The 72089-nt window shown below is 39.4% G+C and overlaps 5 protein-coding genes across 6 annotated transcripts; all 5 read left to right on the forward strand.

Moving 5' to 3' along the window:
* Positions 1-6957: 6957 nt before the first annotated feature.
* Positions 6958-13585, forward strand: LOC139151644 (cell death-inducing p53-target protein 1 homolog). Its single transcript, XM_070724574.1, has 3 exons — positions 6958-7280; positions 11210-11558; positions 11897-13585. Exons 1-3 carry the CDS (start codon positions 7250-7252, stop codon positions 11997-11999), a joined length of 483 nt encoding a protein of 160 aa, XP_070580675.1. The 5' UTR covers positions 6958-7249; the 3' UTR covers positions 12000-13585.
* Positions 13586-16706: 3121 nt separating this feature from the next.
* On the forward strand, positions 16707-38902 carry LOC139151645 (LITAF domain-containing protein-like). 2 transcript variants are annotated; one of them, XM_070724576.1, is made up of 3 exons: positions 16707-16740; positions 37881-38109; positions 38623-38902. In XM_070724576.1, the coding sequence occupies exons 1-3, from the start codon at positions 16710-16712 to the stop codon at positions 38729-38731; spliced, it is 369 nt and encodes a 122-aa protein (XP_070580677.1). In that variant the 5' UTR covers positions 16707-16709; the 3' UTR covers positions 38732-38902. The 2 variants fall into 2 exon arrangements, with proteins under 2 accessions (XP_070580677.1, XP_070580678.1); XM_070724577.1 differs by lacking the exon at positions 16707-16740 and adding an exon at positions 36642-36744.
* A 3568-nt stretch (positions 38903-42470) lies between these two features.
* LOC139151646 (lipopolysaccharide-induced tumor necrosis factor-alpha factor homolog) lies at positions 42471-49318 on the forward strand. Its single transcript, XM_070724578.1, has 3 exons — positions 42471-42611; positions 46165-46480; positions 48187-49318. The coding sequence occupies exons 1-3, from the start codon at positions 42548-42550 to the stop codon at positions 48290-48292; spliced, it is 486 nt and encodes a 161-aa protein (XP_070580679.1). The 5' UTR covers positions 42471-42547; the 3' UTR covers positions 48293-49318.
* Positions 49319-50273: 955 nt separating this feature from the next.
* LOC139151647 (lipopolysaccharide-induced tumor necrosis factor-alpha factor homolog) lies at positions 50274-57953 on the forward strand. Its single transcript, XM_070724579.1, has 3 exons — positions 50274-50415; positions 53583-53850; positions 55681-57953. Exons 1-3 carry the CDS (start codon positions 50376-50378, stop codon positions 55784-55786), a joined length of 414 nt encoding a protein of 137 aa, XP_070580680.1. The 5' UTR covers positions 50274-50375; the 3' UTR covers positions 55787-57953.
* Positions 57954-63229: 5276 nt separating this feature from the next.
* On the forward strand, positions 63230-69588 carry LOC139151648 (fibrinogen gamma chain-like). The gene is made up of 2 exons (XM_070724580.1): positions 63230-63704; positions 67528-69588. Exons 1-2 carry the CDS (start codon positions 63356-63358, stop codon positions 67770-67772), a joined length of 594 nt encoding a protein of 197 aa, XP_070580681.1. The 5' UTR covers positions 63230-63355; the 3' UTR covers positions 67773-69588.
* Positions 69589-72089: the final 2501 nt, after the last annotated feature.

The following is a 72089-nucleotide window of genomic DNA, read 5'->3' on the forward strand; positions in this document are numbered from 1 at the left end:
TTAGATATCAATTTAACCATTGACTCGTGTTGTATGCTCGTTCATCGTTTTGTTCTATTTTTAAAATCATATCGGAAAGTTTGTTTTGGCTCAACTTGTCAACATGTAACTTGTATGTGCCTGAATGTTCGATATTGCCGTCTGCATCCGACGTCTAGTCCAGAATAGAATTTCTTTTCAACTATGACATATGGCCTACTTTTCACAACGCGTTGTGCTAGCAGGGCTAACACAATTGAATCATCATACCTTGAAGGGAAAGAAGGAGAAATGCATATCTTTGCTATGAAATAAATAAAAAATGGAAACACTATTTAAGACATATGAAGCTATTTTCTTATGAACTATTATGAACTATGACCTCTTGTCATATGCAAATAATTGTGGCAAAAGTGGCCCTCTATTACTGTATACAGTAGTATCGATAAGATAGCGACGCCACTTTTCATATTTTTGGTACTGCGCAACCGTATAAAACATTGTCTAGCTCTCTCGGTGAAAACAATTCCTATGTTGATTTATGTACAGGGTAAGTATACGTCGACCTTATTCTGCACGATTGATAACGGCAGCGAGGAATCACAGTCCAGTGAATTGACCGTGGTGGAATACTGTCCTGCATAGGGAAGGCCTAGAAACGAGACAGTTTGACGGGAGACTGTCCTGTGAGGGACGAATTTTACGGCTCAGCTTCAAAGCTATATTAATTCTAACGACCCGGACACACCCCCACCCAACACAGATACCGTGTTTCGAATAAAAGTCTCCTGAAATTGTTCGCCGTGAAAGTTTAGATTTCTATATGTGTTTTGAAATTGGTGTGATGGGGGATTGTGGTGTGAAGACGTTTACAGCCTAGACCCCGAAGCGAGATGGTCAACCTAATTGACACGTATTTCAAATAGAAGAAGTTTTACAGCAAAACTTGGTGAGTTTCAAGTAAAGTTCCAAACCTAATTTCCGAATCTCCATGTTTTCGTGATTCCTTTTCCGCACATTTTTGTGAATTTTGATTTAAATGAATAAGTGTACTTCAGGACATAGTTCGCAACGAACTTGCTACAAAATGACGTGAGGTTAAAGAGATTGTAAGGGACGATAACAATAGTTGGGTCGAATTGTAGGAATACGATTTTCAAAATACGGAGGCCCTGAAAAGGGCCGTTTGGTATTGTATACTCAAAGTGAAACACAATCTACGTTGTGCAACTGTAAAAGCGGGTTTTATAGGGAATGCTGTCATTTTAATAAAATTACAGCATTTCCTATGAAACCTTTTACAGCTGAATAATGTAGATTGTATTAAACTTTGAGTATATCCATGCGAAACACCAAATAAACGTAATGCTTCAAACTTGAAATGTTATACCAAGATTTGCATTTAATACTGGACTGTTGCATTAATCCGACATGACGACCATGGAAACAGTTATCTTTTTAAATGACTGATTTTGCCCATAATTATTAAAGTGAGTAGTTACATAAAGGGACACCACTTGCTTTAATTATTTTTTGGTACTCTAGAATTATACTACAGAAACGTGTTCATTTTATTACTAGAATGTACGCCCCCAACGACAAAGATATTGACATGATCAAGACTTCAACCCATTGTAATGATTGTATACTAAAGGGGCGTATAGAATGAAAAGCGCTGTAAAATCGAACAACTGATTAATTTGTATAATCAGAAAAATCGACTGGATGGTTTGCATAATTTCCAGACGATTTAATCTCTGATATTCCCATGGATATTGAAAGAAAGGGGATGATCAAAGTTCAATACAATCTACATTGTACAATAGGATATAATTGTAATAAGGTTTTTTTATTTATTTATTTATTTATTTATTCATTCTGACATCCAACAGGCATAGCCCAATAACTGGATGCAAACAGAGAAAAATTAAAACATGAAAAAGACAAATTACAATATGCACGAACTAATTTTAAAAAAAGGCACTAAACAAGTAACAACAGAGACTGACAAACAGTCATCAAAAACTCTCGGTAGTAAAATGACTATCAGCAAGAGATAATAAAACAGATGACACTTGGGTTTTAAAAGCACTAAGACTGGTAAACAAATCAATATCAAAACGATAGACACTATTTAAAAGTGACATTGCCCGAGACGAAAAATAATATTTAGACAGGTTAACGCGGTGATTTGGTATCCGGAAAAGGTCAGAAGACCTGAGACGCCTTGGGGGCACAAGAAAGTGAAGGAGCTATTAATATCTGGACAATTGGTAATGAAATTGACACACTTGTGAATAAAACAAAGATCTAAAACTTGACGACGAATAAAAAGAGGCGAAAGTTTAAATAAGAACATAATGTAAAATAATTATCAACATTGTACTCCATACCCTCCTTAAAACAAAGAAATTTAATAAATTTCTTCTGAACTCGTTCAATTTTGTCAATGTACGACTTCTGGTGTGAAGACCACACTACTGAACAATACTCAAGGATACTCCTAACAAGTGCAATGTTAATACTTTTGATGGCAGTGGTATTAGTGAAGTCGCAGCAAGTCCGTTTAATAAAACCGACCAATTGATGTGCTCTTTTGATTGTGCAATTGATGTGATGTACACAGCTTAGATTTTTGGAGAAATAAACACCAAGATCCTTGATGACATCAACACGTGTGATTGATTGCTTATAAAGCTTATAATTGGAATGAACCGGAATACGCTTGTTGGAGAATGAAATAACAAAACATTTTTTAAGATTTAGTTTAACTTTCCATGCTTTACACCAATTACCAACAAGAGAGATATCTGATTGCAATAGTCTGCAATCCGATTCAGTTTTGATGATCCGAGAAAATTTCGAATCGTCGGCATACAGAAACATGGTCGAATGATGGATAGACATGGGCAGGTCATTGATATATAAAATAAATAAAAGCGGACCCAGTAGTGAGCCTTGAGGAACACCAGAGGGAACACACATCTCCGCAGACTCGTGCCCACCGATGACAACTGTGCCATTTTATTTAATGTAATACTTCAAACCTGAAATGTTGAAAAAATTTTGAAATTAATATCGAATTTCGTTTGACCAATATTTTTGAATATATTTTACCATCTACTGAATTTGAACGATTCCTCATTAGCATAAATCAAGTGAGACGACCATATAAAATGTTTTCTTTAACTTTTCATATGACTTACTATGCCTAATGATATAATTAGTAAATTGAGTAGTTATATGAAGGGACACCACTTGTTAGGGGCTCAAGTCAACCAGGCTTGGGTCTCTATTGTTTTTACTGGAGTTCAGTATTCTTCGCAGAGGCCCAATCCCACTTGGGCGTGAGCTCCTGTTGTAATTGCTGGAATTCTTCTTCTTCCTCTACTTCTTCTGCGAAATCTTCACATATAGATTAACAAACTTCATACGTTTACACTTTGTCAACAAAAAGAGTGGTTTCACCATGCATGAATAGGTGTGATTTTCTCGATGGCAGGACACAATACGTGCAAACCGCGGGAAGATATTTCGGAAAGTGTCGAAAAAAGATGCGTTTCTGCAACAAACAGTGTCATGTTGCGATTAAAATACCGTATTATGGTTATTCGTTTTCTTCACTACATACACTATCATATTCATAATCATATGATATGTTTATTTTGTATAATTTACTGTCCATTATGCAATTATCACTAAATTTAAATCGGCAATGAATGAGTGGATCGATGGATGAACGAATAAATAAAAGAATGAAAGAATGAATAAACGAATGAATGAATGATTAGATGGATGGATGAATGACTGACTGTATGAATTTTACCACTTTTTTCTATTTGTCGCCACGTCGCCCGCTTCGACATTTGCCAGCATTTCAAGTCACATCAAATAGTTGTCGAGCTTTTTATCATGATCAGCAACTTTGATTAGAAGCATTCTACATCTGGAACGGGGAGCTGAACATATTGCGAAGGGGTTGAAATGCCACTCGTAGGTGAGAAGAGCGGTTCAGGAATGATGCCGATGTGCAGTGCAATTGAAACCATAAATTCATCCGCGCCAGGCTTTAGAAGGGAAGTCTGTGGTCCTAACTGATAATATGAAACTCATCACCTCACAGACTGTTGTGTAACTCGCTGTCACAAGAAAAGGGTAAGAAGGGGAAAAGTTCACGGCCGTCTCAAAAGGTGGCATGTGATAGACCTTCAAAGCTCCATAAACTAAAACTGTTGATATATTTTCAGGTAATTTTGTCCTGCTCGTAATATACTCTTTTCATGTTCTATTTCCGAAAGATTGTCGTGTCTACTGCCCAGCTATACGTATGGGTGTAGATCTAGTGACATTGTCGACAATTGTTTTCAGTCGCCAGTCCAGACAAGAATTCATGATTGCACAATGTGCACGATCATAGAGAGTGACACCGAACACGCTTTATCGTCTATGGAACAATGCAATGTATTGGCAAGGCTATTGTGTTTCAACATACTTTAGAGGAAAAGAATAAGGACGTGTATAGACCTACGACCATGAAAATATGATCAAAGGTTACAGTTGGTGTTCTTTTATGAGCAGTAGATCCTGGGAAGGGGTTGTCAAACGTTCATGTAGGATTCTAATTGTTTTGAAAGTATGTTTGCTTATGCAAAAATCAAGAGTTAGGTCTATCGCTTCAGGCAGGGCAATACCATAGACAGTAGACGGGGGAAGACCCCGCTACTGTCTATGGCTATACCTGCAAGAGGAAGATAACATCCCCGCCTCGGGTAGCGGATCTAGTATAGCCTTGTTCATGGTCTGAAAGATAAAACACTGGAGTTTACGAAAAAAACATCCGAGCTCTCTGCTTCTGAAAATATTTATTGAATCTCTGAAGGCAAAAACAGCCCGATCGTTAAGCATCGATAAACTCCAGCTAAGATAGCAAACTGTGCATAAATAGCTACGCAGTGTAGGCCGACCACATCTTTCATCGAGGTATATCGTAAAGATGGAAGGCTATATAATGTATAATTAGGCTGAGACACTTTGGCGCCATTTACAAGTCTTCATTCAGGTAATATTTGAAAACTGTAGACATTTATTTTTCACTAAGGCGCTTTGAATTAAAAAATCTCTCTTTGCCGTCCGCGTGCTGGTAGGTTTTCACAGAAAATTAAGAAAACAAACACAATGTTAACACTATTACAAATAAAAATATTATTTTTCCACAAGAAGTCAAATAAAAATTGAGGTTACTAATATGTTAATGCACTTGTATTATTGTTTGTTTTTTTTTCCTGGCTGGCTGGTAGGTTTTTCAAAAATCCAAGGATGAGAAACAAAGAATTTTCTTTAAATGGCTTAATTGTACATTTGGCGTTTGATTGCATACAGATTGGAAATAAATGATAACGTCCGTTACTTTTGATTAGTCCTTTCCATGATCTCACACATAACATTCGTTTTAACTATAGGCAGTCAGTCTTCTCTTTAAAGGGATACAGTCGTCGGAACTGCGCTCAAAGGTCGTATGGGACCCATACGACCAATGTAAACACTGTACCCAAGGCACGATGGTGATTGATGAAAGTTAAAACATGTCTGTCATAATCTACATCGTATAATTTAAATGTTGCAGCTATGATGATGAGGTGCATCTAGATATCGTGCACGAAATATGTTGTTTGTAAACAAGAAACTTGCACATGCGCAGTTCCCGACGACCGTTTTCCTTTAACATCACGTTGCTTTGACAAAACTTAAGTGTTCATTGGTCAAAGAAAACAACGATTTTGCTTGTATTGGATTCCACCAAAGGCTTGAAGTCATTAACACAGTATAAGAGTCGAATTCAATTCGAATTCAATTCATAATAGTAAAAACTTGGAGTTATTACATTGTTTTCAATTAATTTTATCATGATTTTAATACATTGTTGTGCATTCATTTTTTATTCAACACCGGTTGTCTTCCCGTCATGGCAGTGCCAGTCACGACTTTATCCAGTCAAAGTATAGCAAGGCTTACATTCCTCAGTTGACTTGCAGTCTAAGAGCATTCCTCACTCTCTCTGGACCCCTTTAGTTGTTACTATGCAAGACTGTTAACAGTCCCTCGTCCCACTTTTGTCAGTATATTTGTACAAGGACAATGGTTTAGACTGGTGTAATGGCTGTGTTGCGCCGTTATAGTCTGTGCTTACAGGCGAGCGTCGCAGGCGCTTTCTCATTATGTGAGATCGCTCTCAAATTTTGTCTTCAAGTTCACACCATTGCACTTTGGCTTAAACGGCACCAGAAGTTTCTGACAGTCTTGAACTCAAAGAATTTCTGACGAAAGGCGTCGTTATCCAAAACTGCGAGCCAACTGAGACTAGCAAGAGAAGACCAAGAAAATGGAGTATGTTCATACAAAAGAATCTATACACTAAAGATTTCATGATGTACATTTCCCGGTATCAAACGGGTTCCCCTTTCGCATGCAGATTTTAGCTCATTCAAGGCTAAGGAGATCATGTGATCCTACAAGGAAGAAATGAAAACGGAAAAAAAATGAAACGTCCACGAAAATTTCATGTCCTTTGATAACTTGACCACCCAAAGATCTTTTGCTGTCGTATGTATTGGCACTGCAGAGAGCCTCTCTCGTGCCTGCCCGAAGTGAACATCGAGGACTGATTCAGACAACCATCATTTTTTTCGGTAGCACACAGCTTGTAACAAGTGATTTGAAACCTTATATGCGAAAATTGAGTTTCCAACTTATCCGGTGTTCTTGTCTTTTATCTGCTGACCGCAGATTTTGTTATGTTCAGTTGTTAAGGGAACATTATAAAGCTTTCTTTGGCAAAATACTTAACGAGTTTTCTTTTACATTTTCAAGATAGGTGCCGTCCTGTATTTGGGAAGGTAGCTTCACAAGGCCCTTATTTTCCGGCTCGACCCTTCCTTGACCGTGACGGCTTCACACCACGTGTGCCGAAAAAACGGAAGCAGAGTTGAGCAATTAGGAAGGTATACGGACAACTTACATGTAAGATCTGGCAAAGCGTCATTTTGTTGCTTTATCTATTTATGATCCGTAGAAAGTAAGTGACGTACATTGGCGTTAATTACTGACCTATAACATGCCCCCGGGATTTACTTGGCAGGGCAGCTATTCATAGTCTACTGGCGCTCGATAGGCGTGGCACCCCTGGAACCGCGAGGTGACTCAGGGTTCATGCCACACACATTTGCATCTCACTGCATGATCAACCAGCCACAGTAGTCGGCACAAAGACAAGATGGACGATAAACCACCACCATATCCCGGAGGTAAGCACTAACAGCCATAGGAACGACAATAATCACGGCCTTTATGGTTAAAAAGTTAAACCTTCAACTAGGGACTAATTATCCATGTTGAAAGAAGCGCAGCGCGATGTGATTGTGTGTTGATCAAGGTCACAGCGCTGTGTTGTAATACTAGTCCGGTTACATTATAATTCACCTTCGGTATAATCACGAATGACGCACTTTGTAAGAGCTGTGCGGAAGTTTCCCCTTCTGTTGAGTAATTCAACGAGCCGCTCTTTCTTTGTCCGCATTCAAACCTGTTAGCTACTGAGAGTGAAATCAGTGTTCTACGAGAAATTGCGTAGCGTTATTGACGTCTGTCCAAAACGAAATCCCCATGAACGCCCCTCCCAAGATGTTTACAAATGGCACTCCTTCGACAAATGTAGAATAGAATGAAGACTCTTGTATGACGTGTAGGTCACAGTGACAGTTTCGATTCTGCGCAAACTCGTCTGTAGAAAATCACAGGGAACCATCAATCCCCAGTACACGCTGATCCATCAGGAGACAAACTCACAGTCCAGTCCAGCCCTACCTTACCTGTAGTACAGTAGCTCCAGGTTTTGCCACAGGTTGTGGCTAGCTCTGCCGTCCAACCCACAACCTCAGGCAAAACCTAGTTACTGTAACCTAACCTTTGCTCGGCATCGTAAAAGGCAGTTCAAGGTTGAAACGTAGTTGTCCGCCCTTGCGGATGGCTTTGCCAAGTCCCGGTCAATAACGCATACATGTGTATGCATTAGCTATCATTTCCGCGTTATCGCCTCTCTTGTCACGATGAAAATATTTACCCCTTAAACTAAATCAGTTGATAAAATGATAATCCAGACATCACAATACGAAAGTTAGACATACAGCAGTTCACCATTCGTCATTTGTTTCTACAAAAAGGGGATGTACGGCGGTCGTAAATTGCCAAGCACATATAAAGGGGGAAGTCAGAAAGGAACGCTTTTTTCCTCTCACAAAAAAATACCCAGAGCGACCCCCCTGCCTCTCAAAACCATGGAGGTGGAAACGAGATAAAACGAAAAGCTGCATCAGGTCATGCTCGGCCAGGACATTCAAAGTTTACAATCTCCGCTGCACGAAATGAGTAACTTTACGAAACCCGAGATTACTGTTGCCTACAACCAAACGTACTTGAACGTAGCCGATTTCTTTTAGGCTGTGGACTTTCGTTTCGGGGTACAACGTCGGTTGAGGCGTAAGGCAAAATGTGCGTTTCCGTAAATTTGTTTCTGTCAAATGATGTATTGATCACATGACTGACATTGAAGAATTTGTTTTTCCTCTATCTATTCCGGTGTGACCCATCAAAACAGCAAAATTCCGCAAATGCGTGATTTTTGAAAATAAGTAAAACAAGTTTAGGGTCACACAGTTTTAAATAGAGAAAGTCATGTGAAAGGTCGTCACATATTTTTCATTTGGCCATGTGAAAGCCCAAAAGAGCTCTGATATAAATAACAGATAATTGAAACTATGCTGGAAGAGAGAATACATATACGTACGTCGCTATGTCGCTAATTTAAAAGCGATCTAAAAATAATTACACTGTGTTCATGCTGCGTGTTGACTGCGCACCGAGTGTCGGTATTACTCTACGAGTGACCTTTTGTCACTCTCGCCCTACCTCCAAGGTCATTACTACACGCTAAAAGTTCCTTTTGTGGAGCGAGGCAAAGGGATTGTAAAATAGCGTGAATCACACTGTTGGCTCTGAACGAGCTCATGTGACGCTCATTCATGGCAAGTGTAACCACAGTCACATGTGTGTGCGTGTTGGGCTGTGACGTCATGACGTGTACTGTGACGCAATATTCGCGGACGCTGCCAATACGTAGTGAGAGACATTATTCCTCGTAATCTCAAGACCACGCCGAATATAGTCTCATGTTTTGTTGAGATAAAAAAAAAATGAAATTCAATCGACTTTCTATATTCTTTGGTTGAAAGACTGACGGAAACTACGTCATTGGGTTTGTTTGGTGACAGGTGTGACTATGTAAAGTACATTAGGTCCATGATCACAAAAGAATGAATTTTTGAAAAAATTATCTTTTCTACTCTGAATTAGTTTTTGTTTGCGTATAAAAGGGTAGTCTTACTTGCAAACTGCAGAAAGCTATGCGATTAACTTACCATTATAACACCAAACTCTGTTTTCGCAACTGAAATATTCTGCCTCGCAATAAATGATGATTTATTATTCCCGCCATAAAGAGTTCATATGGACGGGCAGCCATTTGAATTTAAGGTGTGGGCAATTCCTTACGTTTTTCTGTCTACTCATAAAACTGTGACATGAATCATGTGTGTGTCGGGATCTCAAGATATAAAACGGTTCGCTTTGTATCTATCCTGCAAGTAATTCGGGGATCGGGAAACTGGGACTTCAGTTCTAACGATCATTCTGAGAATGTCTTGGTCCCTTCAGGACGATTAACTTCCCTTCTCTGACTGGGACGGCGGTCTTTGTTACTGTTAGGAGCAGCAGTCATGAAAGGATTTAGACAAGCATGACACTGAAAATAGTACGAAAAGTTGAAAGACCGTATTCAGTCAGATTAAGGTATGCATATGGTAAGTTGTTGTTAAAAAAATACCTGGCGCAAAGCCTGAGGCTTGGTAAACTATTGGCTACGGAACTGTATCACCACCACGTCACTCAGAGCTCTGACCAGCCCAGTTATCGCTCAAAGACCAGGCTTTGTCCTTGCTTCACGGATCAAGCTCGCACAGAAGAGTAAAGGTTGTAGCTTTTCTGGTACAAAACGATTTTTTTTCACCCACTTGCACCCTAGTGAAAGTTTCGATAACTATTATGACATCCGATGACGTTTGGCTTCCTTGTTTGCGTCAATCAATGCCAACCAACCCTACGTGACCTACATACTATACCTATAAAGTGTGACTTTCAACAAAAAAAAAGAAAGAAAAAAAAAGATAAGAAAAAGTACTGTTGATCACATTCCATGTATTATTAGCTTTCTTAGGAAAGGAAAACGTTACACTATGCATGTTACACGAATGGCGCAACTTTCCAACACGCTGTCGCTGATGTCAGCCACGAAGAAGATAGGGTGTGATAGTTTAACGCGTAAGATTACTGTGTCAAAAAATAATAGTACAAAACACAATGTTAGTTCGGTATATCTCTTGTTTTCCTAAAACCTGTTTGCCTGCGTTTTCTGATATGAATTGTCACCGTGATATGAGCCGGAAATGTTGTTGTGTTCAGCCTAGTAGTTCGTGACAAAGGGTATACCGGGCTGTGTCGTGACAGCGAGGTGTAATAGTATGTCGTAGAGCGCCATCAATTGTTTTCGTATATATATGAATATTGAGCTCGTTTGTAGGCGATAATAACATTGTCATTTTTTGCATGTTAACAAATTGACAAGGTTCATACCTCATATTTCAGCAAGCTTTAGGGAGAATAGTAGGGTAAATGTAATAATTATGACAAGACAGGTTTGATTTCCAATAACAATGCGCTCATACGTCACTGAAAGGTCACATCACCGACAGATTCTAGGAAATGCAACAAATTGATATTCGATTAAGGCGCGAAATGAAACTGACAGTTTTCTAAATCGTAACAAGTGAACAACTGCTTGATATATAATTTGTTGTAAAATTGCATTAATGTACCCTACAGATACGAAATCTGATTTCAAAGTACGGTAACTAGGTAATATCTTCAGCCCCCTTAGTGTCGTCTGTGTTTCCAAGAGCACCGAACTACTTGAGGGTCTGCTGCGATTTTCAGACCCTTCTCCCCAGTGTGTATGGAGGGGCTCCACCTTACGGTACGAAAAAGGGCAAAAACGCGATCGTTTTAATCACTTTGTGACTGATTTTCCCTGTCCTTTCACTCACTCACTCTCTCTCCGTTCCAGATGTACCGCAGGGCGGGTACCAGCAGCCGCCTCCCACTGCTTACAATCCAGTCCAACAGCCACCATACAACCCAGCACAGCAGCCGCCACCGCAGCCAGGACCCTACTACACGTACTCGCAGCAACCGGCGACTCAGCCACACGTCCATCAACCATACCCACAGGCCGCCACCCATCACAGCCAGACAGTTGTGGTTACAGCCCCCGCTGCGACAACGTTCGTCGCCACACTGGGGCCGTCTCCGACCGCGGCGACGTGTCCAAACTGTAGTCGCAACATCGTCACCCACGTAGAATCGGAACCGAATGGAATGGCCTGGCTCTGCTGTTTTCTCATGTTTATTTGCGGGTAAGAGATATTCAATATATCACACAAAATATTGCTAAGTGACAGACACCCAAGAATGATATAGACAACCTTGCTACTGGATGTCTCGTTTCTCTTTTGTATGCACATGATGCAATAGGCATTTTTCAACATTTTCATACATATGCAAATAAGAAAATTAAATCGATGTATATATATTGAGCCTAGTATGTCCTACACATGAGAGATTTAAACAGTTTGCTGTAAATCGCAACTACTACATCTTAAATTAGAGGAAGAAAATTTACTTTTTCTCTCTCCTCTGTCTTTCTGTCTCTGTCTGTTTGTCTCTCTGTCTCTCTCGCTGTCTCTCTCTGTAGGTTTTGGATCTGCTGTTTCATTCCATTTTGTATGGACAGTTTCCAGGATGTCACCCATCGTTGCCCGAACTGCAAGTATGTTCTCGGCAAATTCACCCGTTGAGTTACCCGCTACCCACGATCCCACTTTCGTTCAAAATCTGCGTTCACTCAGTGTCATCTCAACCCATTAGCGTCAGCGCCAACCACACTTACGACCAGTATGACGTAACTGCGATTTCTAACGCAGATGTCCAAACTCACCATAAGAGGCTTTTTTTGATACTTTACATATTATTCGGAAGGATTGGTTATATATATGTAATTTGTTAATTTACATAAATTGTATTTAAACTTTAGGCAAATAGACTGGAAAATAACGAATAGGTCATTGAACAGTGATAGTGACGTTATAGTCAAACAGGCGGTCAGCTACTGTAAGAATGATTAGCAAAATAGAAGAACTCAAGAATTTTTGTGCTTGCAGCTCCCGAGAACAACTATTCTGAGAGCGTTATCAGTTCTGTGTAAGCCAAGCGCCGTCTGTGGAACTTACTCTGTAAAGTTTTGCTTTTTGCTTTTTATTAACCATTTTTTCGCTGGACTATATCGATCTATCAACAGGCTGAGTGACAATGTTAGCATCCATGACGAACATATTAGTATTAATCATTTGAATGTTTTAGGGATCATAAGAGGCAATGTGAAAACGTTATGTTACCAGTTCTTCTTCAAAGTTTCTCTTCGAAGTTAATTTCTTGCATGGTTTAGGCAATGTAATTTGAGCAAAAAATAACCTACCCAAAGGAACACAAAAATATACAGGGGAGCATCTAAGCATTGAATGCTGCTTTGACGCTAAGACTTTTAAATACATTGTCACTGAAGGCGCTTCACCGTCTTTGACGGTATTTTTACCCATCTGCTTGAACATGGCACCTCGTGCCTTTTCGACTACAACCACCTTGGGTTTGTCTCGTAAGAATCTGCCAACTGTAAAGGAGGGCTGAAGGACCGCATTGACTGTTTCGCAAGTGACCCTGTTTTGGACTTTTTGTTGTTCGCTCAGTGCTAGATTACGGAATCGTTGTTTCACCTCATCTGCATGGTCTTACGCCCGGTTATTTGCACTGGTTGTTCTGGCATAACCAGGTGGATTATCATGCTTCTAGAAATTGGGAGTACGCTTACCGAACACACAAACCGAGAAATCAGGTAGTTTGATGTTTTGCAGATGGCGACTTGTATTGTCAAGGTCATTCAATGTAAACTAGCATTACAACTGTATATATCAGGAGCTCTCGTCTTGTAATTTCTGTAAGGAGTTAGTTAAGATGGCTGAAAGAAATCAATTTAGATCTTTTTTTTAACCCTGTCATCGAAATTTGGAACAAGAAACCCTTTCTATGGATAACATTCACATACTTGAGAATGAAAATGAAGGCTGTTTTAATGGCTTGTCATGTTTTTTACAAAACGAGCGGACCATATAATTTCATTTTAATGTTTCTACTTGTATTCAAACCTGTTAGACGATTTATCCGTCGTATTTGTGATGACTTCCCTCATATAGTGTAGTTATACCGATATTGTATGTGCCTTTTGTAAACGACTGTTAATTATTCTGTGCAGTATGTACTTATATTTACATGTATTATATACTGTCACAAAATTATCGTTACATGAAATAAAAGATAGCGTTATCGCTAATATTGTGACTGCTTGCTTTTCATATTTCGGCAATATTTTTCATGAATTTGAAATCTCGTTCTTCCAGGAAAATCACACTGCCAAAATGGTCGCGACATCAACTTATTTATTTAACATAATCCTCTACCCTATTTCACTGCCACTGGCTACGCTGTGCTCACGGACGGGCTTGGCATGCGCCATATATTTTGTCAAGATTGTGGTAATTTGGTGGGCATCACACTGACCGATTGAATCACGGGACAGCATTGCGCTTGCGTCTGGGTACCCTCTCACGAGATCTATTTATGGCTAGTCTGGTTTGCAGTCCCATGCACTTCCAGTCCACTTAATGCACACGCTAAGCTCCTCAACTCTTAGAGCAATGAACCGCGAACGCTACCATTTTTGCATCTTGGACCGCTGGAAAAACTGCTCAAAAGCTGATTGACAACCATAGAACAGTGCATACCGGGCCCTTTTCGTGGGTACACGCAGCCAGCAGTAGAAAGAGGGCACGGAACTAGATTACATCCGTTTTTCTCTTCCTACGTGGAGTGAGTTGATGCTCAATGTTGACGTGTGTAGCATGATAAGCAACGTTGACATGTTTCTGAAGGTTGAACGCATTGAATTGTAAGACTTAAATTTTGCTCAAATTCTCCCCGTGGAAAAACTTTAACCATTATCTTTCAATACCAAGAATAAATTTCGGGTGTGACCGTGAACATTGTAGTACCATGAAAATGCATACTTTGAATTTACTGATAGTCGAAATTCAAAACGGCGGCCATCCTTGTGTTAACTGTATGGAGAAAATGTAAAATAGTCGATTTTCTTAAAATAGGTGTGTAAAAAGTTTATTCACTCCATGAGCTTCAAAATGAGCCTCAACAAGTGGTAGACGAGAAAAGGCACTGTGAAAAGTTTGACATTCCGAATACCTTTCTCCGAGGCACACTCTTCCTTTTCTAATTTCGCAAGTTATTTCCCCGTATCAGAGATCGAAGGTAGAGACGGCCACCAAGATAACAGGTGTGACCTTCCCGTGATTCAACAATGAAACATGCATATCGCATGGCAAAACTCTTTGTTACCTTTGTTTAAATCATCATCACATCGTCACAGTTCACAGTGCCCCATGCAAAATTTGTCGGTGTTTAATAGCACAGGGGGACTGTGGTGTTAGGTAAGTACACGCAGCTGGATTGGCCAGTTCAAAAACGATATTGTGGTAGTTCTAAATGTGAGACAACCCCACATGGTCGTAAGAGGTCCACTTCCGTAAGATCTCATACGGTCAGTCACATGAGCGGCCATCATAACATATTTCACCAAATGCTACAGACTGATCGGATAGAGCATATCCTCGGTTATCTTACAGTCCCTCGACGGCTACGCCCAGACCTTGCAAGCGCCCTCAGCATGCAGCAGTTGAGCCGAGGGCTTGACCCCCGGGACAGTGATGTTGCTATATAAAGTAATAATGAATGAGAATTATACAATAGCATTCGTATACTTAAAATATTTTTCAATTCATAGGATGAACATTGATGATGATGTTGATTACAACAAATTTTGATGAAGTTACAAACTTGTAAAATGATATCAAAGAAAAAGGTCATTTTACAGACAATTGCAATATATGCTGAAACACGTGCCGAGCATTTTCAGTTCACACCTGGTTGAATTTTACATGTAAATCAGTCTTGATGAAATAAGTCAAAGCTTGTTTAAACAATGGCTCCAAACAGTACAGCGCTTAGAGAAAAACTGCTTCAGAACCACATTGGATTGTATTAATACTTAGATACTCACTGAATTCCACGGAGTGTCTCGAGGCGGAAACCTGACGTGATAACTTCACCTTTGATAGATATTGTCAAAACTTCTGTAAATTCAAACGAGAAGTATCAATTTACTTATTTCCATGTCCGATGGTGTCAATCTAGTAGCGCCTAACAATTATTCAACTTTGATCAACTCATGAAAAGGTTTGTTTTCATGTCAATGACCTACAGACGTGAAACTTTTGCAACACTCAGCTGTGTAGTGAACAATCTAAGCCCTGTACGTGACCATTGCACACAACGGGTGCTCCTAAATGGAGCCTCGCGGTAACTGAGCTGAAATTTTCTCTGTCGGAAAATTAACAGCAATCATACAGGTCCGTTATCTAAGAATCATGGGTCAAAAGTACATACTGTTGTATATGACAAACACAGCACAGCATAGCACGGCTCATTCTATGAAAAGCGCACCAATATCTGTATCGCGAAATCAAATTCTAAAAGAAAGGTGATGTGAGGCGTTCGAAAGGGTGAGCACATCCTGCCTCACATGCGGCACCGCCATATACCAATCTGTATGTAAGTCAAAATAGGAAGTGGTGCGTCTACAGAAAGGAGATGATGCAGCTAATGAAACACATGGCAAATAATCAGATAATGGCAAAGGTTCTTGAACCACCCTTTTTTGTCATACTGCAGTGTATCAGTGCTGATTACAGGGACAATACTTGTAGCTTTCCATTGCATTTTATACATGCTCATTTTTTCTCTTTCAGTCTAAAGTATATTGGATCGATATGTCTTAACCTCGAAAAAACACATTTTCCAAATTAGCAAGGTTGCTTTTGATAAATAAACTCTTGTCAAAACCGAAATCCCGTTGTCGAAAAGTAAGTGTCGCAGTACACACGTACTGACTATGTTGAAAAGTTAACAGTTCACTTTTGGATGTGACTCACAGCGTTGCACAAGCTAATACAAGCACAACAAAATTACTAGGAAACGCTTCAAACGTTGCATCTATCATTGAGCTTTGATTTGTTCGGTAAATTGTGTGACCGTGCAAACGCCCTTTCTTTAAAATTTGTCCGATAAATTGTGTCATTGTCAGCATAGTGTCAAACGCCCTTTCTTTAAAATATAGAAGAAGAATAGCAGTAGTCGTCTTCATGTCACTGTTGATGTGGAGTCCTTGTTATGTATTCATGCCGGAGCAATGATGCTGTGTTCTGATTGGACAAGTATCGGCCTGGACTTGATGAATATCTGAGTAGCACCCCTGTTTACGTCCAGCCGTTGCAGGTTTTAAGTTTTAGTTCAGAGCCTTTCAGGAATCCATCAGTATTCTCGGCAGGATGTCTGACAGATCACCGGCTAAGAATGCAGGTAAGTCAAGGGTCTGGCCATCATCAAGGGTCACGTTCAACGGCGTGACGAGGGGGGATCTGCAATACCAGGATACATCAGGTTCGCTTTACTGTGGCGCTGCATACAGTTACCGTATACGCGATATGATTGCCCCTGAAGTCTAAACCCCCGTGGCCGACTCGCAGCGATTTCGAAGCTGTTATCCAATTGGTTGGCAGAATCTTACCGTTACAATTAAATAATACAAATAAACTTCCTAAGTTGCTGTGAATAGTGATAATCGACCAATCAGATATAACCTTGCAAACACGCTGCGAGTCAGCCGAACCCCCGCCAATCATGGATCGAGTCCAACCTTTCAGAGTACTGGGTGCCGTATGATGTGGGTTCGAATCCGATCGAAAATTTACTGTACTCTCTGTACCTGGACTGTGAATAATCGCAGCAGGGTTGGGAGCGATTGGTCGTTACGCTTGAGGTGAACATTGACAGGGATTGTAGAGAAGAAACGGTAGCTTCTAATGTCTATGGTTGAACGAAGGTATCAACTACAACTGTCCACCACTTTGCGTGTGTACTTTTTATAACACTGATTCCTCCTTTAAACACCGTAAGCACATTTGGGAGGGGTTAGGAGAGAAAACCAGTTGTGCTCTGTATGTGACGTTAGGACATGTACAGTCACCCAATGAATTTGTGAATGATGAAAACACCTTGGTACTCACGAAGCTACGGCAAATATTGCAAATATGTTACATAAATATTGATATTTTTTTACATTTTCCATGACTTCCTTCTATGTCTCTTTATATTAATTTGCTTAATGGCCATAGTCATAAAATAATGAAATTTCTGAAAAAAGTCCCTCTTTTCTTACTTTTGACTTGTTAATTGGCTTTTTAGAAAAACGTGATAAATTACAACAATTTTTTTCCTAAAAAGAACACTTTGAAAGCAGCGGATGGCTCTGCCATTGGCGGGGTATATTCCTTGTCATCACAGCGTTGAGGTGACCGTCCTCCCCCCTGCCAACATTTTCCCTATGTGTTGACTTTTGGCTATAGAATGTGTGATGTAGACTTTTCACACCTGACCGTGTCTATAGGACAACCTGTGACCTCAATTGCAAACACTAGGGTCTACAACCTTGAAATCAACTTGAATGTGGAAGTTTTACCTGTGTATTCAAACAAAAAATACGACTTTTGACTCCTCATTTTGGAGAAAATTGATATGTTGAGTTTGAATTGTCCAGTGTACACTTGTAATTCGGGGATAAGTTCCCAGGGTTTGGAATGAACCATGTATGACTCAGGATCTCAAGATACAAAACAACACGCCTGTTTTGAAATTTTCATAAATCACAGATAATAGCCCCCTCCACTGTCTATGCATCAACTAATTCGAGGATGACGAAAGCGTTTCGAATGCAATTCTAAAGAAAAACTTGTACCTCCAAGACGTTAAACCTAAGCTTGTGGTTTCACGAGCGCGACCGGCTGTCTCTGGTGTAACAGTTGTCACATATGTCAATCATGGAGGGATTTGATAAGTGTGACACTTAAAAACTGGTAAAAAGAATTCAATACGTGGAGGAAGAAATGACAAAAGGAAACACATGAGGCTCGATGAACTTTCTAACCCGGATCCTATAGTGTTCTTTCTTACGCACAAAGCTTTGTTTGTCCTGCATTGATTTATGCACTGATCTATGCACCATGGTTCAAATGTCATACGACTCTCGGTTTTATACATTGCCAAACAATGTGCGGCTATCGTACAATCTATTGGTGCGCAACTTGTTGTTCTTGTCTTCGGAAAATTAAGACAGAACTGACAGCAGAAAAAAAAACATACATTGTGGCTTTCATTGGATCTCGGAAAAACAAATTGCAAATAGTATACACCAGTATCCTCAGTCCGAGCAATGGTGACGGGACTTTTTGAGAACCATAGTATATTGAATCAACACCGACAAATGCGTAGTCAAAAGTTACAGCTGTCCGTGCTTGAAGTCGGGCATGAGGTTTTAATTCACAGGTAATAACAACACGCATATGACGTCATTGGAAGGCCGTGTCATCGACGTATGTTATAGAGAACAGCAAAGAGTTGTGAGAACGCATAACAAAATCGACAGTTTATAGAGTCACAAACGTCTGAAGAACTGGTTGATAACAATGTTTGAATATTATTTTAGTTTTCCTTACAGATATGAAAATTTAACGTATAACAACTTTTGTAGTCAATGACGGAAATCACTGGTTGGCCTTGGGAATATTATATATATATATATATATATATATATATATATATATATATATATATATATATATATATATATATATATATATATAAACAAATTACTTCAAGTACAAAGTAATCAAATCTATTACTTAAGTTTCATGCATCCTGCAATCCTCAGATAGAAGTGAAAGGATTACTAGCTCGACACTCTTACATATATGATTGGGACGAACCATTCTATTTGTAGGTGGTGTTAAAATTTGATAAATAATATTTGTTTTGGTGGCGACATTTTGAAACCAACTCAGAGTGTTTGTTTAACAGTGTAGATTTGTCAGCATTGATAATGTGCAGCTTTTCTGATATACAAAGATTACATCGCTTGCTTATGTTAGAGTAGCTCGATGCTTTGTCAATGATTGACCACGAAATGTCAAAGACTTGGTCCTTGCTTCTTAAGTTCCATACAAACTTTGACAACTCGGTATTGTTTTTGTATCTCTCGTTACGGAACGATTGCATGTGGTTAGTGTAGCGCGTCTTGAAGGTGTTATCAGTGAGGCCAATGTAAACCCTCTCTCGTTGCCCTCCGTTGATACTTTGGCCTTGTAAACCACGCCTTTGACTTGACAGTTACTCTTCAAGGGATATAACGCTCTGCTTAGCATAGAACACTGTAATTTCCCACAAGGACATCTGTATACTTCGATATATATATATATATATATATATATATATATACACACACACACACACACACACACACACACACACACACACACAAATTACTTCAATTACAAAGTAATGATATCTGTACTTCAGTTTCTTGCATCCTGCAATCCTCAGACAGCTTTAACTTCTGTCTGGGGATTGCAGGATGCATGAAACTTAAGTTATAGCACAGAGTAAGATGGACAGAGTGGCAACACTTGCATGCCTTTTGTTCCATGGTCGTCTCGGTAGACTATTGGCTTTTCATATTAAAATGAGCTTCAAAGGTGTTAAACTTTTTGGAGGCTTTGTTTGTGGTTGATAATTACACGAGATTATGCAAAACATACGACGAGATGGCATCGTACTGCCAGTCGCGTAGCAACCATAGTTACTTTGTGAGCTCTCAGGCCAGAAACACTGCTTCACGCCAATCAAAACATAACACGCCAGCAGTTTCATAAACATGTCCTTTCTTGACGCACGTGTAAAAGACGGTATGACTGACCGTAAACCATTGAGTAAAACCAGACAGTATCGATAAAAGACTTTCAAATTTGGTTCAAACACACTCATTATATATTCATAAAATATGAGAGGAATTTTTAAAACTGTAAAACCCACTTTCCTGAAGCTAAAAAACACTCCCGTTTTTGCCAGCACATCAATTCCGATCAGCACCACACGACAACAACAACACAAACTTTGTCAAACATACTTTCGCTTAACAATTGGTGAAAATCCGAAATTACCGAAGGGTGCATGGTCGGCACTCTTCGGAAAAGAGAGCCAAGAGCTTCGTGAGGCGAGGCAAACATGGATTGCTTACGTAACCGCTTCACGCCTTAAACAATAGGTGTTGCCACTCTGCTTATAATGTTACTCTGTGGTTATAGATATCATTATTTTGTATTTGAAGTAATTTGTGTTATAATTTATAATACTCTGCATCGAGCACAGCGATTTCTCACTTTTCATATTATCATTTTTTATATCATATATTATTTATAACGCTACATGTTTTCTTATGGAGATAAAAAAATGAAGTTAAATCGACTTTCTACATTTCTTCGGTTGAAAAGATTGCGACGGACTCTAAATTGTTCGGTGGCTGGTGTGACCGAAGTGAAATATATTCTGTCGTTGGTCACAAAATAATGAATTTTCTGAATTTTCCCTCCTTTACCTTGTTTTAATTTTGTGTGTACAAGGGAGTCTTAATTGTAAACTGCAAAACGCGACACAATGACCATACTATCACATCACCAATCTCTGTTTTCACAACTAAAATATTCTATCTATTAAGATTCATTATTCCCGCCATACAGAATTCATACGGGCGGGCGGCCATTTAAATTTAAGGGTTTGGCAAGTCCTTGCGTGTTTCTGTTACCCCATAAAAGTTTGATGTTAAGCATGCGTGTCTCAGGATCTCAAGATTTAAAACGGTTGGCTTTGACGTTTCCTCCAGAATCAGCAAAATGGAACTTCAGTTGAGAGAGAGAGAGAGAGAGAGAGAGAGAGAGAGAGAGAGAGAGAGAGAGAGAGAGAGAGAGAGAGAGAGAGAGTTAGTTTTGAGTTGTTCACAAAATCTTTAATATTTACAATAAAATATGAACAGTCAAATTTTCTCAAATCAAGTTACATCTGTTTTTAAGGTAGATATAAATGTACATACAAGTGAAATTGTCAGTATGCGCTAAGGATTCTGGGTGTGCAGTTCTATTTTCCACGAGGAACATTATCTAGAGCAATGTTCATATCTTAAGAGACAGTTCATTGTCAGTGTTCACTTCACAGATATCATTGTCGTTACACCAAATGTTCTTAAAATTTTCAATGTTTCCATTCATTTTATAGTAGTTGAAATCTACGATGATTCTGCTGCGAACACGTCGTTTAAACATACTAAGTGGTCGTGGCACTTCGTCCAATCGGCAGTATATAGTTGAAACTTTTGCTGTGACCATAAGATAGTTACAAAGCTGATGTAGGTGGCGATGAACTGTTTGTCCTTTCGGCATTCCGATGACGTACCAGGTCAAAGGTATTATATCAGTGTTCAGTATTTTCTGTAGCCATTGATTCAAGTACTCATGTAACGGTTGTATTGCTGGACAGTCAAGTATAAGATGAAAAAGTGTCTCCATTTCTCCACAGTGTTTACAATCGGCACTGTCTCTCAGGTTACTCAAACACAGATAACGACCAGTTGCCAAGCAGCCATGTATCGCTCTCCACTGGACATCACTGCCACGTCTGCTGAGAGGTTCTGAATACACTGTGTTAAAGTTTGCTTTAATGTCATTTGGAATTGACAAGAGGTCGTGCCATGGCGTTGGCAGTCTATTTAAATATTTCTGGCAGTAAAGCTTTTTGATAAATAAACTGTAAATCTCTTTTCTCCAGAACTTACTAAATGAGATAGAATCAACATTAATATCTGAAATTGAAATATTAAGATGAATGGATGTTATTTCACCTGGATCGTTACCGTTCCCTGCAAAATAACGATCCAGGTCATTATGCACCTGGCATGCGAGTTTGGGAGAATGACCTATCCCAGACAAGTAGGACAAGGGCTCTGGTCAACTGTAAATCTGCATTTGAATAAGGGCTACAGAGTGGTATAATGCACCTGTGTAGAAGGAAACTGTTTTAGTCTGATTGGTTAAATAAAATGGCTTGTCTTACTCTGTCGTATTGGCTATTGGCTAGGGAGAAGGCATTCAATCTGTAGATGCATGTGATTGCCTCGTGGATGCATCAGGCTTTCAATGCCATTTTGGTGTTTTTTGACTGGTCAAGATGGATCTTGTCAACTTGTCTGATCTGATAACCCTGGAGACTTCCTAGAGGTCCATGGACGGCCATGTAAAAACAACCAAAGTGGATTTTACACGGGCAAACTGCCCTATAAGAGCAGCCGCTACTACTGTAACAGAGTTCATCCAATCCACGATGTGTAGTTCAACTTATAAAAAGAACTTGGCGATTATACCGCCGACAGGACCGTACTATCGACGACCCTTGCCAAGGGGTAATCAAGTTCTCCTACCAGAAAGTAGGCGCCTTTACGTGAAGCAAATGTGCGAGATGGCTTGGATAGAAGGCCATCACACTGGGAATTCTGGCAAGGTAATTTATTCTTTTACTAAGATATTCATACAATCATAAAACGAATTCTGTAAAGTTATAAAATTAAATTCATTGATCAAAATATTTTGTTGTGTGTGTGGCAATATCACAGAATTTCTTTCCTGTATTCCACAAACATATTTAATAAATAGGCTGTACTTATTTCCATGCTATTTGTGACATTTGTTTTGTGTTTGATAATTTCAGGTGAATGTGGCAACATCTTTGTACCATCAGAAATTCGATGAGCAGCTTATCAAATAACAAACAGGTCACAGATCAGATAACGGTTTACGCGCCTCAAATGTTTGTCGATCTCACTACAAAAGCATGTGTCGAATACATCTACCATTTTCATCTAGTGTTAAAGCAGAGGAAGCTGTAAGTAAACCAGTTTCTGAAGTTGCTACGAAACAACATAACAAAACAGACAGAATTGTCCAACCCAAGAAGACGCCGAATCAAAAAATAGACAGATCTTCATCAACAAATCATGTTGCTTATATTGAGCATGGTTCAAAGAAAGTTAAAATTGAATTATAAAATGTGATGTTTTAACATATCAGTTGAAGAATTGTCTTTATTGTGTTATTGAATGTGTGTGAATGCTTTAGGCATCTCGACTGGACCTATTGTTCTCATGCAAATTAGTAATCGTTCATACTTTTTTTCATATTTAAATAAGTAATCACTACACTTTTATTGATATGATAATGATTTTCTTTCATTAAAGTGTGGTGATTACTTATTTACATATGAATAAAAGTGTGACTGATTACTAATTTGCATGAGAACAATAGGTGGCAGTCGTGATTTCAGGGATAAATGGATGTCAAGAACGATAGGTCACATGACTTGGAGTGGTATAAGAATATTAATGACTAGGCCATCTGGAGGTATTAAACATAACATCTTATGCCATAGTTTAGAAGCTGCCAATTGATTGATTATCAGAGATCTTCCCCGATAGGAGATAGCCTTTGCAAATGGTTTCCACTTTTTAAGAGTCCGTTCAACTGATTCTAATAGACCTTCCCAGTTTTTAGCAGTGTAGTTCACATTATTACCCAAGTAAACACCTAGAAATTTCAAGCCCTCATTATTCCAAGCAAGGAGAATCATGTCTTTCACGCCAAATTCCAGCCCATAAACCCTTTGATTTCTGAAAGTTAATTTTGGCATTTGAAGCCCCTTCATACACCTTTAGCCAATATGAAGACCTTCAAAGTCACGATTGTGAGTGACAAAAATATTAATGTCATCGGCGTATCCAGAGAGGATCTTTTTCCTCGACTCAGGACCAGGCACTGTAAATCCCTGTAGACTACCACTTGTCCGCAGTTTATGTAAGAGAGGTTCAATGCACAGAGTGTATAATTGCCCTGACAGGGCACATCCTTGACGGATACCACGACCGAAAGCAAAAGGTGCTGTAAGATCGTGATTCACCTTTAAAATACTTTCAGTATTATTATAGATAAGCTGAATACAATGTATAAAACTTTCGCCGAAACCAAAAGCTTGAAGAGTGTTAAAAAGATAACCGTGATGAACTCTATCAAAGGCTTTTTCTTGATCGAGAGACACAATAGCGAGAGGCTTTTGCTGTTCATTTGCATGGAAAAGAGTGTCACGAATACAGTGAATATTATTAAAAATTGATCTACCTAGAATACAGTAAGCCTGATCTCAGAAAGGGCAAATTTCAGTCTCAGGGAAAGAGTCTTGGTGAAGATCTTATAGTCAGCACACAGAAGTGAAACGGGTCGCCAGTTTTTGAGAAAACCGTTATCTCCAGTCTTTGGCAAGAGTGTGATCAATGCTCTGCGACAAGACAGTGGTAAACATCCACTTTGAATTGAATCGAGGAACACTTCATATACATCTCGTCCCATCATGTTCCAGAAACATTTATAGAATTCCGACGGAATCCCGCGTCGATTCCAGGCGATTTATTGTTACAAAGTAAGCCCACAGCTTTAGCGAACTCATCAAAGGTAAATGGCTGATCAAGAGCTTGTTTTGCCTCATCTGAGAGTTTTGGGACATCTGTCAAAATTTCATTGAGGCAATCTAAGTCTATTTCATTAGGGGTATACAGTGATTTGTAAAAGTCTCTTGCTGTAGAACGAATAATCACTGGGTCTTCAGTTATGGTGTTATTAATTTTTAAGTGGGTCATCATTTTTCGTGAGCTTTTTCGTCTTTCTTGATCAAAGAAGTAACGTGTAGACTTATCACTTTCATTGATGAATTGAAATCTAGAGCGAACCCAGGCTCCTCTGGCTTCTGTTTTGAGAAATTCATTGATCTGGGCCTTTTTCTGTTCATATTCCGCATAGTTAATGTTATTTGAAGAGATTTCATTTTCCAGATTCGAAAGTTCATTGATTAGTCTTCTTTTTGCTGCAAGCTCACTTTTGCGACGACCAATGCCATATTGTTGTGATAGCGATTTGATTTGTACTTTAGCTACATCCCACCATTGCTGAATAGAATCATAATCTGATTCTTTGTTTTCCAGTCTTGCCAGAAATCAGTGATAAGGGTTTTGTAAACCTCGTCATCTAGAAGAGAGGTATTTAAAGCCCAGCAGGCACTTTTAGTTTTGATTTGTTTTTGAGTGATACGCATTTGAACAATACAATGATCGGAAAAAGTGACAGGGATGATCATCGCGAGTTGAACCATAGACCCTCGAGGGTCTATGGTTGAACTCTGTTGGTACTGTGTTTGCTGACATGGAGACGATCAATTCGCACATGTGCATTGTGTCCATGCTATGAATAACAACTGCTTGAGGGATGAAGCTGTCGCCAGGTATCAACTAATTTGAACCTTTTAATAATATTTGGATGAACTTTGAGGACTCCGGATGAGGTTCTCTCCCACTGTGTCTGTCTATTTTGGCATCTACTGTGCAGTTAAAATCACCACCTAAAACGATGGGATCTGAGGAAGATTGAATTCGATTGAGGAGATGTTTTAGTTTTTGGAAGGTAACGAGACGTGTTTGGCCACCATTCGGTGCGTATAGGTTAATAATGGTACTGGTGATTGTTAATTTTTGCGTGAACATGAATAAGACGAACGGGTATGACGTCATCCTTTTTGTAACACATCAACCTGTGCTTTTGGATGGAATAATATTGCAACTCCTCCGGAGGAAGTGCTAAGGTGTGAAAATTCAATGTTTCCCAGCCATAAAACTCTCCATAAAGGTTCATCACTTATTGTGGTGTGTGTTTCCTGAAGGAACATACAATCACTGTCGTATTCAGACTTCAGTGACTCAAGAATGGTGTAGCGTTTCAAAGCATCTCTACAACCACGAGTATTACACGAGAGAATTGATAGACGAGCCAGAATTAATGGCAACAAGAGTTGTAAAAAGATGAACTTCATCATTATGGAAGGAGGTTGAGCAAAACAATCAAAACATTGGTGCCAGTCCGTTTTTTCTCATATCATTCCTCACCCTTTTCATTAATTTGCCAATTCTTTATTTAAGTGGCCTATCAGTCGAAGATGCCTTATATGCGTTTGACAGAGCTTCAAGTAGATCATTTGATTTGGACAGAATTCCCGGCATCTCTCAACATGATTTTTAAGGGATTTAATATTTTCGAGAAATAGCATGAGTTTTTCTTGTGTCGGTACGGTATGACATTGAGACAAGGGTTGTTGATTGATTGATTGATTGATTGAATTTATTTGGCAATTAAAATAAAATATATAAAATGTACATTTCACATTACTGCCGAGGATAACACAAGAAAGCAATTGATGCTTATTTCCATTGTGGTCCTCGATGTTAAAAAATACAAAATGACGGATTTGATTTGACAAGACGGCAATTGTTCTGCTTGATGTATTGGAATACTTTGGGGAAATGTCATGACAATTATGTTTTATAAAATGTAGATAGATAGATATCATTCATTAAAATCAGAGAAACATTCTTGACATTAGTGGTCTTTTACTCTTTTTTTGAACACACTGATTGACTCACATTGTCTTAGTGACAAAGGTAAACTATTCCAAATTACGGAACCTGTATAATTAAAGGAATTAATGCCACAACCTTTTACCCTTGGAATCTTGAAAGATGCAACACTATTTCTTGTATTGTAACAGCTTATGTATCTTTGTACTTGATTTCTCATGTAATCGGGGGCATGGTCATTGAAGATATTATGCATATGATTAAGTTTAAGTTGGTTTACTCTCTGTTCAACAGGCAACATACCTACTTGACGGAATTCGCCCGGCCCAATGTGAGCTCTAGGCGGGACATTCAACAGAAATCTGATAACTTTATTATGAGCCACTTGTAGCCGTGATTTAGATCGTTTTGTAAGCCCAGAGTACCATGCAAATCTGCTGTTTATGTCTTCTTCCTGGGAAGAATTTACACTCTCGTCATCTGATTCACTGTCAGAGCCGTCCGCATTGAGTGTACTGAGAACATGAAACTGACCAGAGTCAGGAACAACATTTGCATCTATTAAAAGTGTCTCACCAGCAGCCTCATTGTTATTATCATGTATTATTGCTTTGATCTTACGCATAGGAGATTGCAATTTTTCAGAAGTTTTCTTTGTGATCGTTTGAAGTTCTGAAACTCGTCTTCCGAGTCAACAGCCTGATATTTATTTTGATTGCCAGCAGATTTGTCTTCATCACTATCGTCATCCACATTGTCTATTGACCGTTTTATTGGCTCTGTGGATTGTATTGCCATTGAGACATCTGTTTCAAAATTCGGTCGTCAGACAGTACATCTGTCTTATTTGCATTGTGTGCAACTGATGAATTGTTATCCGAGGGAAGATCGATTTTTGGGCAGCGCTGTCATCAGGATCTAGATCTGCTTGATATTGCATTGTCATTCTGAGATGATGGAGCTTGAGTCAGAGTCTCGGATGATGAAGTGTTATCAGTTTTATCATCGGAATCAACATGATTTGTATTTTCATTGGCAGTTTCAAGTTGAGGCTGTAGTTCAGACTCAGTGGTCTCTTCAGTAAAATTTTTCGGACAGTTCTTCCGAACATGTCCTATACACTGACATAAAAAACATCTCAACTCATCAGTGGATATGTAAACAGGGTAATATTTGCCATTGTAATTGACTCGCAAAACGCCATTGAACGTCTTGAACTCTGGCTTCAGAACAATATAAACCTGTCTACGAAAGGATTTTACATGTTTCAAATCTTGTCTGGGACAACCGAGAGAAATATGACGAAAAGTATGCTCTAAAACTTTCCCATATTGCAACAATTGTCCATATAAACGTGAGTTGGTAATAAATGGAGGAACATTTGATATAATCACTTTTGTTGCAGGTTGAACCATGGGAGTTGGCTGCAGAAAGATTCCATTTACATGAACACCTTCAGTGCAGACCTGTGTCACTTTTGAAATTGTTTTGAGAAAGACAACGACACACTTATTCATTCTAGAAGCAGCTAGAGGTATCAACAACTCGTGAAACACTTTCAACATAATCATTATGCCTTCAAGACTTTCAAATTTTAGGCCATATCTCATTGAGAGTTTCGAAAAGGCATTGTCAGTGTCCTCTTCGAACTCCGATACACTGTATTGGTTGGCAGCCATATTGGTATGGCGTGCCAACCTAAACCCCAAAGAACAGAATCCCTTTCAATCCTCAAGAAAATAGGACAAAACAGACCCCAAATATAGTAGACACCAAATAGAAACAAAAACCAACTTAGCTGAATCAATCCTGACCGAAACAGAAGTCCAAAAGACACAGAAAAGCCAAAAAAGGCGGAGCTCTCTTATCCCGTGTGTTCACCGTGTGAGGGCGAGAGAGAGAGAGAGAGAGAGAGGAGAGAGAGAGAGAGAGAGAGAGAGAGAGAGAGAGAGAGAGAGAGAGAGAGAGAGAGCCCGTCAGTGTCTGGAAAATAATTTTAAGATCCTTTGGCTCTGACTCATATCTTGAAGTATTTTTGCTCTGACATTTTTGATCTACTCAGTTCCAAGTTTTCAAGAAAGCCTGCATATGATTTATGTTCAATTTCATTGTTTACGATTAAATCTTAGCAATGAGCGGAATTTAAGTGCGAGAACAACATTATTGGCATTTTTAGCATGTTAACAAGTTGACAAGGTTCATGCTTTATATTTCAGCAAACTGTAGGAAGAGAATAGTAGATGTTTGTCTTACAGAACAATCATGATAAACCTAGTATGACAAGACAGGTTTGATTTCCAATAACAGTGCGCATATCGTGCCACCGAAAAATTGTAGGAAATGCAACAAATTGATATTCGATTAAGGCGCGAAATGAAACTGACAATTTTTTCAGTCGTAACAAGTGAACAACTGGATGATATATACATTTTTGTAAAAGTATTTGGAGGTTATCGCTCAATATCAATTGTGAGTAGAGATGCGTTACTACGAGTGACGTCATGGGCAGCATCACACACGAGCCGTAGGCGAGTGTGTGATGCGGCCCATGACGGCACGAGTAGTAACGCATCTCTACTCACAATTGATATTGAGCGATAACCTCTTTATCATATGACAAACTATTGTTTGACTTTTAATAGTTTGGCCACTTTTAATACACGACCGGACGATCTAAAATTTGCACTATTTTTTTGTGGATATATACTTCCGCACACGTTCGGTTGACCTCAATGAACAAGTCTGGGTCAAGTGCGTCCACAGAACACGAGGGAAGGATTACCTCTGAGAATCCTGGATTATTCCATACTTCGTGCATTCGTACGTATATTATTCACACTGATACTTAAACATGTCATATTTCTGATCCATTCGTCATGAAATACAAGGATACGAGGTGATTTTCATTGAAAATCTTCGGTTTTAATTAGAACTTCAAAAAATCGTGAACAATTACAACATGTCAACATTGCATCTTGCAAGCTTAGCACACAGTGCGGAGTGCACGAGTGTGTGCATAGAACAGCATTTCGCAACCTCATAAAACGTAGTAAACATCGTTTAAAAATTGAGAATTTAATGTAAATTTCAAGTTTTCTTCAAATCAATATATTGATCATTGCAAATTATAAATTAAGCGTGTCTTTTTTATTTTGATTGCTTGTATTTGATTGTATGTTTGAGCGTGGGAAAAACTGGAAAAACCTGCCGTAAAATCTAAACAATGCCTCGAGAAATGGCTTGGAACAACTTTGTTCGTACAAAATGACAACACTCAACTTCGTTAAAATGTCAGTTTGTATCAAGTTCAGTCCTGTGAACTCTCTGAGCTTGAAGATTCAAATATTATTCTCCGCCGCTTTCTCATCGGACTCGGAGCTGACACTTTCTGAGTTGGTGCGACCACGTTAACAGTGAAGGTGCCACCGTAGATCGTCGCACTGCTGAATACGCCTGATGTTGATCGGTGGTGACTGGCCGATTGTTGACTTGAACTTGAAGAGAAGGTAAGCGGGGTTGACTCTCTGTTAGCGATGGCAGACGTGGACGGGGTGGGATCACTGAGAATGTCCGACATTTGCTGCTGCTGCTCGAATGACGCTGTTGCGTAGTGATTGACACTTTGGATATTTTTGTGTCCCGACAGTTGCTGGATTTGTGTCGGCGGAATTCCGGCGTGATGCAATTTGGTAATGGCAGTACTAGTCTTTCTTACGCTGTGATTTACCTTTTTCCCAGAGATTTTTCGCGTTCTTTGCTGTAGTCTTCAGCACAGTAGCAAGTTTGTTCTGTCCCATCGGCTGTTTTTGTACCATACTTGGCTCTCGGGTTGAATTTATTGACAGATAGAATGGGCTTGAGTCGCAACACATCTCCGCGGGTCGACGATCTCTGAATACCTTGTACGTTGTGACGGGACAAGTGTCCGGCTTTGTCGGGGTTGCGAAGATCTTGGGGCTGAATTGCCGGATCGCCCCAATCTGTCCGTGCCGTGCTTTAGTTTCGCGTTCGTTAAATTCGAGGTATTCAGATCCATTCGGCGTTGCTTTGAGCGTGATGTCACCCCATGCTAGTTGACGATTTTCTTGTCCACCCCGAAAGCCAAGTATTTTTGTGTTGTTTAACCATACCGCGTAAAACAGGGACTCAGGACTGTTTCGTCCGACGATGCCTTTCTCCACAAAGATCGCTTCCTCCTCGCTGGTCAGGGCATCTGCTGCATTAGGTTTATTTCCCATGCCTAGTTTCTTCAGTTGAGAACGTTTTGCGGCCAGACATTTACGCGATCTTTTAAACTCGTCATCTCTGATTATAGAGTGTCCGTAATTATTCTCCTGGAGAAAGCGGTCTATCCCACGTTGGTAGCCAGTCAGTGTGTCCGGCTCGTATTCGCGACCATCACTCTGTCTCGTACCCAGGAAATAGCCTGCTAAATACGAATCGAGATCGGTTGGTTGAATTTCAAGGAGTGGTCGATGCTCGTTCGGTTTCATTGCCTTCAGCCACAGTGAGAACTGTTTGACGGCAGTGTTGGTACTTCTGATGGTATTTTTCTTTCTCTGCATGGTGACAAATTCTTCCTCCTCATCAAGTGAGAATTCGGCATAGCGTGGATGTTGTTGTTTTTGTTGTTGATGGCATGTCCAGGGTGGTAATTGCTGGAAAATTTCGTCTTCAGATAAAGAATCGGCAAGAGCTAAAAATTCGCTGAGGTCACTGTCGAACGACATCTTGGCAAATGACAACAGATCAGGTTGTTTCCCGCACAAAATGACAACAGAAGAGGCACATTTCATTTGATCGTGATTATTTATTTGGGGATTGGAAAAATAAATGGTAACGACAAAACACTTGTTTATTTTTGAGCTTAACTGTTCGAAAATTACCCACAAAACGTACCGCGCGTTAATTTTGCAAACGGAAATAAATTGTTTACGAACGGTCACTCAACACCACACTACAGTCTACAGTACGCGTTCGTCACCGTTGAGCGGCAAAGCGAGCCGGTATCCTAGGCTGGCGGGCGGGGCGGCCGGGACATCTCGTGATTCCCGTTCTTTGTTTCGAGAAATATATTTTTATTCAGTTCAATATGATAACCTCTAAACAGCCTTTTTGAAAAAATGTTTCCAACGAGGTACATCAAAATTGAGGGTTTTTTTTATCGTATCCTACAATTAAAAAAAAATGAATGGATAGAAAATGGCGAGTTTGTTTTGATTGAAAGTCGCCATCTTTGAAATAGTTCCGGCGCGCTCAAACTGATGACGTTTACCTTCCCATGTCAGGCCTGACATTTTACGGTAAACGTCACAAGTGTAAAAGATATTTTCCATGTCATATGATATTTGAATGTATCCTATAGATAGGAAATCTGATTTAAAAGTAAGGTAACTCTTGCGATCATTGATGTGAAATATTTTCAACCCGCTAATTTTATCTGTGTTTCCAAGTGCTTCACTACCCCGGCCAGTGCCCGCTACTTGAGGGTCTGCTGAGATTTTCTTACCCCCTCCCCAGTGTGTGTGGAGGAGGCCTTACGTTATGGTACGAAAAAAAGGCAAAAACGAGTTCGTTTGAATCACTTGTGACTTATTGTCTTGTCCCGTCAGTCTGTCTTTTTACTTTCCAGATGTACCGCAGGACTGGAACCATCAGCCGCCTCCCACTGCTTACAATCCAGTCCAACATCCAACGTACAACCCAGCACAGCAGCTGCAACCGCAGCCAGGACGTCCCCACTACATATACTTGCAGCAACCTCAGCCCCAGGTCCATCAACCATACCCACAAGCCACCACCCAACACGACCAGACAGTCGTGGTGACAGCTCCCGCTGCGGCAACGTTCGTCACCACATTCGGACTGTCTCCGGTCGCGGCGATATGTCCAAAGTGTAATAGCAACATCGTCACCGACGTAGATTCGGAATCGAGTGTAAAGGCCTGGCTCTGCTGTTCACTTCTGTTTATTTTGGGGTACGATATATTCAAGATATCAGACATTTCTGCATATTGCTAAGCGACAGACATAAAAGAATGATGGACAACCTTGCTACTGGATGTTTCGTTTCTCTTTGTGTGCATACGATTCAATAGACATTTTTCTATACTGGTCAAGTACCAGTAAGAAAATTAAATCTGTGTTGAGCACATATACCCTACACATAAGAAATTCGAACAGCTTGCTATAAATCGCAGCTACATCTTAAATTAATCGAAAAAATTTTCACCCTTCCATGTCTCTGTGTCTGTGTCATTGTCTGTCTCTGTCTGTCTGTCTGTCTGTCTCTGTCTCTGTCTCTCACTCTCTCTCTCTCTAGGTTTTGGATCTGCTGTTGCATTCCAATTTGCATGGACGATTGCCAAGACATCGTCCATCGTTGTCCGAACTGTAAGTATCCTCTCGGCAAATTCACCACCGGTTGAGTTACCCGCAACCCAACCCCCTTTCGTTCAAAATCCGCGTTCAACCATTAGTGCCAGCGCCAACCACATGTACGACCAGTATGAAGTAACTGAGATCTCTAGCGCAGATGTCTAAACTCACCATAAGGGTCTTTCTTTGATACTTTTCGGATTATTCGGAAGGATTGGTTATATACATAATTTGGTAATTTACGTAAATTTTATTTAAACTGAAGGTAAATATGCTGGAAAATAACATATAGGTCTTTCTATGGTGATAGTGACAGCACTGTGGAACCGGCGGTCAGTTACAGTAGGTTAAAATGTTAGGAAAAGCAGAACAAAGCAACTCAGAATGGTTTGTAGCTACTGAGTACAATTCCATTGAAAGAGCTATCCAGTCAGTGTTAGCCAACCGCCGTCCGTTGAACTACCTCTGTAAAAATTTTGAATTTTGCCTTTCAACAACTACTTTGCACTTTGAAGACCAATGTGTGGGCACAGCATCATCGTTGGTTTTGCCCTTCAGTGCAGACAGTGCTATGAACTGTTATCACTTCATCGACAGGCTTAGTGATAACGGAAGCATCCATGGCGTCTAACTTACGAACATACGAACCGTTTGATATTTTTGGGTCTTAGAGGCGATGGGTCTAAAAGAATGTTTAACCATTATGTTACCATTTTTTAAGTTTCTCTCCAGAGTTAATTTCCTGCCTGGTTCAGACAGTATAAGTTTGACAGTATTTTTACCCATCTGCTTGAACATGGCACCTCATGCCTTTTCGACGACAACTACCATGGGTTTGTCTCGCAGAATCTGCCAACTTGAAAGGGTGGGGTGGCTGAAGGACCACATTGATAGTATTGTAGGCGACGTTGTTTTGGACTTTTTGTTGCTGGCAAAGTGCTAGATTACAGAATCGTTACTTCTCACCATCTTCATGGTCCTACTGCCGGTTATTGGCCGTTGTTCTTGTTCTGGCATAACCAATTTGGATGCTAATGCTTCTAGCACTATAACAGTATCAGGATCACCTGTTTTTGTAATTTTTGTAAGGAGTTACTTTAAATGGCTGACTGTAACAAATTTACCCTATCATTTAAATTTTTGAACAATATCCAGTTTCTATTGGTAACATTCACACACTAGAACATATAATAGATAAAAAGCCCTTTGCTGGCTTGTCATGTTCTTTACATAAACAAGCGGAGCATATAATTTCATTTTAAGGTTTCTACAAGTATTCTAACCAGTCACACAGTTTTATCTGTCATATTTGTTATGACCTTATTCCTGATATATTGTAGGTATACCAATATTGTATATGTGCCTTTTACAAACGACTGTTAATTATTCTGTGCAGTAGATATTGTACTTATATATACATGTATTTTATCATACCAGTATATTGATGGCACATATACAGCGATCTGATAGGTCGAGACGCGAAAAGAACCGTGGTATATTGGCGATATACCACGGCTGACATACGCGCGAGCTCTCAGCTTGAGCAAAAATCTGCTTTTGCCATTCCAAGCCAGAATTTCAATATACTGTTATGATATAATAGCAATAAATCACACCCAGCGACGGTATACCACTCGATTTTGACCAGTTCACTTCATATATGCACTCGCTATTGCTCGTGCATGTATGTCGTGAACTGGTCAAAATCTCGTGGTATACCGTCACTGGGTGTGCTTTATTGCTTAATTATATACTGTCACACAATTATCGTTACAAGAAATAAAAAGAGTAGAGTGATCACTGATATTGTGACTTCTTGCTATTCATATCATACCATTTGGGTAATAACTCTCATGAATTTGAAATCTCGTTCTCCCAGGAAAATCACGCTGCCAGTCAGATCTCGTTGGAGATGTGGCAAATGATAGAGATACCAACATTTTTATTTAACCTATTCCCGTATACCCTATTTCTGCCGCTGGCGTTGGTATGCCATTTCGTCAAGATTCTTGTCATTTAAAGGACGTCTCACAAGATTTGTTTTATGGCTAGTCTGGCTTGCTGTCCCACTTCCAGTCCACTTTCTGTACACGCTATGCCCCTGAACTTTCAGAGAGTGTTTTGAACGAAGAAGGCACCGTTAAAAGTTTGACATTCCGAATATCTCTGCCTGATATTCTACCTTTTCTAATTTCGGAAGTTATTTTCCCCTATCAGAAATCGAATGTAAAGTAACCCTTAACTCTTTATGAATATCGTATATCATTACAAGGCCTCAAAATAAAAAGCGTGACCTTGCCGTAATTCAAAAATGGCGTCAATGGCACTTTGTTCACATTTGGTTACATGTGGCAAGCCAGAGTGAGTGTATGCACGATATTTCATACCTTCTATGAACCTTAGCTTGTGATATTCATAGTCAAGTGCATTTGAACAAATTTTTATGCACCGTCCAATTAAGTAAGAAATGGTTGGCAACTGTTGCGACCGTTGATCACGCACACTCAGCACCATGCAACCTGGTACGTAATAATCAGTACAGTATTATTCGTCGGTTATCCGAATCCCCACTACGTCCCCTTGTCTAGGTTTGTCACCCAATATATGTAGTTGTCGACAGACAGTCCATGTATTATCGTTCAAATAACAAAATCTACTTCATCGTTAAAGTTACCGTACCTGTTTTTCCAGCAAATTTTAACCTTATAGAATGTTGGATATGCTTGAACAACTGTGGGAAATAGCTTTTGGAAAACCCAGTTACGCTCTCATCTCCAATTTAAAACCCTTGAGACAAACAAATGCTGTTTTATGTGGTCAGAACTCCCCCGAGCCATAGTAGAATTAAAGGAGCACAATATTGACCCAGCAGCCAGAGTATGCAAATTATGGAAGATGGGTGAGGTTGAAGATGGGTACCGTTTTCCGTAGACCTGTCCATTATATGACAAACTACGAAATCAGTTCTTACCCAAGAATGCAATTCATGAACCTTATTTTTGCAAGTTTACCAATCTTTTGTCCTAGGGAAATACAAAGCTGTCATTTTAAGTGTGTCATTTTTTATTTAAAGCATGCATTTCATCTTTGATTGAATAAGACTGTATAATAAAACAACTTTAAGATGTGTTCTTTTTTCACGTCAAATGTTTCTGTGTAATGTATATTAATCTCGTAATGTAAGCCCTTTGCATATGGACTGGAGGCTTTGGTTTGCAAATAAACGGGCACAAATTTCTTGTGCACTAATCTCAAGAAAACCGAAGAAGAACTTATTTTTATGAACAAAAACAAAGAATATTTGAAATACATAAAACAATAGCTGAATGCGCTATCATTTGTCCAGTATCTGTGTCAAACTCCTTCCACAGATCAAAAACAGCAGCAGTAAGCGGTGGTTTGTTTTCCTTTCCCGGTTTGTTTTTATATACCGGATCGAGGGCGCTGATTGGACAGGTTTCAGTTAAGGCGTGATGAGTACGTGAGTAGCACCCCTGTTATTTACCTCGACCATTGCAGGTATACATGTCTTCTAACAGCCCTTCGCGTATCCACTAGTGTCCTCGGCAGGATGTCTGACAGATCACAGGCTAATAATGCAGGTAAGTTGAAGGGTATTGCTATCACCAAAAGGCCAGGTCAAACGGCCAGAGAAGGGGGTGGGCGTTATCACGGGATACCTCAGGTCCGAAAGAACACCTACTTTCGAACAAACGTGCAGGCGACACCGTGAAATGTAAGCCCGCCAAGAATGAAGTGAGTTGAACCTTTCCGAGAAAGGTGAAAGTTCTCAGTAACCAGAGTCTATAGTCACAGCGGGGGTGGGGTGGGGTTGTTGAGAGTTAATGCTTGAGGCAAAGAGTCACTGACGAGAGATTCAATCAAAGGTTAAAACACAACACTACACAAACCGTGTGGTAGGTTATGAACAAACGTAGCAAAAAAGGTGTACGTCCATGCTTCATGAATTGGATGATGGTATATATGTGTGTTTTGTATTCATTTGTTCCTATGTATTTAATCGAAATTAATTAAGCTATTCTCCTCTGTATTGCAAAACGATTGATCTCATTTACTTGTGCTGCGCTGAAGTGGTAACATCTGATCCAATGTAGCGCTTCAAAACAGTAAAACCGATTGTTCTCGAGTGAAGCACACTGCCCTAGAATCATTGAATAGGCTCGTCTCTGCCAATATAAAAAGGAGGCCTACACATTCATTTTTACAGCTAAGTCAGCAATGGAATGCTTTTCAACGTTTATGGTACATGTTGGCGTGACTGAAATAGCAATTGGTGCCAAACCATTCTGAATTTGAGTTACGCTATTCACATTTTGACAGCAGATAATTTAAGATGTAGGGTAAACGGAGAAAAAGAGAGAAGACCAGAGAAACGATAGACATATAATGTTTTATATCATAGAAACTGTGTTAGTTGTGGAGAAAGACTGCACATGGACCGTTGGTGGATTTGTAATTGTAGTTGATGCTGAGCCCAGAGACCGAAGCTGTAGAACCCTAAGTCCAAGGCTGTAAGGAAATGACATCACAACTGGTCCAATAATCATACTCATTCAAGGTAAAACATTTCCAGGTCCGCCAGACATTTATTGTTTACAACATGATGAAGGACAATCCTGAACCCCTTATAGTAAGTGATGGTGCAGGTGGTATATTGGCCAGACAGGGCATATTTACAGTGGTTATTTACTCATGCTTGACAGTTCTTTTCGCTTAGATCAGGAGAACAAACGCGACCCTGACAACCCTAACTCGTCACCTCAGCGGACCCAGCCCACGCTGATAGTAACAAAGCCAAAGGTGCACAAGACGAAATTCGACTCTGTCTTCACCGAGGCACCGGCGTGTATCATCTGCCCACGGTGTCAGCAAAGAGTCGTCACCGATGTGGTGTATGTGAACGGTAGCTGTACTTGGCTGACGTGCACTTGTTTGTGCTGCTTCTGGTAAGACCTTGACGCTGTCTTTGTCACCCCTTGCGTACTGAATATTTTGAGTATAAGCAATAACTTATACTCAGGTTTTGTCACAGTTTAATGTTGACTAATTTTCCAGCCTTCGAATGACTAATTATTTCAGTGATGATGATTATCACTGTGAAATGTTAAATCAAGAATACATGTATTAGCCTAAAATGTCAGACTTTATTGAGAGTGAGGAAAGAAATTTAAATTATTTTAATTCTTATACCTACATACCTACCCACCCTGCATGCGTACAGAATATACATAATCTAGATACATAGATTGTCACATACATACATACATACATACATACATACATACATACATACATACATACGTACGTACATACATACATACATACATACATACATACATACATACATACATACCTAAAGACAGACAGACAGGCAGACAGGCAGGCAGACAGACAGTCATACATGTATTCTCTAAGTTGTGAACCATTGATATTGACAAAATTTCATTCTCCCTTTAAAGCTGTATCCTCGGTTGCTGTCTGATACCGTTCTGCGTCGACCGTTGCCTGGACGTCGAGCACCATTGTCCGGAATGCAAGTGGCTAGTTGGGAAGTACGAACGACTTTAGACCGATGTATCGACGCATTCTTCGCCGTGGTTTGTGCATCACCGACCCAGTTTACCATTGAATAGGTTTCGTCTTGTACTTAAAAAGAGAATGTACTTATAAGTCTCTTATTTTCAAACTAATATGTACATCCACTATGATATTATAAGAGCACTCGCTCGCTAGACCATAGACATGAACAAAATCAAAAGAGTGCGTATGTATGTACGTATGTACGTATGTATGTATGTATGTATGTATGTATGTATGTATGTATGTATGTATGTATGTATGTATGTATGTATGTATGTATGTATGTACGTACGTATGTAGGTCGGTTGGTAGGTAGGTAGGTAGGTAGGTAGGTACCTACGTACGTATGTATGGAGGGAAGGAGGAAGAGAGGGAGGGAGGGATGGATGGATGGAGGGATATATGGAGGTAGCAAGCTAGCTAGCTAACTAGGTAGGTAGGTAGGTAGGTAGGTAGGTAGGTAGGTAGGTAGGTAGGTAGGTAGGTATAGGTAGGTAGGTATGTAGGTAGGTATTCAGTGAGCTGTTGTGTGGATTAATTTAATGTTCAGTGAATGAAGATTTCCTTGGTTTACGATTTGATTTTTGTTCAATGAATATGTTTGTCCTAAATTAAAACGTGAAAAAAACCCAAAAATAAAATAAAATAAAAAAAAAGATATTAAAACAACAACAGCTAATCATCAGATAACTGTTAGAGTATTTTTTCAATCTCATGGTGATATCCATAATTTTAATTTTTTGTGATTTTCTGTTATTTTATCAATTTATGTAAAAATCCCTCTTGTTTGAAGCCATTGTCAAATATCGGCTTTAGGCCTAAATTAAATTCGCAGTGTCCTGATATTTTGAGTCCTGTTCGGTGAAAATATTACCCCGTTAAAAGCGCCAGTGACACATGGCTCCCATTTGGCATATGCCAAGAGGATCTCATTGGACTACACGGTATCTTGCATATGTAATGAGGATGAGATGGTCGTCTTGCAGCCACCTTGGTGAAAAACGAGTCTTTAATTGACTCAAATTTGTCCTAAAACTTTTAGGTGACTTGTGACCTGCTGTCGTCTTTCTAAGCTTTAAGGTATGCGCCTCGAAAGTGAAAGACTTAAACTTTTGCTCAAACTTTTCTCAAGGAATATTTAAACCATTCTCTTTCAAAATCAAGACTAAAAATAAAAAGGGAGGATCATCGTGCAAATTTTGGTACTAGAGATACAAATTACCTAAGAATTCTCGATATCTGAAATTCAAAATGGCCGCCATCCCTGTGTTAACTCTATGGGCAAAAATCAAATTTTCGAATTTCGAAAAACTAAAACGATGAAAAATTTTCTTTCACCAAGAGCTGTAAAATGAACCCCCACAAGTGGTAGATCAGAAAAGAATTGTAAAAGTTTGAGAGTCCGAATATCTGTCCCCGAGGCGCGTTTTACCGTAACCAAAAATGTAGGCTTAGGCAGGGGCAGCCGATAATACTTCATACAAAAAAGTTGTTAAAACGGGATCTCCGGAGAGAGGAGAGGTTGTTGGCAGGGGGGGACGATTTTTTTCCTGTATATGCAGATGATTTTTCTCGTGTCAGCGGATGGACGAAATTGTGAATAAGCTGTTGGAACGGGAAATTTTAGCATTTTATTCTTTTGTCACAACCAAGAAAATAAGCGGCGGTTGAGACACAAGGGGCGTTTTCAGCCGAGATATAATGTACATAAAATGAGTATGGAAACATTAAAATGTTGATGAGAGGGAAAGCATGAAGTTGGGGGGGGGGTCACGCAAAGGGGAGGACATGGTGAAATTTCCTTGATGGGGAGCGAGAAGGGAATGTCTTGCATGGGTTTGTGGGCATGACGGGAATTTTTCAAATCATAACGGAAGGGCATTAACGGTCAGTTTCACGTTCCACTCTAAATTCTAATGTTGTTCAAGATACCATAGAGTATATTTTACCATCATATGTATATCAAAAATAAAAAAGGACAGCAATATCTGAAAATCACCTAGTTGGCTTTTTCTGCTTTTGTGAAAAGGCTTCTTAATCGGTCATTTCTTTCTGGCTAATTTTCATTCGCCCAAATTTTCATGAGCATGTCTTAGTAAATCTAATTTCGAATGCTGGCGGGTCGGTATTTTGAAGACATGAGTCAGTACAAAATCTAGAAACTTATGGATTACTTTTGGCTTCCTATCCCGGATGACACTTATGCACCAATAATATAATGCAACTTAGTATTTGCCCGGATGACACACTTTCTTGAACTTAACCTTTTCACTTTAGGCATTTTTATCTGTGAAAGTCAAGAACCCAATTTTTTATAATAAGCTTAGGGCGCTGGCAAGTGCATATTTTCTGCTGCAGTAGGGCCTATTCAGTAACGAAATTCGAACTTTGTTCTAATCTTTTTATATTTTTTGAATAATTATAGGCCTAATATCGACAAACATTTATTGAAACAATACCTTTTCATTGCATGAACTTAGCAATTCATACAGGTTGAAACGCAGAGAATTTATTAGAAAACCTGCACAGTGGAATATCAGTGAAAGAATCACAACATTCTTTCCAGGCGGCCCGCGATATTTTGTCTGGTGATATCATGTGTCCCCAAACACATCATCAACCGTCCTGTATGAGGTAAATTGTGTTACACGTTCTCGGGTCCCTTTACTACTTGTAACTACTTGTAACTCAGTACAGCTTGTAACTCAGTACAGCTTTAAGACGAGCCCGACAGACAAGGCAAATATTTAAAATAATATTAAATTCAGTATTGTCTATAAACACGATCGGAACTAATTTGGGATTATTGGATTTTCATGTTTTTAAAATTTCTCAAAAGTGTTAGATGCTCTATAGCTGATTGTTGCAATATTACAAATTACTCATAAAAACAAGTGTGTAACTTAAAAAGGAAAGCAGATGAGCTTACATTTGCAGATATTACTTTACCACCCAATTATCCCAAATTAGTTTCAATCGTGTTTATTATTATAGTTTTCTTCAGAATGAACAACGTACTGTACACTATAAAATGAAAGTCGCCTGAAATAACTTCTTTAATCTAGAATGGGCAATTCCTGGCGTCAAAAAGTTTTGAGCTTAGCTCATAAGTAAGCTGTTACTGTAGATCCTGCTGGTGCTGTATTTAACCATTGAAGAAATCTAAGCCGCATGGCAGAGAGCTGTAATACCTGACTCCCAGTGTTTTATTGGCCTGGTTTATCCCGGCAGAACTTCGCCGGCGGGTACCATTTAGTCAGAAACCCTTACGGGCCCCTCAGCAGTGTACTCTTACTCAGGCCGGCTATCCTTTCTCTCTGCTAAGATGCACTGTGTAAAGCCCTGTACAAACCCGATTCACGACACTGAGGCCAAAGAAAAAGTGTCGCTGACGTCATATTGTTTACTCTGCATTTGCAACGGTCGATACATGTTTCAATTATTTCAACTTGCAGAGTTAATATTCCGCGGAAAGAGCATCCAATTATAAATATAATATTGTCTGCTGTTGTGAAGGCAAATATAAAATATCTCCTAATTTCAAATCTTGCCGATTCATTTTTTGCCAATAAAAACTTTCGACGCATTAGGAAAATTTTACCGAATTTTGTAATCTTTAAGGACGCATAACACAAAAATATGACATAAAATGTTTGCCTGTCTGACCAATTTCCTTTTGCCATACCATCATGAACAAATTAAACAGAGCGACCTAAAGCCATTGAATTGAAAATATGAGCGGCACCCCCGTAAGGTGGATATGGAACCGGCCTTGCACCGCTCGTTCCAGTCAATGGCGACAAAATGGACGACGACGAGCCACCGCCTTATCCAGGTGTGGAAGATGCGCCGCCACCATATTCAACTGGTAAGTTAGAATATCGCAGAGTGAATATTGAGGTTTTCTCTTTGCTTAAAATAAGCATTTCTGTCGCATTATTTACTGTCTCGTATACACATCCTATCAGCCATATTGAATGAATGTGTACGCACCCTGAAGCTGTTGTACTATAATGTTGCACAAAAGCAGCGCAGATGACGCGCTGCCTTCCGTGCTGAATGATGTCATCCGGGTGTCATCCCCGGCATCGCTGCGCAAATGCGAGTGAATTTACAACAATGGTGTCGTCATCACTCACATTTCGCTTACGGACATGTACAATACAATAGAGAAAGCGTGATTTTGTCTCTGCAAAAACACAATGCCATCGATCCGTCAATATCAACGTTAATAGGGTATGTATATATATAGGCAAGTCACGTGATCGCCTCCGTTCCCACATATGCATCAGTCGTAATATTTCACCGCCCCAAATGTAACTGGAATTTTGCCGCCATTTTATCGTAGCGAACGTATCAAACACAGCTTACCGCAAAGTAATAAATTAAACTATTAAACGGCCCTTTACAACTTCCAAATAATTAGCGATGAATTTGCGATGTTTGGTCGCAAGACGCCTGGCACCGTGAGCAATCTCCAGCGGTGAGGCTATTAAAATCATACGTATATTTTCCGATTAAGTGATATTGCAGTACCTGCTTTTGTTCGGCGGTTTCAACATGATCAATACAAAGCGAAAAAAGGGTAAATTATATGCCATCTAATGTATACAATTATCGATTTAATACAGTTAAGTCATATATCTTTGCCGACGCTCACTCCATATAGGGATGATAAAATGGAGACACAGTAGTTTTAAACGAAAGCGCTTGCGTTTATTTGACTGTAATGAGTCAATGGGTGGTTACTGTTGACGTGTTACATTTACTAGGATAAATTTAGCATGTTTGCGCACAGAAGAGAGGTTTGTGTATTTCTCGGCGTAGGGGCATTCCACACTGTACGCGTTTGGTTTGATATTTGGAAAGTTTTGTTCAGAAAGCAGTCCTGCTTATAGTGCAATGTACAACCATAGTTAGAAGGCACTTCAGGGACAGATATTCGGACTCTCAAATAATGCCTCTCTGATCTTCCACTTGTTTGGGCTTATTTTGAAGCTGTTTGAGTAAATAAAAACGTTCACCGTCTTATATTTGTGAAAATCGAAAGTTTAATTTTCCCCGAAGATTAAACACGGGGATGGCGGCAATTTCAGATGTGGGTAATTTTAAGTTGATTTGTGTTTCTAGTTTCAAATTTTGCACAGTGATCCCTTGATTTTCATTCTTGATTTGGAAAGAGAATGGCTGGAAGTAGCCTTGAGGGAAGTGTACGCAAAATTACCTTGTGACGGGTTTGAAAACTATTGTGATAATACATTCATTCGTTTCGTTCGGCTTGTTTTTGCGTGGCATAGCGAACTTCACCACTTGACTGTTCAGGACTAGTGACGTCACGGCTCAGTATCTCAGTATATGTCAGAACACGGAAGCAGTATAGCGACTAGATGCAAACTCTGTTCAGTCTCAGGAGATTGTATTCGGCTAGCAGAGGTGCATTGCAGTTCTTTAAGTTTGTCTAGATCCACACAACTTGAAACATGAAAATTAATGGTCAACCGGGTTGTCCTGTAATTATCAGTTCTTTTTGGCATGCACATGTGACCGAACAATTGAAGAACTAGGGGACAAAGCACATTAAAATAACAAGGTTAACATGACCGACCGCCCTCATTATACAGAAATAGCAACATTTTGATGAATTTTGGTGGTCGGCATAATCACTCGTCACAGTCAGTGAACATCCATCTTGCGTAACATTATTTGTGGTTCGAGAGTCACTTCTACATATAGACAAAGCCTTATTTTTTGATATTTAGTGAAATGTCGTCTGTGATATCTCTCCGATATGATGTTTGTATTGTTTTTTGCCTTTCTCTTTTCAATGTGGAAATAATCGTTGCAATGAAGACATCTTGTATCGTTCAAGGGCTGGTCGTCAGCTCTCTGCCAACTCCAAGCATCTTGCTGGCAGACACAAAATGGATGATTTAGTGATGTAATATCCGGCAGCTACCAACAACTACACCTGGGGGGAGTGAAGCTGTCGAAATGAGGACAGAATTTCGAGGGATGGATAATGACTACCCATGTTTCAGTCGACATGGCCAAATAAATAAATAATCTACGCGCCATTTCTGTGAAACAAAAAATCCAGATAGCCAAGCAACTGTTCCCGTGACGGAAAAAGGATAGTCGTGGTCAAACTTCGTTATTCTCAGCTTTTGGCGCTGACAGGCTAGTTACCGCACACATGGCCGTAGAGGGCATGACCACGTCACACGTAAACTGGTTTGTCATTAAAGTGATGTAAGTTTGGACCAACGCAAGGAAATTTGAAGAAATTCCTCAATTGACTCAAAGTGTTGAGAAATTTTAGAAATAGCGGGCGCGTTGATCATGGGCTTAACAACAAAGTTAACAGTTCTCCAACAAGCCTGTTTACTATGTAATAGTCGATGACCAATTAACACCGCAAAATTGAATTCAGTTCGCAAAGCCGTCAAAAATTCGGTCATTTTGAATTTTTTCCCGAATTATCTTTAAAAATGAAATCTTCAGTAAGAAGATTTATATTCCATGGATGTGATATTGCCATGTATTTTTACTACACTTTGATAATAATCAGTAATACCAGTAAATGTATCTGTCCGCACGGCTATAACGTACTTGTATGAGAACAGGAACGTCAGTAGCGTAATAATAAAATTACAGTTTTCTGAAAATTGAAGACCCCCAGCAGCAGTGTACTTTGCGCAGCGCCACCAACGTACATTTAATGCAGTGTTCACATTTGACGTATGGGTCCCATACGACATATGAGCGCAGTTCCGACGTATCCATTCCATAAGGAATGCTATGATGTTCTCAGTCTTCCCGCGTAAACACGAAAAACATATTGGATATTTATCATTATTTAGTAGTCATACAGAAATAAACATAAACAAAAAATGTTAAATACCTATAGATTCTGGTTGTCTTTAAAGGGAGGGGATCGGACGGAACTGCGCTCAAAGGTCGTATTAGACCCACACGACCAATGTGAACACTATATCCCAGTTACATACAATTTATTGTTGCAGCTATGTTGACGTGATGCAACTAGATATCGTGCATGAAATACATTGTTTTTAAACAAGAGAGTCGCACAGGCGCAGTTCCGACGATCCCTACTTCCATGGTCAGTGACATCCAGTGTTAATTCACTTTTAATCATATTATAATTCGACATGAGGTCGATTCTACAAAAAAATGAACGAAAGTCATTATTCAATTCAATTCAATTCAATTCAATTCACGTAGTTGAAATACAGGGACAAAAAATAACAGTTATGGCGCCTTATTTTAATTTTCGACGACACAGACATTTTCTATCTTAACTTATAAACGAAGGCTAAACTTTCATGATCTCTTATCTCGTTTGTCAGGGCATATGTGCATGTGTGTGTCGATATAATGTTTTTTGTTTGCATATTTTACAGTAACGTCGCACATTACGCTGCAGGATGGGTGCCCATCCACACCTCCGCCGCCATACCCGGGCACGAAGCCCTGGTTCGTCCGACCGCCATACATTCTTCAGCAGCCGCCGCCCGGCAGCCAAAACAGACTCCCGCCCCATGCCGCACAGCGCCATCCAGCGGTGATTACTCAGCCAGTCGGGATCGTCGTTACGAGGTTTACAGACAGGCCAGTCAGAACGAGATGCCCGCACTGCCAGGAAGTTGTCGAAACATGGCTGGAATACAGAACGGGCGCCATGGCCTGGTTTATATGTATTCTCTTGTTTCTCTTCGGGTAAAGATTTATTAGTCATTCAAAAAAAAACCCTGCCACAAATTTACATCTTTGTCTTTTAATATTACCTTATCTACTAATGGCACTGCGACGGTAACTCTTCCAGGTAATTGTGCGCTAGTCTTATGCATGCCAACTACCATTTTCTCTTAATGAAACACTTTTCTATGTCCAGATTGAATTTTATACGTGTACTCTGCATGATAATATCTCGCGTATATCGTTTGCCATCTTCACAAAAACCATGTGCACGTTATTTTGATATCTTACCTGTAGTAAAAGTAGAATGAACCGGTTTCAAGTTATGAGCGTTTCCAATGACGACCATTGAAGAATGATCTCAAAGAACGCTTTGCTGTTTACTATTATATCCTAGGGGGTGGGGGATCGTCCAGTCTGCTGCACTGTGACTTACCTATTGACAAACATTACCTCCCGCCGGGCATTGGCGGTGAACTTTGAGCAAATGTAAAGCAAAATCAGCATTAGATGCATGTTCATAGTTCACCAGATTTATAGCTCTCCAATCACTGCAAGACTTTGCCACATAAACTTTGATTGCGTCCCTTCGTTAATATGAAGCTGTTGCGGCCGCAGCCAACAGTTTCGGTACAGCCGCAATTTTAAAATTGTGGATATGAACACAGGGATATCAGGAAATGTTGTGCGTAACAACATACCCGTTGTATGGGTCCCATAAGAACAGCAGCAGACACGATGACCCCCCTCTCTTTATTAAATATGTATATTTTTTCAAATCTTTGTAATAATAACAGTTGTCGCATATCTCTCTGTAAGTCACCACTATCTCAATGAAGCACTCGTAACTAATTTTATTTAACTTTCTGGTATAGTCTTATTTGATCGTTTTCGCTTATGCACAAACCTATCCTTAAGGTAGTTCGCGTCTAAAAATGAAAAAAAACCCCAAAAAACAAAACATAAAAAACGTTTGCACAACTTTTCTCAAGTAGACTTTCAACCATTCTCGTTCTTTCAAAATCAAGAAAAAATCAGAAGTAACCGACAAAATTTTGGTACTTGAGAAACAAATAACCCAATATTTACCGATATTTGAAATTCAAAATGGCCGCCATCCCTGTGTTATCTCCATGGGGAAAGTAAAATTCCCGATATTCACAAAACTAAGCCTCTGGAACTTTACTTACTCCAAAATAAGACACATTAGTGGTAGACCAAAACTGAATTCTAAAAGTTTGAGTGTCTGAATATCTGTCCCCAAGGCGCATTCTACCTTAATTCTGGAGGGAGAAACGTAGACAAACTGCACGTCAGGAAACATATAAATCGCTCTAACACCTACTAGATCGACGTAGCATGTAGGGTATTTCAAAATTGTCGATTACATCACCAATTGCTGTGGCATACTATTAAGGTTTTAATAGTGTCTCACTAACATTGTTTCTGCATGTAATTATTGTCCGCACGTATGTCATTCATGGGAATTTTCCATCAGGTATAAAAAAAAGAAAAAAAGGTGTGTTTCCGGTAACTCAACCTACCCTTGAAGAACCGCCGATTCTAGACTTTTTTCTCTGGAATAAAAATTAAAAAAGCTTCGTCCTACATACCCACCCTAATTTTCAGAGGCATGTCACTGGAAACATATTTTTTGTTTGGTCTCATTACTATTTCACTGACGACACCACTACATAATGTCTTTCCATATGCATGCTCCATTACAGAGTGTGGCCGTGTTGCGTCCTGCCTCTCTGCGTCGATTCGTACAAGGACGTCATCCACTTATGCCCGTACTGCCACAGCAAACTTGGGAGCTTCAGGAGGATGTAGCAATGACGTCACTTCTCGGCGAATCAATGACAACCGTGTCGCCGTCACGTGGGACGTCGCTTCTTCAACGGTGATGGCGAAGAGCCTTGACGGCGGGGTTCTATCACGCGTTCTGTCACAGGGACGCTCGCACTGTGTGTGCGGTCTGGGAGAGTACAACATTTATCCAGATTTGGCTTCATGCCGGGGCTGCTCTCTTGTTCCCTACATTGCAAAGTAACTATTATAACTTGGTTTTTAATTACCTGTTATATTGAATATAAATAGACACGCTGGTGAAGTTCTGATCGCCAGTGCGGCACGAATTTCTACCTGAGTGTATGCCCGGGTCAGTTTCCCCGGCCTGAGTGACAGCTAAGGGGGTAAAACCCTTAATGTATTGCTGTGCCTTGTGTACAATGTCCAGAGCCAAAGCAAGGTTACTGGTTGCATTTATTTTAAAGGGAAACAGTCGTCGGAACTGCGCCTGTGCGAGTTTCTTGTTTAAAAACAACGTATTTCATGCACGATATCTAAATGCACCCCATCATCATAGCTGCAACATTTAAATTATACGATGATAGATTATGACAGATATGTTTTACCTTTCATCAATCACCATTGTACCTTGGATACATTGTTGCCATGGGTCGTATGGGTCCCATACGACCTTTGAGCGCAGTTCTGACGACTGTATCACTTTAACCACAACGACGACAAATTAATGTGTTGATTAGAACTAAGAGTTGCAGCTTCCAAGGAGGAACAACAGTAAAACGCCACAAAGCTTCTTATTTGAGGGATTTATCACAAAGCGTGTTTTGGCGGGAGAAATGAAAAACCTTTGCTATGATGAAGCGCCACAATGTGTACATACGCTTTGCTATAGTAAAAAGTCTGACAAGTCTGAAGCCAATTCCGTCCGATCAGGGATATGGCGAAGCGGTACTTTGAAGCAACGAATCGAGAAAGCGACTTTTCTTTGCGAATGTACGCTTCTAACAAGAAAATGTGTAATGAATAATGATTATATAAATAAAAAAGCAAAAGGCCTACCTTCGTGTGCACGAACTGTTTTGTTACAACAAAGCATTTATGCACTTGTCATAAACGGTTATACCACAGACAGTAGAGAAACGTTTTTCTACTGTCTATGGTTATACTTACATATATTTGAAAAAAAAATATGCACGAGAATTTTGAAAAGAAACTAAAAGCGCCAGAATTTGAAAGATCCAGAAAATGACGTACGTTGCAATGGATCCAGAAACAGGACGTTGCCATTTTGTGATTTAATTTGTTTCAACTCGATCAAACTGCATGGTGTTGGTGTTTTACAGCAAAATATCGGCGAATCATGGAACGGATGATGACGTCCAGTCGCCCAGTTACTGCCTGATCCTAGGCACAGACAAAGAGACGACAGGTGACTGTTATATCAAGTTATCATTATTTTTTTTCATAACAAGTATCATTGACGTCATTCTTGTACCATAATTTCCAATAACGCCAAAAAAATCATTCAGAAGATCCCCCCGCCTCGAATCAATGATGACACTTGCACCACTTGGAAATCACCTACCGGTGAACGAAGTCATGAAATACATCCACCTGTGTAATTAGTATAGCGTCTGCATATAAAGGTGTGTGAAAAGATATATTTACTTTAATTGTATATGGTTACCTGCCTGCCAGGTTGTGGTGATGTTAATAGCTGAATAAAAAAAACAAGACCTAAAATATTTCAATATATCAATACTGGAACGTCATAGCACAGGGGATGTGGCTTCAGGTTGTTCGTTGTGCAAACTGTCATCCGGAATTACGCACAAGCGTATTTTAGTTCGGGGTATACATCCGATGATTCATGGAAGCAAAGACCCTAATTGACGTCTATGATACAAGCTACACCTCTTGCTAATCCGCCAAATGTTTAAAGTTTGTTTCGGAGCTACATGGTTCTGGATTTTGCGTCTTGTGACGTCTCAGGGCAACCGGTGAAAGTAGATGCACACGTTGTGTAGTTACACCCCCGGGAAAAGTTCCGACCAACTTGGCCTCGTTTTCTGCCTCTCGATGGACAACCTAATCTAGTATTAACAAGATGGCGGCGAATCCACCACCAGCGTATCCAGCGTATCCAGGTAAGATGGGAAAGCGCGTCTAGGATATATTTTCGTCTACTTTGCAGTCAGATACCACGGAATTCTTTGACAGCCTGCAACAGGTGTTGTTTCCTGTCGTGAGAAATGTCTGTGATCGACTACGGAGGGGAGAATGCGATTCAAGTTTAGGCTTGACGCTTGACGACACACGGGAAATTAACCTACGGTCGCGGATCATTGAAACCAATGAAATATAGAGGAGGAATTAATACACGATTCATGACGGATGCCTATCTCCAAAACTAACGTGGATACATATCTCACGTCATTTCGAACATTTTATTTTCCAGGAGAGAATTTAAGATATTTTACGTTGAGAAACAGGTCATTCTGTAAAAGCAAAGCGATGGGTTGCGTTCGCGTCGACGTGATGTACCGCGAGCACTTGGCTGTCAACGGTCAAACGAGGCCAGATTTCGACGACGTCATTGAGAAAGGACAATGATACCCATGAACAAAGCTCTCAATAACACTTTTTTATTGCACTGCGTGCACCCATTGATTACAACGTGTTTGTGTACTCTGGTAACCTAGCAACGATCATCCAGTTTGAATGATCTGTTAGCTGATTCATATCGCGCCGACTCGGCTTTCACAATCGGTAGTGCTGAGTAAGTGACACTTGTGTGGAAAGGGCAGGGTGGAAACTTATTTCAGATCGTGGTCACTCTTTATGTATACCACAGGCTGTGAAAAGACCGTATATACAATAGGTCATGGCGGTACATTCACATACCTACTCATATTCCATGATGGCATAGTATTGTAAATTACAGCAGATTTCGATTCGATGCCACAACTTTGTGTATGAGACAGGCACATTGTTTCAGTACACAGTGTGGACCAATAGCTGAATAATATAATGCACTTGATCTACAATGTGGCTGTTTTTAATTACAATTACAGCTGAAAGTTAAAAGATATTTTCTCAGCTGAAAACTGTCTTACACATAGAGTTGTGGCACCGAATTGTAACCCCCTCTAACACACTTTATCTCAGTATATCAAAATCATATGACAGAGAGCTGTAAAGTGCTTGAACCATGACACAATTCCAATTGGTGTCGTGGCTTTTCACGGCCACTGGGGTCATACATACAATCAAAGAACGAATCGTCATAGAATCACTGTAGCCGACAATCACATGCTAATTTTTTGTTATTGAAAACACTACGCGAAGTTTTTGTCCGAAATGCATCGTATAAGAGCAGAGTGTGAAATGTTTCCCGGGTGTTACTTTGGATGAGAGTTTTCTGGTGTTCTGTCAGAGCATACACAAATTGTAAACTAGTAGTATGTGACAACAATATTAAACGGCCATTCAAGAAAACAAGACCAGTTACATTGCTGCGTATGTGATTGAAAACGAGGTAAAAGGTAAATGGAATGAACGTGTTTTTTGAATAGTGCATAGTTTCAATTATGATGTAGATAACGTCATTATACAGGGTCTGATTTTGAGTACACCGGTGGCGCTAATTTTCATTTTTTCCTCTCTCACATTATTAATGTAACATAATGTAATATATATCATGATCGGTACACTATTCGTTTATGATTAAGTTTATCATATAGTCATGTCAAAATGTTTGTCACTAGCAGAGCGCCATCGTGCGTCAAGATGCGGTGTAGCTGCTGAGGTTGTCGTCGGAAATGGTTGTGCGAAGTGATGGTTCTTACAACGTCGACATCCGGCGATGAACACTGCATGGCATTGGAGTAAATATTCCAGACATATACACGATGAAAAATACCACGAAATTAATTAGGAATTCGATCGTAAAACAAACAAGCAAACAAACAAAGAATAGAATAAAAGGGAAGAAAAACCGAAGCACTGTGAAAATGGCTGTAAGAAGCAATGATTTTCGAAGAAAAGAGGGGGAAATAGGAAAATGAAACAGGGAAAAGGCAAAATGCGAAAACTGTGCGTGTGCTGACGATAATCTCAACTATTCTATTTGAAACCCTAACTATTTTTGCATATGATAATTCAAAACCAATGTTGCCAAATTTTGGCTGCTTTGAACGGGCCGTACCCGTTTAAAATAAAAAGACACAAAACAGTTTCCGACCGGCCTATCCTACTTCTTAGGGCATGTCTTGGAAAATACACACTTTTAAAAACTTTTCAACCCTAAAGATGCTTTTCTATCGATACTCTGAAAGGCAGTGTACACCGCGCAGTTTATTGAATGCACGTGTTTGTATACAGAGTGGTTACCGTAACAGAAGCGCAAATCTCTCGTCATACTAATTTTTTGTTTGTCTTTTATTAAGGACAGTGCTATTGTCACGTACCATCAAATTGTGTATTTGCTGGTAACTAGTTGAAATCAACGGTTACGAATCCTGTAATTGCATTCTTTATCGAAAATAAAAGCGACTTTGATACTTTGCAAGGAGTCGCCTTCTTTGATCTAAACGATTCGTGGCCGTGCCGTGCTTGTTTGCTTTCTGATTGACAAATATTAGGATTGTGAATACTGAACAATAGCATCTCATGGGTTTTCATCGACTAGTTTCATGTCGCGTATAAATAGTTGATGTTCATTCATTTCCGCAGTTTAACGGCAGTGAGGGACAAGATTGAACGCTTTGTTTTCCCTCAGCAGTCGATACTGAATTTTGCGAATCAATACGCCGTCAAATGGCCGCAGCATTCTCCGAGTCCAAATTGTACGTCGAACATGACAACATTCTACGCCCCTCAGATTAATAGCACGACCAAATTATCTCACCAACCTTAAAGATCCCAGAAGCCAACAATTTTACATTCCATTGATCAGAAACCAGAACGTTGTATGCTGTTACCCGGTTTTTAAGGTAGAATGCATCGGGGGACATACATTGGGACTGTCAGATTTTACAATTCTTTCCTGATCTACCACTTGTTTGGGATCATTTTAAAGCTCTTGGAGTAAGAAAAACCTTCACCGTCTTAGTTTTTCAAAAAAATTATTTTCTCCCCAGAGTTAACACAGGGATGGCGGCCATTTTGAATTTTCAAGTATGTTAGGTAATTTGTTTCTTCAGTACAAAACTTTGCACGAGGACCCCTGATTTTTATTCTTGATTTGACAAGAAAGTGGTTGAAAATTTCACTAAGGAAAGTTTTACCATGAATTTCTGTTTTCTCCGTACAGGACAACAACCACAGTACGGGGCCCCACCGCCGGCCTATCCACAGCAGGGATACACAAATTATCCCTCCCAACCAGTCGGCTATGCAGCTCAAACCAACACTGTCGTTCTTGCACAACCACAGCCTATGGTGATAGCAACGGTGAAGAATTTCGGAGCCAACGCGACCAATACAACGTGTCAACATTGTCGCCAGCAAATTCTCACAAGGGTCGAGTACGAGGTCGGCACCATGACGTGGCTGGCTTGCTTCCTACTTTGGTTTGTCGGGTAAGCTATTCTATTGCTATTGTGTTCGGTTTCTGAGACGGAAACTTTAGACATTGCAAATGCACAGGCTAATTAGACATTATTTGTGTTGATTTTTCTAGCTATGATCAAAATTAATTATGAATATTGATAAATTATTAATATGAATGTTACAGAATAATAAATCATGCTCTTTTACAAACAATGTCGTCTATTTTGTGTAAATACCTTCTGGAAACCCCATTGTTGTTATAATTATGATTATCAATAAATTATGATTATCATTAATAAATCATATTTTACACTGTGTATATGAAATTATATATAATGTGCAGTAACTTTTGCCGTAGACCGAATATGGATAATGGTGTCACGTGTATAATTTTTCATAGATTGCGAACTAAATAAGGGTTTCCAGAGAGTTGTTTACATAAGCAGATTTCAATGTGTAAAATATGATTTATTAATCATAATCATAATTTATTAATAACCACAACTATAAAAACAATTGGGTTTCCAGAAGGTATTTACACAAAATATACGACATAGTTTGCAGAAAAGCAAGATTATTCTGTGACATTCATATTAATAATTTATCGATATTCATTATTAACTTTTGATCATAACTGGAAAAATCAACACAAATAATGTATAATTAGCCTGTGGCAAATGTTGTACGTTTGCTGTGTTTTTAGATCTTCAAGGAGTAACAGAAACCTATTCGATAATATTGATGATATAATTGACAGGCGGTGAAAGAAAATATCAGCCACTGTTGAGGATGATTGTGGCGAAGAACAACGTTGGAAATTTAAATTTTCGTCACAAAAATGAGACTCGGCATAATATTTTTTAACGGAATTAAGTTTTCATCTCCTGGGGTAATGGTCAGTCTTTACATACGTAATGTGTTTTTGAAAAAATTCAGTGCTTGAATTTAGTAAATGGTCACAAGTGATAAGGGTAAGGTAAGCAATTTTCTAGCAGGACGTTAGGAGAGGGTCAGAAGTTGCCGTGCATTCAGACATTTGAAAATTTTATTCCGCCGCAAAGTCTGTCCCTGATGACCTCATCAAGAACGAAATTGTACCAACCATGCCTGTAAGAATATACTGAATGCCTCTTAAAGGTACAATGCGCCTCGGGACATATATTCGGACTCTCAACTTTTTACAATTCTTTTCTGATATTCCACTTTTGGGGGCTCATTTTAAAACTCTATTCTATTGATTCCCATAGAGTGAACTCAGGGATGGCGGCCATTTTGAATTTCAAATACTTTTATCAGTAAATGTGAACTTAGGAAATTGGTTTCTCTAGTGCCACGTTTGGCACAGTGACCACTGATTTTTATTCTGAATTTGGTAAGAGAATGACTGCAAGTTTCATTGAGTAAAGTCTGAGCAAGAGTCTTTCCTTAATTATGCTTTCTGCTTTATTGACACACTTTACCCTAAGGAAAGGGTAAACATCGTCATACATAGAGACTTCAAAGAAGCAATACAATAAGTAGCCAAAAAAGTCAAAATCAGAAATAAATAAATAAGTAAATAAAGGTACATACATAAATGGAACACAAACTGGAAAGAATATTTGTTTGTCATTGTACTTGTTTGTTATTGATCTCTCAGAAGTAGACACTTGTTAATGTACATTGCTATGGGAATGTATAATTTCTTGTTATTCATCATGAATTCTAGTTGACTGTTATGTGATAATGATTGGAATGTTGGGTGTACTGATTGAATAATGTATCTCGTTCTGATTTATAGTATTTCGTGGTGCATACTACCTAAATATTCCAGCCATGGCGCCCCTAGGAGATAACTGACATGTTTGGCTTCATTGCAGGCTATGGTGTTGCTGCTTCATTCCGTTTTGTATGGATAACTGCAAGGACGCTGTTCACTACTGTCCAAACTGCAGTAACCACCTCGGCACTTACTCGCGCATGTAGTCACAGTTCATAGGGCGCAGTCGCGACTAACGGAGGACCGGCGAATCTTGTGTGGTGATACTTCTCAGACCGAAAGAGTCCTCTTCAACGCATCGATGACCCTGCACTTAAAGCCTAGTTGCGAGTTTTATGCATTATTTTCATAATTTTATTTTCAAACCAAAATTGGTTCGTGTAAATGTGCAAACTGAAGGGATGTGTACACGGTATCACAGCTGGCTGATTTGGACCATGCCTGCACGTTTTACAGGGTAACTAGTAAACCGGTGCCGCACTCGTAAAATGGCGCCCGACGGAAAAGTATGAAAAAATGCAGTATTTCGTGCAACATATATATACATGGTGATCATCCAAGAAACAAGCGTGATACCATTTACTTAATGCACACTACACGATGGTCGACACTTTGTTGTCGCAATCTTTATTTTCTCTGTCATGTGATTACTTTTTGAAAAAGGCGGGAAATCTAAAATGATGTTAAAACGTTTCAATTTACATGCCACTTTCGATACTTATGACAGTGTTACACACTTTTTCAGTCTTTAATGGGTCTTATTCAAAGCAAACTCTTGGAAAACAGGATATTTTGAGATCAGTTTATTACACATTCGCAGCTATTGTGGCTTTAAAGACAACTCGGAAGAACCAAGAAAGTTTGAAATATCATTTTACAAAGTAATTGTGTATAGTCACACGATTTATTATTTTTTTTATCTCGCTTAAGAGAATGTGTTTTAAACTTTTAATACACAGTGAATAATCTAATCTCACCAGTTCTTGTAGATGATGTAAAACTGCACTGAAATGTCAGTTGCACTCTTGACATATGTGAACAATGCAACTGACATTTCATCGTTGACGAAAATACTCCCTTTAGCAGCAGCACTCGTGCATTAATTAATTATCAGGTATTTTTTGCATTGTCATATAAATGACTCGAGCGTCAGTTCAACAAAATACACAGGTAATTTTACCACAACGAAACACGTTCATCGTGTATTTAGAAGACTACTCAGTTTATTTACATTTACAAACATTTAGTAATTATTTTCACTGGAAAAGTTTAAACTAAATGATCTCCGAGAATTATTTGTGAACTGTGATAGGTAGATGCAGTTTTTTGTTCAATACTGACTCAGTCTATGGTTATTGTTATAATACCACTATTGTTGACGTATCACCTCACGGGTGCGCCATCTTTGAAATTTTGATTGTCGACTAACTAATAATGAACTCGTGGACGCTGACTGTTTCTCCTTTCATCGTTTGGAGGTACGATCAAATATCAAGCCGAAAAAAATCTTCTTTTTATTTCTGTAATACAAGAATTTATGTCGTCCAAGCTTGTCCTCCATTGTACATAATTCGACAGGGTAACTTAAGAAGGACATGTAAAGAAAGATATTTTTCTGACAATTTTACGGCACACCGTTCATTACCTCTCAAAGTCTTCAAATGAACAACTCATATATAGTTCATATTCCGGCCGAAAGCTTGAGAAACCTATAACTCCTGCCAGAGGCTTGTGGTGAGAAAAGTATGAAAGGTTAAACTGTGCCTGCATACTTTATCTCAATTTCGGGTAGGAGTTCTCAGGCTGTCGACGAGATAATAATTGAGAATGTTGAGAATATTCAAGATTTTGTCACCAAATACGTTGAACACATATACTTGTGATTCGTGGTATAGTCAGTTTGATTCTAAGCATTTTGCAATCATTTTATGTAAATATGTATACTTTTCAAGTTGAAGGTAAGGCGACCCGATCTGTTGTTTTATATTAAACTGTGTAACTTCAATATCAAGAAATAACGAACAAGACCATAGCAGCATGTCTTGTGACCGAAATGTCTTTCATCCTATTTAGTAGATATAGATACTGTATCATTTCGTGAATACGGTCACTTTAAAGATTTTATGTAATAGAATGATCGGTTTTTCGTACATTAAAGGTTTTAACAGATTTTAAAGAAAGTTGCTCTCGACCATTAAATATGATTGCAAAAAAGGCAGGCCTAGATAGGCAGAACATTTTGTATATATTTCTTTCTTTTATACGAACACTATATTGACATTTACTTTACTTCTGTCATTGAAACACTGTTCAAATAAAGTTACAAGGTTTTGCGTACCTTATAGTACTATTAAAATGAATTTATCACTTCTATCACGCTGTTTCCCCACAAGAATACAGTGGAATTTGATCGAGTGTCCGTTTTGCCTTGCAGAGCTCGACAAGTCTACATGTTGCTTACCATTAGAAAAGTAAACATTTGCAACAAATTCAGTCTTCGTCTTTGGTTGGTGTTAGATTACAGCGCGCGGCAAGTTACGTTTCCCATACACTGTCTCGTCACGATCACTGCAGTCGTTTCAGCATGTCACTCACAACAAGCTTAACACTGCACTATGCACATTACCAGTTTTCTTTTAGGTGTTTACTTTTGAATTGGGAAGAAAATTATGAAGAAACAAGTAAATTCTTTGAAAAAAAACTTTCTTCTCCTCTCGATGTCAGCAATCACGACAACAGTTCCTTCAGCATGCAGTCTGTAGCATTGCCAGTGCAGTCTACTCTATCAACAAGTTTGACACGATACAACACTGAATATTGTCAAGCAGAAAATGCTAAACACTCCTGCATGAAACTTTAATCCCGCTTTCTCTTTTGTCTCAGCTAAATGAAATTTTCTCAATTGACACTTCTCTGAGCTACATTATAGACTTGAAGAAAAGTGTTGATTTTGCACATGCAAGTGCAATTCAATCAACACGGTACATTTTGCGCCATTGAATAACACACCCAGTGTTTCTGAAATAATTCACTGTATTTTGGCACTTAATTTCCCGGACGACATCATACACGCCCAGCGTCAGTCCGGTTGATGTTGAGGATTGTTCGAGAAATATATGCCAATGAGTTTTATCTGAGTTGTATTTCCCAAATCAAAGTACACAAAATTAGCTGAAAGAAAACTTTGATGATGTACTACAGCTATAGTGTGGCGTCAAGCTTGTTGTGCATGAGTGGCATGCTGAAACGACTGTAATGAGTGTAGACTAGACAGTGTATGGGAAACGTTCGCCGCGTTCGCTGTATAATCTAACATCAAAGACTCAATTTGTTGCAAATGTTTACTTTTCTAATGATAAGCAACATGTACACTTGTCGATCTCTGCAAGGCAAAACGGACACTCGATCAAATTCCACTGTACTTTGTTCACGATTTTAACACAATCAGCGCCCTCATTAGATCATCACTGTGCACTTCGCCTCCATTACAACCAAAAAAGCTTCATTATTATTATTATTATTTATAACCTCCGGCATAACTTTTTTCGGCGAGTTTATTTGGACGAACACACTTCTACGTTTGGCCTGTGTAGGGCGCCGTAGGCGATGGAAGGGCGAACGTCTGTCTACAGAGAACAGCTTCCATTTGAAAGGTTGTAGTGCATGCACAGATATTATTTGTTGGTAGTTGTACACGCTGTGCTGCCGTTGGAATGGCTTTTTTATTTCAAGGTCAAAGGTCTTGGAGAATGATGACTGTACTGAAAAATGTCAGGCATGTCTGAAAGACAACGACAAAAAACAACTGACTTGCAGTAGCTTAGGCCTCCTGTAAAGTCTATCGCTCTTTTGACATTATCAAAGGTGGCTTTCGTTTTCTGATCGAAAAGGTAATTTTCGTCTCTCTTGCCCAAAACCAACCTGGCCTTGTATCCTGGGGTCCATGTGTAGAATTTCGTGGCGTGTAGTATCCAAAACAGAACACTTTAATGCGAAAACATTGCAGCTTTTTGCCTGAAAGTAAATGACAATGGCAATTCAGTACGGCCTTCAGTGGAAATGCATAGCAGAGTTGTAAATCGAACTGGTGGATTCATACCAACGAGAAACAGAACGAAAGGTCGTGCAAGGGTCATGAACACGGACAATTGTGTTGTCCTGTTTGACGAGGAACTGTTTTGCATACTGGTGTACCTTTCTTTTCAAAGTTACCCTCCCTCTCACCTACGCTTGTATACGCAACACGCAATTCAATGGAATGATATTTGGCATGTCTTAAAAATAGCGCAGTCGAAGTAGCGTGGATAGTTAAATCTCATTGGGCTGTAAGGTCGCCATGATTTTTTGAGCCAAAACCATCGAAGAATTCCGCAAATAATTATAAATTAACAAAGGCAATGTCAGCGGTGTATAATTCCATACCTTTCAAGTGGAAGACAAGCGTAAAGTCAGTGTTATGGTTTCCTTTTATTTTATTTAATGTAGATGATAGCAGTTTGAAGACACTAGAGGAATGGCAAAATGTGCTCTTGACAGGCAAAGAGATAATGAGAATCGAGGTATACTGGTTTCCTTTGGGTAGAGATTTGTAAAGCCTTCCTCCGCGATTGACTTTCAAATACACGCGGGCATACGTAACTAACTGAAAGAGGTATCGTTACAAAATTATATTTCTCTAAATCAAAAAAACCCCGAAGAATCGGTTTCAAAGTGTTAATGAAGAAAGGAATCTCGCGTCCATTTCATTTTGAATCAAGCATGGTGGCACTACATTTTCTATTCATAGCTTACTTTAGTTTGCAATCTAGAATTGTGGTTCCGTTTTGACACATGGAGTCGAAATCAGGAATATATAGCAACTTTATTTTTGAATACATAAGTCGCTATATTTAGAAGCGAGGCAGGGCGACATTGTTTTTGAATACTAAGCTTTACATTGAAACCAAGGATGGTGAAAATTGAGTGCATTACCTAACAAGGCTATACTTCTTTGTCTTTCGCAAAAGCTTGAAAACACAGGCACAATATTGGGGGAGAATGTGCCACAGTGTCGCTAGCTCACGTCAAAATTGCAGAACTTCAAAATCACCTAAGGGGTGGACAATTTGATATCCTGGGGGTCAGAAAGATTGACGAGGAAGCATAATGATTATTTTTCACCTGATCTGTTGAACATTATTTTTCACTCTCCCACTTTTTTGCCAAGCCTTATCTGGCTGATTTTTATCGACATTTGCTGGGAATCTTTTTTTTGCGAAATCTTCCAGGACGTAAATGGTCAACCCTAAAGTAATTCGTGTTAAACGCCCTTGAGAAATGATATTCGACGATACAACGAAAGTGACGGAAATTTGTATAGTTCCTAAGTTTTGCACCTCCAAATCGGTCAGAGCTTGAAAAGTTTCATTTTTCAATCCGTGTCTTGAAAAGGAAGATCCGGTTGTTTCAGGATGTGCGGGGACGAGTCATTTTATTAACAACTAAACCGGAACGTACATTGAAAGTTCGCGACCCTTGGCCACGTGGCAACTTATTGTGTGATATTCCGCGTACCGCATGATCGGATTTTTTTCCTCCTGATTTACTTCCCTGTAAATCGTATCATAATTGTATTGAATGTATTGTCATGGTTGTTGGTGATCCACAATCGTCTTTACCGAGAAATCGTTAGCACAATTGTTTGATGGTGGGGAATTGACTGACGTCATTTTCTCGGTTATTGTCTATTCAGCCAGACACACCTAGTAAATCCATAAAAGATCGGGAGAACCCCGCGAGTAACAAGAACATCAGTATCAAACTTCGAGTGTATCAATGTTTCTTTTGAGTTAAGCTGACAACAATGTTAGCAGCCTTGTTCCTTATGATCCGGTCCATCATGGTTACTACCCCAACCTTGGAGGTAGAAGCGGAGATGATTCGACTAATCCGTGAGCTATTGATCCGTGAGTTTAGTTCTTGCTAATAAAACGTATCACTGTATAGGCCGACTCTAAATTTAGCGACAAACGTGTCCCCCTTCTGTTCTTACGTCAGGCATGACGACAACATCACGGGAACAAAGATATAATATGACAATAATCATTCATTAATATGTCACTTATACACAGCACTTGGGTTGTCGTACGATACAGAAAAGTTTGTTCGATAAGGACTGATTATATTACAGTGTCAAACAGTTAGCCCTGCGTACAGGTCTGTGTGTTCCCAGCGTTATACGGCCTCCACCACAGCGCTGCAACGGTCTATGGAGATAACTGGCGACTGCAGTCCGGATCCGGACCGCAACGAAAAAACGGTCTTTTTGGCCGAAATTCTACTCTATCAGGGCAAAATCCTTTCCCTGCCTACCTTTACCTCCTAACCGACCCCAGAAAAGATGCGATCAACTTGTCCTAACGTTCAAAACTGCTCGTTTTCTGAAACATAACGTACTCGACAAGTTGTTTACCCATGGAGATCGCCATTTTGAATCTCGCCAGTTATCTCCATAGACCGTTGCAGGGCTGTGGTGGAGGCCGTGTAACGCCGGGAACACACAGACCTGTACGCAGGGCTATCAAACAGTATGTAGGACTGTGTTTTTCCCTCCTAAACCAACCGACCAATCCCATCTTAGGGCCTACCATGAGAAACGGCTCCGGAAATCCGTCTATCTGGTGAAAGATCAGCTTACTGGTCCGGGTTGTGACTCAATGGGCAAGAAACCCAAAAATGTTCCCAGAAGCGTATGAGTATCATATTCCTGATCAATCCATTAAATTTGTGAGATTGTTCTCCATAGAGTAGGGCAAGTTAAGTTGTTTTCCTCGGGCAGGGACCCTGTCAATCGTGCTAGTTTACTGTAACTAATCAATGAGTCAGTGACTTTGAAATTTGTTGCGATATCCCACAGGAAATTCCGGATAAACAAACAAACAAACAAACAAACATATCAACCAAATGAACAAATGAATAAACAAAACAAAAAACAACAACAAACGAATCAAACACCAACCAAAAAACAAGTAATAAATGAGTTACAAATAAATAAACAAATAAACCAGCTAAAACCAAAACACCAAAAAGAAGCAAATAAAAATTGATAAATAAATATAACGCAAATGCAAGGCTCTTGAAAATAAACTTATTGCTAATTTGCCCTACCGAATTAACTGACTGCACAGAATTAGTCGCTGTATTTCAGTTCCCTCATGGCGTTCCGTGTGGTCGTGGATGACGTGAAGATGGTATAGCAGAAACAAAAAAACCCTAAAAGCAAAATAAAATAGAACGGATAGCCGAATTCGCCGAGAAAAGATGTAATTCAGGTCTGTGAACAGCAAAATACTGAGTCATTGAACCACAAGTCGCTGCACTTAACTACCGTGGCGCGTATTCTGTGTGACTGCGACGAAATAGCCCTACTACAAGCTAAGGGCAATCCAGCATTCACACTTCAGCGGATTTTCCCCCGGGAACTTGACGGCAAGAAATTAGGATTATCTATTACAGTAAGTGAAAAGGGGTAACCTCCTGGTTTGGACATTCGTCTTCACTTTCTGTAAATAACAAACCATCACGTGACTTCCTGATTACCTAAACAAGTTTTTGCATAACAAAAGGCAAGTTAAAAATATTCGTTTGCTTCTCCAATAAAATTTCGCTTATCCCATTAAACCTTTCGCAACCGGCAACTGTGCCATTAGTCGCGACGTAATCTCGGTAAGCTGTGAACGACAAGGCACCACTCCGGTACATACATTCCATTTGTCGTCAGTCAGTTCATTTGAAACATGTCCTTGTCAAGAGCGTCGGCTGTAGCTTTGTGGTTTGTCCTCGGAACAGCGATCACACTTGATGGTCAGAGCACGGTAGGCCAATACGGCACGGCCAAGTATCGACATCGCTGCTCACCTGACGGGGTAGGCAGTCGCTGCCAATATACTGTGACACTTCCCGACTGTAGCGCCGAACTAGGGGAAGACCTGTGCTCGTCCCCTGAAGACCAGGACCGGGCAATCCTGATGAATTTATTGGACCTCGTTAATCAGCAAACCGCAAAAATCGATCAACTGTCCGAAGCTGTTGAGAGACTTTCCAGCGAAACGTCCAACTCTTGCAGTCCACCAGCCACCTACAAAGGTATGATACATAAAAGGTTTTAAATGAAAAATGCTAAATGAGCTATGCAGCGCAACTTGAGTTTTCACCATATTTATTCTTTACTTTGTAAAACCTAACAATTTCCTGACACAGACACAAACAGCGTTGCCTGTATCGCTATGTATTAATGAACCCGTAGCCGCAATGACAAATCCTTTTCTAATAATAGTAAGTATTACGCTGTTTCGTTGTGGACGAACTGTGGTTGAGGCACGGCAGCTTGTGGTTCGATACACGGTGAAGCTCGTGAAGGCCGCTATGCATTTATATGCTTCCTACGCCCACAGCGCCCATCACCATGTATCGAACCACAAAGCGAATGTGGGTTGAGGTAGCATACGCGCCGCACGCTGATTCGTCCGTACAGGGACACAATAAAGCAGTGCACGCAAACAACTTGTGGTTGCGAACAGAAATTTTACCTCCATGGTCTATGACTAGCTGTGGGTATATAGGTGTGGTTTTTTCAGACGGGTTTCTTACCTTTTAGGGCTGATTTCGACTTTTACGACTTTCAACGCTGTCGTGGAGGGGTAAACAAACACCACAGCTGCGAACCGTAGGCAACAACTTAAAATTGACCATTTTGACGAGTGGGCAGTCTGTGGGCGGCAACATTTGTCACTTGGGGTGTTATATATGGGGTGAGATTCGTGCCAAAACACTTGTGATAACATTATTTAATTTTGCTTACATAATTTCGTTTTCTCAAGTTTTTGCATTTTTATTTCCTTATGTTTACATTTTTATTTCATTTTCTCACTTTGTTTGCATTTTTTGTTACGTTTACTTTTATTTCATTCTTTCATTATGTTTACATTTGTATTTCGTTTTCTTATTTTGTTTGCATTTTTATTATATTATGTTTACATTTTTATTTCATGTTTACATTTGTATTTCGTTATGTTTACATTTGTATTTCGTTTTCTCATTTTGTTTGCATTTTTATTGTATTATGTTTACATATTTATTTCATTCATTTATTTTGTTTGCATTTTTATTTCATTATGTTTACGTTTTTTTCATTTTTTTTCATTTTGTTAGCATTTTCATTATGTTTAAATCGCGTTTTCTCATTTTGTTTGTATTTTTATTTTATTATGACTTTCATTCTTACATTTTGTTTGCATTTTTTAATATTATGTTTACAAGAAACAAAATGAGAAAACGGAATAAAAATGTAAACATAATATAATAGAAATGAAAACAAAATATATTTGATCAAAAAATGTTAACACAACGAAAAAATTACTTCAAAATGAAATAATGTTAACACAAGTGTTTTGGCAGTAATCTCACCCCATAGTTATATACATAGTATACTTGTGTCAAAATTGAGTTTTTGACATACTTTTGTTCGATTTGCACCGGCAAAATCATCGTCGTAAACCACGCGCCTCTTTACGGCAACAGCTCAGCGCTACCCTTGATTTTTGCGTAGGTCAGCGGAGCGGAAATTATTGCTCTGGCTCGCGAGAATGCGGCAAAATGTAAACATCAAAATGTAAAAGTTTTATATAACAAAGGCTCGAAATTAACCTTTTCCCCTGGTAGTCCACTTGGACTACCATTTTCTGAAGTTGGTAGCCAAGTGACAATGGCTGGTAGCCAATACATATTTTAGTTTAGGATTATTGTTTTTCATTAACCAGACAAGAAAAAGCAATTTTTCAAGATTCTGCCCACGAAGTGAATTTTCTAGTCATTTGGTGTGAATACTTGCACACCTAATATCCAAAGGAAACAGGTATAAAGCCCCCCCCCCCAAAAAAAAAAATGTTTCTGGTCCTTGACATTCAGCAAAAATGACACGGCGACGTGATTTTCTTTTTTTTTATTCTTAACTATGCTGGTTTGGCACTATTGATGCAACAGTTATTGTCTTTTATCACTGATGCATAATTCTTTTTAGCATTTTTGGACATGCAAACAGGAATATCAAGGATAGCTGTACTGATTAGTATGTAACCCCAAAAAATGCCATGACGCGCAGGTTCTGAAATGACGCACTCAGTGACCAGAAACGATCTTTTTTTGGCCTAATGGACAACAGTGGTACTCAAAAGTTTGGTGACCTATTGACAACTCGTTTCACTCAGAGTTATGCACAAATTTTGACAGTCGTCATGACAGCGACAATGACCTTCCCAGCACGACTAGACATACTGCAATTTAGCTCGTTCAAAAGTGACGGACCCGACATGGCACACCAAGTACTGACTGAATTTTATGTCCCGGTCTTTAGTAGTCCGTTTGGGCTACCATTTTGGCAGTCCCAGGGAAATGTTGGTAATCTGTGGACGCGGGAATACCACTAATTTCGAGCCAAGACATAGTGATGATGCTATTCAGGAATATTTCATCAAAAACAAAAATTAGACCTGGGCATAAAGGTCGTAGCTCACAGCTAGAGTCAAAAGACGATTAATATACATCTAGACACTTAGATGATTAATCCTAAGCCATAAAGACGCACAAAAAAGGGGAAAATTTTATTTATTTACAAAACCAGATGTGAACTGAATGTGCTCACGTGTTTTACAACAGGTTCATTAATAGTAGTACGCTTCACAGAACAATCAGATATCTGTTATATCATTATATGTAGCAGGTTTCATCAACTTTCGAACAGTACTCTCAGAGTTAAATCACTAATTACAAAAATTTATTTAATATGCAAATGAGCTATTTATTAACTTGACACTGCCCGATGCTTCTCAGTACAATTAAATATTTATCAGATCAATATCTGCAGCACGTTTCACTGAATTACAAAGTTCATTAAATATGCAAATGAACCCTTAATTGACCGCACACTACTAAGTGCTTTACACCACAGTTAGATATCTGTCTGATCAGTATCTGCAGCAGATTTCATCAAATTTGGTGCAGTTATCTTGGAGTTATATGACTAATTGCAAAACTTCAAAAAATATGCAAATGAGCCATTTATTAAGTTATCACTGCCCAATGCTTCTCAGTACAATTAGAGATATATCAGATCAATATTTATTGCATGTATCATCAGATTTGTTGCAGAAATTTCAGAGTTATGACACCAATTACAAAAGTTCATTAAAATGCAAATGAGCAGATAGTTGACATGACATCATAGTTTCATCATAGTGTTCTGAGATTGTCATCTGTGAAAAGTTTCATGAAATTTTGTGCAGTATTTCTTGATATACGTCGACTCTGTCATTACTGTCTCCATAGGAAACCATTTTAGGAAAAAAAGATATTTCATAACTTCATAAATATGCAAGCCACACTAACCAAAATCTAATCGGTTTTTGCAAGTAGCATACAAATCTGACTTGAATCTGTTCAGGCGTTTTTTATTAATCGTGTTAACAGACAGACAGACAGACAGACAGACAGACACACACACACACACACTCGGACAGACAGACAGACATCGCTATGACATTAGCTCACGTCTGTGAACACGTGAGCTAAAAAGGGTCAAGCTGAAAAAGAAAACGGAGAACATTTACAAAAGAATGACATTGATCAAGTAATTTTAATTTTCTTTTTATTCTCTCCTGTTTTACTAATATTTCTACACGTATCTCATTATTTGTGGCTCCCTGAGCTGTGCTTGGAAGATAATCTTCAACAAATAGCATGTATATGAAGACTCGTCTTGAGGAGTACGGTGTCGTTTGGAGAGTTCGTAATAAGTCTGGTATACTTATCTCAGTGTATTCATGTGTAAAACAACATCTAATTACAGTTTCCTGAATCAGTTGATCTACTGCTATCGAAATATGTCAATGTTCATTCTATATGTGCCTTGCAGATTGCAATGACGTGGCCAAAGGAGCTAATGGGACGTTGCCGTCTGGTGTATATCGCATCAGACCTGATGGAATACAAAATCCATTCGACGTCTTCTGTGAAATATCAGAATCTGAAGCTTGGACGGTCTTTCAGCGAAGGATAAACGGTTCAGTAGACTTCTACAGAAACTGGGCCGATTACAAAGCCGGCTTCGGTGAGATCGACGGTGACATTGGCTGGGTAATGACAACATCCACGCTCTGACAACCCAGGCTTGGTACAAGCTTCGGATCGACTTGGAAGATTGGGATGGTAGCGCCACCTACGCCGAGTACGATCGTTTCTGGATCGAGGATGAAACCGGGCTATACACACTTCACTTAGGAGACTACTCCGGCACTGCCGGGGACGCAATGAAGGATACCAATAATTCAGGTCCCGACCTCGATGGACATGCGTTCAGTACATATGACATGGACAACGATGCTGCTGACGGTCACAACTGCGCAGTGCAGGCACAGGGGGCGTGGTGGTACAACGCGTGTCAGTGGAGCAACCTGAACGGAGTGTACAGCCATGGTGGCACACCTCCCACTGTTTACAGCGGCATAAGATGGAGCCCCTCTAACAGCAACAACAATTCGAGAAAGACTGTGACCATGAAAATACAGATCATACAATGAATCGATTGAAATGCTATTCATGTAAAACGGAATTCCCCTTTCAAATAATCAAAACGTGTTCGAGTATCATTATGATTTGAGGGTAATTGATAAAAATGCGTTTAGCTCATTTTAAGTTGCAACCAAATTTTATGGCTTCATAATGTTCAAATATTCCCGGGCACATATGATCCAACTTCAAATGCGGAACTTTTACCATCGGACCTTCGAGCCGAAAGATTTGTCGGTCAGAAAGTTGGCTTTGTTTTTCCTTAACTCCGAAACAAAATATGGCAGTTTAAATTATGTTGTTTTTGATGTTTTGATCTTACAACATTCAACTAAAGCTTTTAAAGCAACTCGACAAGAATGTTTCAATGCAGCAGAAAGACGACGAAGTTCAGTTCACTGCTCTGAAATTTATTATAGAGAAAAGTGATCTCATAAACATTGACAATTCTGCCGAGTGTAGGGAACCGACAAGTCTTTTTTTAATTTAACTTTTTTTCAAGCCAAAGCTAAAACAAAAAGCGCTAACGCAGCTAGCGTAAATTGACGTCAAAGAAGATGAGAAACTTCTCAGCCCTACAATATAGAGATACCGTGTCTTGCCTGCACCAACAATATTTAAAGGAAGGGTGTCGTCGGACCTGCGCATGTGCGACTTTCTTGTCTACAAACAATGTATTTCATGCATGATATCTAGATGCATCGAGCCAACACAGCTTCAACATTTATATTTTACGATTTCCATTGTTAATATATATGTTTTAACTTTAATCAATCGCCAACGTACCCTAGACACAGTGTTTAAATCGGTCGTAGGGATCCATGGCAACCTTTGAGCAGAGTTCCGACGACCGCCTCGCCTTAACGGTAATGCTTTGGTGCCTGCGAGGTCAATGTACAGCTGTGATTTTCTCTGTTTATTGCCTAACATTGTGAATATGTATACATAGATGCTGCGTTTAGCAGCCGTTTGGAAGGTGTATGTATTAAAGATTAAATTACCGTAGCCTTACCTTATACATAACTCACAGTTGTAATGGTATTTACTCTTAGATTCTTTGATATGGTAAATAGAGAAGTGATTGGGTATCAATATTTTCACCACTGGCTCTTGCGATAAATATTTTGATTACCATTATAGTCTGTCCGTTATGTCTTTTGTGTGACGGAGGGACCCGTAGTTACATATTATTCGAAATTTGGTTTTGTTCGGCCGTGGTTCAGTGCAGGAAAATACGAGTGACGTAATGACTATTTCAACACAAGTCGAAGATGATACGACGGTCATTTAATCTATTACGAGTAGGTTCCGAGTAGACATAACACAAATATTTGGGAATGATATACATAACACATGCACAGCTTCTTTTTGTTACTTTTTTTTTCAAAATAAATGAAATTTCCTAGAACGATTCAGTCTGCCTTGAACTTTATAACTACTGTTGTAATGATGTCAATACGCCGTCCGCAAGTCGTCAATCATTTTGGGGTGTCGTTAGGGTGGAATGCGAACTTGTTCTCACGCACACACCAACCAATGGAAATGGCAGACAGTCGCTCGGTCTTCGCGTACCGCAGGCGACGTCATACATAATTTTAAAGAGGCCTAGTAATTTGCCACAGACATTTTAAGAATGAAAGAGAAATTTCGAGTAACCCCCTCCAACCATGATGAATTTGAGTAACCCTCTCTCGGACACGGAAGTTTTGACTGAACCCTCCCCCCCCTTAGAAAAGTAAAATATCAATACTTGTATTTGTAAATTTACAAAAATACAGCAATAGTAAACGCCTTTCAAATCCTGATGTACCCTGCTAGATTACTAGTATCATCGGTTATATCATGATGGTTGAAAAAGGTGAAATGAACGAAATTTGAAAGAACAGGAGGAGAACACGCGAGAGGCTGACGGGGAAGTGTCACAGGGGTGTCCCCTCCCTTGCGTGGAAAATTTTGAGAAATTGATGTGTGCAGTGCAGTGTTAAGTCTGTTGCAATCTAAGGTGTTTTCGATTTCTTTTTTACTAAGTACAACTGTTAGAACACCCCAAAGGGGAGAGCACGAGAGGGGGGTGGCCCCCTCTCTCGCATCAAAAGTTTTGAGAAACTGATATGTGCAATGGTGCAATCTGTGAGATGTTTTTCACTTTATTTTCCATCAAAAGTTGAGTAACCCCCTTCGTTGTCTCCACATTTTTAGTAGCCCCCTTGCAGTTTTCATTTTTTAATGACCCCCTCAGAGTCCCCGACCCCCTGGCTGTAAAAACTGACAGCTCCCTTATTAGTGTGTACCACGTCATGGAGGGATTGTGTCTACACATGATACAATGCGACAAGTGGCGAATTGTTCGTCTATTTATTTTGAGTATACAGTGCTACTCTCTATATTGGCATTTTACGAGTAGTTCTTGTTGACCTCTATGAGAGTACGGACATCACAGTGACTTCTGAAGCTTCAATATTCTCATGTGCCAGAATCCAAAAATCCCTGATAAATTTCAAGTTTTCTGGTCTTCCATATCATGTGTTGCTCTCTGGTCTGATCCTATGTACAAATATATTTCACTGTCATGAGCGTCATTTGACCCAAACTCTTCTTCAACTACATCAGAATCAGAGCTATCTCTGTCACTGCCGGTATGCAAGTGACACTGCAGTAGCAAGGCAGAAACTCTATTAACGTTGATAATTTTGACAATATTTTTGTTCAGTTTATACAACTGTGTTCTTGTTGTGCTCCCTACCGCATGTTCAACTGTCCCGTATTCAGCTTGCCAACACAGCTTGTGTATGTGTACCGTGTATTTGTATTGACTTTCAGTCTGGACTCTAATTCAATAATATTATCATTGAATACGTATTTGTACACATAGGCTTCGTCGACAAACCGAATATTGTGTGTTTCAGCATACTGTAGGGAGACAGCAAGAAACTATATTAAATATTGCACACAAATATTGAAAAAATATAAACAGTTGCAGCTTCTGCCCCATTACTAGGCCCACTTGTTTGGGTTTTTTTACTAAAAATCATACATGTTTAGATTTTTTCCGAGATAAAAGTGAAATGTGACAAAATGGTTCTAGATTTTGTTTAATCATTACTAACAGTAGAACATAATGTTATTCATTTTTCATTGAATTACCTGACAAACCTTGGAATTGGAAAATGTAAAGGTAAAATTGAACCACAACTTTTTCAGGTTCCTCCTATGCAGTGTAAAACTTTCAAGTCCCCCTGTACTACCCTCTAAAATTTCGAATCCCCCTGAATTCCTCCAGCCCCCTCACCGTTTTTTGTGAACGTAGCCTAACATCACCCTGCAAACACTTGATTTATTGACTTATTTGAATTCGTCAAACTGTTCTAAACAAGCCATATACTGGTAGGTTTTGAATCAGTGTCAACCAACATATCCTTGAGTTAATGCTTTTTCGCATGTTTCATAAGTGCACAACTCTATTCCGCGTTTGCCTGAAGTTTCTCCACTGAGCAGGGGGGGGGGGGGTTAACGTGATTTGGTACATTTGAAAAGTATATCTTGCTCTTTTATGGCTTCCAGAATCTTATTGGTTAGCTAACGGTTATTTAAAACTCTTCACTCAGCGGTCATTAATTGGACAATTATGATCACAGGTTTCAATATTAAATGCCGCGATAATATTCAATAGTTTTCGAAAGTTGACTGAAAGACACAACACTGAACCGATGTTTACGTTTCGCCCACACAAGATACATGATAAGATTTCAACATACGACCATTAACTTAGAAACCTTACTGGGAAATTCGTTCTGTCTGCGCCTCCGCTGGCACATACAACTACAACTAGAGCAGCAACTTTTAAAAACAACGTCATGGTGAAATAACCATAACTTTTCCAATCTCCTGACCCAATTTGTCATGTTTGGC

The sequence above is a fragment of the Ptychodera flava genome, chromosome 15 (genome assembly GCF_041260155.1).
Source record: "Ptychodera flava strain L36383 chromosome 15, AS_Pfla_20210202, whole genome shotgun sequence".
In the NCBI taxonomy this organism is placed as follows: domain Eukaryota; kingdom Metazoa; phylum Hemichordata; class Enteropneusta; family Ptychoderidae; genus Ptychodera; species Ptychodera flava.

Coding starts and splice junctions, on each gene's coding strand:
- LOC139151644 (XM_070724574.1), top strand. CDS start 7,250: ATGGACGATAAACCACCACCATATCCCGGAG. Junction 7,281..11,209: donor ACCACCACCATATCCCGGAG/GTAAGCACTAAC, acceptor TCTCCGTTCCAG/ATGTACCGCAGGGCGGGTAC. Junction 11,559..11,896: donor TTTCTCATGTTTATTTGCGG/GTAAGAGATATT, acceptor CTCTCTCTGTAG/GTTTTGGATCTGCTGTTTCA.
- LOC139151645 (XM_070724576.1), top strand. CDS start 16,710: ATGTCTGACAGATCACCGGCTAAGAATGCAG. Junction 16,741..37,880: donor ATCACCGGCTAAGAATGCAG/GTAAGTCAAGGG, acceptor CTTTTCGCTTAG/ATCAGGAGAACAAACGCGAC. Junction 38,110..38,622: donor ACTTGTTTGTGCTGCTTCTG/GTAAGACCTTGA, acceptor CTCCCTTTAAAG/CTGTATCCTCGGTTGCTGTC.
- LOC139151646 (XM_070724578.1), top strand. CDS start 42,548: ATGGACGACGACGAGCCACCGCCTTATCCAGGTGTGGAAGATGCGCCG. Junction 42,612..46,164: donor GCCGCCACCATATTCAACTG/GTAAGTTAGAAT, acceptor CATATTTTACAG/TAACGTCGCACATTACGCTG. Junction 46,481..48,186: donor ATTCTCTTGTTTCTCTTCGG/GTAAAGATTTAT, acceptor GCTCCATTACAG/AGTGTGGCCGTGTTGCGTCC.
- LOC139151647 (XM_070724579.1), top strand. CDS start 50,376: ATGGCGGCGAATCCACCACCAGCGTATCCAGCGTATCCAG. Junction 50,416..53,582: donor AGCGTATCCAGCGTATCCAG/GTAAGATGGGAA, acceptor TTCTCCGTACAG/GACAACAACCACAGTACGGG. Junction 53,851..55,680: donor TTCCTACTTTGGTTTGTCGG/GTAAGCTATTCT, acceptor GCTTCATTGCAG/GCTATGGTGTTGCTGCTTCA.
- LOC139151648 (XM_070724580.1), top strand. CDS start 63,356: ATGTCCTTGTCAAGAGCGTCGGCTGTAGCTTTGTGGTTTGTCCTCGGA. Junction 63,705..67,527: donor TCCACCAGCCACCTACAAAG/GTATGATACATA, acceptor TGTGCCTTGCAG/ATTGCAATGACGTGGCCAAA.